The 72,089-nt window shown below is 36.0% G+C and overlaps 5 protein-coding genes across 5 annotated transcripts in view; all 5 read left to right on the top strand.

The window, feature by feature from the left end:
* Positions 1-27,339: 27,339 nt before the first annotated feature.
* Positions 27,340-29,257, top strand: LOC115989850. Its single transcript, XM_031113730.1, has 4 exons — positions 27,340-27,389; positions 28,556-29,050; positions 29,136-29,200; positions 29,248-29,257. Exons 2-4 carry the CDS (start codon positions 28,556-28,558, stop codon positions 29,255-29,257), a joined length of 570 nt encoding a protein of 189 aa, XP_030969590.1. The 5' UTR covers positions 27,340-27,389.
* Positions 29,240-30,222, top strand: LOC115988424 (putative nuclease HARBI1). The gene is made up of 2 exons (XM_031112000.1): positions 29,240-29,361; positions 29,441-30,222. The coding sequence occupies exons 1-2, from the start codon at positions 29,274-29,276 to the stop codon at positions 29,890-29,892; spliced, it is 540 nt and encodes a 179-aa protein (XP_030967860.1). The 5' UTR covers positions 29,240-29,273; the 3' UTR covers positions 29,893-30,222.
* A 295-nt stretch (positions 30,223-30,517) lies between these two features.
* LOC115988639 lies at positions 30,518-31,309 on the top strand. The gene is made up of 2 exons (XM_031112221.1): positions 30,518-30,560; positions 30,725-31,309. The coding sequence occupies exons 1-2, from the start codon at positions 30,519-30,521 to the stop codon at positions 31,175-31,177; spliced, it is 495 nt and encodes a 164-aa protein (XP_030968081.1). The 5' UTR covers position 30,518; the 3' UTR covers positions 31,178-31,309.
* A 21,837-nt stretch (positions 31,310-53,146) lies between these two features.
* On the top strand, positions 53,147-55,392 carry LOC115989849 (disease resistance protein RPP2B-like). Its single transcript, XM_031113729.1, has 2 exons — positions 53,147-53,971; positions 54,811-55,392. Exons 1-2 carry the CDS (start codon positions 53,210-53,212, stop codon positions 55,390-55,392), a joined length of 1,344 nt encoding a protein of 447 aa, XP_030969589.1. The 5' UTR covers positions 53,147-53,209.
* Positions 55,393-68,141: 12,749 nt separating this feature from the next.
* Positions 68,142-72,089, top strand: part of LOC115989848 (serine/threonine-protein phosphatase 7 long form homolog) — a 12,852-nt gene continuing 8,904 nt past the window's right edge. Inside the window, exon 1 of the mRNA XM_031113728.1 lies at positions 68,142-68,698. Within this exon, the coding sequence (XP_030969588.1) occupies positions 68,142-68,698 (557 nt within the window). The remainder of the gene's footprint in view (positions 68,699-72,089) is intronic.

Raw genomic sequence — 72,089 nt, 5'->3', positions numbered from 1 at the left:
AAAGGAACCCGTGTTATACTTTTCATACTTCTCTTTTTGACAATAATACAATTTCTGCCTTTTCAATCTAAAATAATAATAAACAATCAAAACAGAATTGAACTCCAACTATTGAACCAAATTTGGTTTACCAAATAGAGAAAATCAATCACCCCACTAAACATGTGGCATAGTTTTCTTAAATTTCACTTCTAATTTGCAAGTTGTAAAATCTACACTACTAATTAATGAAATCAATTAAATAAAGAATCAAACCCAAAAGAAAAATAGGAATGAATTCGCCTTTGTTGTTTCCCATCTCAATTGTATATTTTTATATTCCATGGCCTTTGATCCTTATATCCTCACTTTTGATATTGTTAATTTTCATAGATGTTTCTTTAATTTTTTTAATTTATCTAACATTTGCTCTCCGTGCATCAAACGGGTTAGCAACGCATTGTGATCTTTCACTTGGATTTATACTCCCATAACAGAATATAATAATGAAAGAAATTAGAAAATGTAATAAGCATATTTTTACATATATAATTAAAGCACTTATCATTTTTTTTCTTGCACAATCATTTTTATAGGTATATAATATATGTAATGAACAATTTCTACTTCTTAAGTAACCAACCAATTAGTGAGATATACTCTCTAAAAAAATGGAGGGTCTGATGTGGAGATTGGGAAATGTACATGTAAGGTTGAATTTAATCAACCATTTTGTTACCTTTATGCCGTGCCAATTTGCTTATAATTCAACATTTAGAGACCCTGTATTTAGTTGGGAATCATGTAAGGATAGTGCGTGAGAGTGTGTGAAGAAAAGCTCAAGAGTGCACACTCAGCAAGGCCTCACGACTGGCTCGCGGCTAGCAAGTCACCAAATGAGGCACACGTGTGAAGCATGTAGAGGAGCTGAAGAGTCACGCCAGCTGGAGCACTACAGGACAAAACTTCCAGTTTGGCCAGGCAATTAGCTTGCGACTCAAACTCGTGACTCAGTCAAGTTGCAAGGTCAAGTCGCTAAACCATTCTGTTTGGGAAAAACTGACTTTTTGCATTCCATACACACACCAATATAAATACCCCTTATACCCACATATTGTAGAGAGCCTCCAAAGAGAATTTTGAGAGAAAAAACCCTAGAGAAAAAAAAAGATTGACTCATCCACAATCTTCATCCTTTGATTCTCTAAATTCCTCTACTCTCATCCTCTCCATTAATATATCCTTAAGAGGTACATTAGCCAAATCCTTATCTTACCATACCCATATCTGTGAGAAGGTTATTTGGTACTTGGGAAGCAATTAGGAAGGGATCAATTGATATTGGTTGATGTTATGGGCTATAGTGGAATCCGGTATGCTAGAGAAGACAAAGATTCGGCGTAACCTCGTTGGAGCAAGGAGCTCGGAGGGTTTAGGTACACTGGGTAGATTAAGCTTGGAGGGTTTTCTACTATTAATGTATCCAAACTTCATTCTCTAGTGGATTATTGACCGTTTGGAGGGCGACAGAAAGTTTTTATGCCGAGGACTTTGTTTTCCTCTTCAATAACACAACGATGTGTTGTCTTTGTATTTGCATCTCTCTTCTCTTAATATTTTCCATTTAATTTCTGCTCTGGCTATGATTTTATTTGGTTTAGATTGTTTTATCAATTCTGTTTTAGCTTATTTTCATATTCCGCACATACATTGTTTGATAATAAGCTTGAATTGGTAATTTGTAATTTAGGGCTCTAAACGTTCAAGGTGTTTTACATACTATTTGAACATCCAATTGGTATCAAAGCAGGTACACTTGTTGTGGTTTAAATACCTAAGTGTGATCCTTGACCCCTTGTGTTTATTGCCATGGATAGTGCTTTGTATGCTTCTATGGATGTTTGTGAGTGCAAGATGCCATGTGTTTTTGATAATACCTTTATGAGTGTTAATCCTCATTATTGTGGTGACATGTTACTTGAATCTTTGGATGTTGTTGATATTCTTAACATCAAACTCTTGAAGAAAAAGGCTAGAAGTTTAACAAGGATTTGAGCAAGTTATTTTGTGAAAATGATGATTTGATTGCTAAACTTAATGAATCCAACAAATTGGTTGAGAAATATAAGAAACTTGCCAAAAATTCTCTTGAAAAGTTGAAAGAGTTTGAATGTTTGAATATGGACTTGGATGCTAAACTTGCTTTGTCTAACAAACTTGTTGATAAGCTAAAATGTGAGAATGAATCTCTAAAAATGCATGCCAAGTGTTTGATTACTAAACCTGTTACTAAAAAGGATGATAATATATGTTGTAATCATGTTGTGGTACTCGATTTTGTGCCTAATGTGTGTTCTATCTCTAACGGAAAATCGGTGTACATTTCTCCACAAAAAAAAATCAAAAGGTGGAGAGAAAGACTCTTAAGTCAAAGCCTCCATTTAGGTCTCAACCTAAGGTTTTGGATGGATCTAAGTTTGTTCCAACTTGCCACCATTGTAGTGTGATTGGTCATATAAGACCTCAATGTCATAAGTTGAAGAGGGAACAAAACCATGTTGTTAGATCCCTTTCCAAAAAGCCTAGCGGACCTAAACACATTGTGTGTCACCATTGTGGTGCTTCTGGTCATCTAAGACCTCATTGCTCTAAGTTTCATACTCTTAAAAGAATTAAAAGAAAAGATAAACTAGAGCTTTATGTAAATTGTGCTAAAAAGGGTAAACCAGATTTAACTGAAAATAGCATGTTGTTAAAGAAAGTGTTTAATGCTCTTAACTCCTTGTCTATGTGCATCTCTGGTTCTCATTCTTCCAACCCTCGTCTCACTTCTCATGAGACACTCATTCCAAATGATTGTTCCGTTTAGATGAGGAAGGGTTCCTATAGTTGAGCTTTTGCTCTTTTGGTCCTTGATCTAATTATTTTGATCTTTGTAGGACTCTTCATGCATTAAATATCATATCCTCATGCATTTTCTACATCTTGCATTTCTTTATATGCATTGTTTTTATTTATTTATTTATTTATTTTATCTTACTTTTACGTTTTTGTTTTGTGTGAGCAAAAAATCCAAAATCACATAAAAGGTGAAAAATTTTAAAAGTTTGATCATATATGTTTGAGAACATATCATATGTGTGTTTGGCCTAGTACCTCCGTACAAATGGCTTAATGCATTTATAAACTTAGCTTGTTATGTATGCACATCTATCTTTGTGGGAAAAATCTTGACATCTATGTGTAATTATTGTAAATCGATCTTGAAGCTTGTCATGAATGATTAATCAATAGTCATGTTGGTTTTGATACATGTGTAGATTTGTGCCTATATATCTTCCCACACTTTTTTTTTTTTTTTTTTGTTGTTGCTTAAAGAGCTCAAACAATGTAAATCTCAAAATGAAAAGAGATAATGAGCTGCAAAAGCCATCGCACATGCTAGTATTTGACTAGGAAAAAAGGAAAGCAACTTTTATGAAAATGTATGATACCCAAAAAGCCAAAGGCTTGTTCATCAAATTGAAATATAAAAAATTTCAAGCATTGATCTCAAAATGAGATGTATTGATTCAAAATGATCAAATATTATGAATTGGAAGAAGCCAAATGAAAAGCTTCAAAGAGTTGTAATCATTTTTGTGGGAGGTCATATATGTTCATTTCTATAATTGAGATAGACCACTTCACTTTGTACTAGTTTTATATGACTTGACTTGATTGAATTGATCATTGAAGTTTCATTCTAGACTAAGGACTATTCCACACTTGATACACACACAACACACATGCCTAATGTTCAATAAATGCCTTATTCATTTGTTCCATTGTACTTGTTTAAATGTGTTATATGTGTGCTCATCTATATATGGATTAAACCAAAAATTTTTTTGATCATTTTATATGAATTTGGAAGTGATTTTTATCACTTTTTGTATTCATGTTTTGTACTTACTTTGTTTTTCATTGTTTTAAACATGTTTTGTGTTGAAAAAATAGGTGTTAGAGTTTTTCGCGACTCACTCGTGGCTCGCAAAAATTTTCGCGACTCATCTGGCAACTTGCCAGTCGCGCAACTTAAGTTGCGAGTTCATCTAAACGCATTCGCAACTCATCTCGTGACTCACGAAAATTTCCGCGACTTGCCCAGTTGCGAAAAACAGCTTTTTAAAGAGCTTTTCGTGGGAAACTTGTTTTAAAACTCTCTCATCCTCTCTTTAACCCCTCTTTCAATATTTTTACATCAAAACCCAATCAATATGAATGGTTTTTCATTCCATTAACATCTCTAAGGTAATTTTAGACTCTTTTCATTGTTTTGGATTCTTAGATTATGTTTTGGAGAGTTTTGTGCTCTTGGTTGGGATTTTCTTCATAGGGGTTTGGAAAACTTATTTTTTTGTCAAATCTTTGCATGGGATTGGTTTATTTTGATGATTTCCTTTGGATATAGGCCCCTTGTGGTATAAAGAACATGTACCAAGGGTGGATTTCATGATGTTCATGCATTCTTTCGCATGGTTGTTCATAGTGTGCATGCTAGATGTCTGATAAAATGCCCCTTAAGCATTTTCTCACTTGTTTGGAATCCGATGAGTACTAAACTTTGGGGTTTCTTTTGTTTCCTCATTAGGAGCATATTTGGTTCACTGATTGTGTATTTAACACACCTTGCCCCACATGTGTATTTTCCATGCTTTGGTTATGCATTGCACATAGCCATCTCTTGCACAAACCTTTACTACTCTTGTTATGCATTGGTCTATACCTTGTTTCTTCATCATAGCATGTCATGTTTACCTTATGCTTTGTAGCATTTTGTTGTCTTAGGTTTGAGCTTCATTTTCTCATTCATCTCGCACCCTTCATGCATCATTATCATTGGTCGTACCTTTATCTCTTGCCCTCATTTCTCCTTGACCCTTTGTCTATTCGTGACAAAAAGGGGGAGAGTATACTCTAGAGAGTATATCAAAGAGTTTTGTCATTTCTATATGACTCTTGTGCACACTCTTAGGGGGAGAAATTATATTTCTCATGCACATTTATAGGGGGAGAGATATTCCATAGGAGAGATGCATATACCAAGGGGGAAAAGACTTTGTGTTAATAAGAAAATTTTGTTTTGCTTGTTTTTATTTATGTTTGTTTTCTTGTTTGCTTTATGGTACTTTGAGTTATGTTTAGTATCTATACTTTGTTGTTCTCATCGCATCGTGTTTGTGTGTTGGTCATGCATTCATCCTTATACTATTGTGCTTCATTGAATGCATGTTCGGATGATCATTTATTTTGCTATACAATCATCGTAATCATTTCCATATGACTGTCATATGTTTGATCAAGTTACTTATATGTTTCACAACATGTTTACTTGATCGCTTTTTACTTGTCACATTATACTTGTCCTTTTATTACTTACTTTACCTTGAGGGTCTAATGTGTTTTGTGCAAATGTTTTCAAGTTACAAGTATATATATTCCAAGTGCATCACAACTTCTCATCATTTTGAGGGGGAGAAACTTTAAGCACTTTTAGTTTATATTGTGCATTTTCTTTAGTACATCACTTTTGTACCCATGTTTTGTAGCTTAGTACTTGTTGTTAATGTTATGCATTTCTTTAAGTACACCACTCTTGTACCCTTGTTGGATTTTATATCCTTGATGCAATTACTTTAAGTTTTTGTATCGATTGAGTGTTGGACATGCAAATGATACTTTACATTGAGCTTATTAGCTTGCATGTCTGGATGTTCATTCCTTGTGTGAATGATCATGGTGGTCACTATTAATAGTGATTGTTTGTTTTTGGTCAAGCTATGCTTTATTGCTTTAATCTATATTGCTTGATCGCATTGTGCTTGCTCTATATGCATTATAAGTTTTCTGCATATAATGATCATATTGTGTTGCTGTTTTTCAAGAGATACTTGTACGTATGGTTGAAGAGCTTAACAGATTCTAGAGTTAGGTGTGAGTAAGTTTTGTTCAACTGTTCCCAACTCACATGTTAAGCCTAGAATTTGTTTTAGAGTTTTGTTACAAAATAGCCAAAGGGGGAGATTATAAGGTTGAATTTGATCAACCATTTTGTTGGCTTTATTTTGTGCCAATTTGCTTATAATTCAACATTTAGAAATCCTGTATTTAGGTGGGAATCATGTAAGGGTAGTGTGTGAGAAAGTATGAAGAAAAGCTCAAAAGTGTGCACTCAACAGGGCATCGTGATTGGATCTCACGACTGGCTCACGTGTGAAGCATGCAGAGGAGCTGAAGAGTCACACCAGCTGGAGCACTACAAGAAAAAACTTCCAGTTTGTCCAAACAGTTAGCTTGCAACTCAGGCTCACGACTCAGTCAAGTCATGAGGTCAAGTAACCAGACCACTCTATTTGGGAAAAATTGACTTTTCGCATTCTAAACACATATCAGTATAAATAACCCTTATATCCACATATTGTAAAGAGCTTCCAGAGAGAATTTTAAGAGAAAAACCCTAGAGAAAAATAAGATTGACTCATCCACAATCTTCATCCTTTGATTCCCCAAATTTCTTTTCTCTCACCCTCTCCATTGATACATCCTTGAGAGGTACAATAGTCAAATCCATTTCTCACCATACCTATATCTGTGAGAAGGTTATTTGATGCTTAGAAAGCAATTAGTAAGGGACCTAATAGGCCAAAAACGAATTGACCCTTTGTGACAAATTAACCAATTAATTTAGCCAAGTGAATTAATTAAGTTAATTAACATGCAAATGCGTGATAGCACAAACAAATTATCAATAAACTAAGTATGCAGTGGAAAATAAATTTGACAAAATGATTTGTTTATAAATGGGAAAAACCTAATGGTAAAAACCCCCACCGGGTGATTTTCAGGTCACTACTCCTGAAATTCCATTATTATCACAACAAGCAGTTATAAGTAAAGGAATCCTAGTACCTTATAGCAACCTATAGTTAAACCTTTACCCCAATACCAAATTGGACTTGTTTTGTAGTGACAATTTCTTCTTTCGATGCACGGCTCCCAAGTACGTGACTAACCAATTGAGTAGATCCTAGTACATGACTTCAATCACCAACTAGAGAAGGTTGTTGGCTGCAAAGTTCTTCAATTCATCCCAACGATGAAGATCAAGAAGATGCTTGGTCACAAAATCCTACAGTACACATACACAGCAACTTCTTCAAGAACAATGAACTAGGGCAAAACTTTGTCTCCATTCACAATTTGGTTGAACAAACTTTGTTCAACACTTGTGCAACTTGTAAACTCTTTGACAACCCTTAGAATAATCATTTTATATGTCTAGGGTTAGGAGAAAAGAAGTCCCAAAGACACATTCACGAATTCCAAGAAAAAAGATCAAAATTTCTGAATTTTTTTTAAACCTTAACAGATTGGAGGTGTCGAGCAGCTATCGAGTACACGGGCTGAACAGCTTCTTAAACCTCGACACATGCTAGGTGTCGAGTTTTAATGAATTTGCACTTCTCAGCTTGTTTCTTGGACAGACTTGATGACTTTAACACTTGATCTTAAAACACGGTTTCTTGAAGTATTAAAAACACCTAGATTCTACCCAACTACAAGTAAAGTGCGTTTTGTCAAAGGATTAGCCAATTACATAAAATAGTGACATATGTTCCTAACAAGTGAATCACATATGTTCTAACAATCTCCCTCTTTGGCAATCTGTGACAAAACCACAACAAACAAATGAACATATGAGAGAAGTTATAAATCACTCAACTCATATTCACTTCTTGAATACAATAAAATCTGTCCTAACATAAACTCTTGAAAAACTTTACAAGAAGAGAGTTTATGGCAGATAGACTTTGACAACATGTATTTCTGAAACACTTGAAACAAAACTCATCAAGGCATCTTTGTGTGAAACAGAAATAATAGATTGCATACAAGTAATAAGAAGCATGGGCATGAATAGAGAAAAGAAACAAAACATGTAAGGGGTAGGTGAAAGAAAAACATACCTCCACATATAGAGAAGAATAAGTACAATGTATGTTAATAAATGGACAGAAGACCTAAGGTACAAGAATAATGTATCTATAAAATACATAAAATCCTCACTACATCCCTCAAGATATCAACACTCCCCCTAACAAAAATGTCCTATCCTAACTCTCCCCCTAAGTATGACTACTCTCATATACCAAAACTACTCCCCCCTTTTTGCCACGAGTGACAAAGGTTAGAGTGTCAAATAGACATCTCATCGGTAGAGCTAGCATCTCCATCAGCATCATCAGAAGCATCATCTTCATCACTATCATCATCATCCTCATCCTTAAAATCAGAATCAGAAGCCACTGGAAGAGGTGGAGGAGAAGCCTCAAGAGCAAAACTGCCTATAGTCGCCTGCTGTCTAGCAATGCGACCAACATGAACGTTCACCTGATACAACTCTGTAGAGAGTGTATCTAGGAGAGCATCCATATGCTAAAGATACGCCATGATGTCTCCTAGTAACACATCACTCGTGGAAGAGGAAGGAATGAATGTGGATCGAGCAGATTAAGATGGAGCCGGACGAGTAAGAGTTATTGAATCCGTCTGTCGCGACCTAAACTGCACCTCGCTACGTTTAACAGTAGCCTAGTCTATGGCACAAATATGAATGAAGTGGTCGAACACAAGAAAAGGGATGGAAAAATGGCGTAAGATCCTCGTGATAGCAGAAGGAAAGATAAGCTTATCACAGGACCCCAAATCGAGATGAACATCTATAATGGAAAGAATAAAATGAGAAGGGAAATCAATAGTAAGATGCTTAAGGAGGGATAACATAAACCGAGCATGAGGCTCTGTGATGGAGTTATATTAAGAGAGGGGATGGAGTACAAAGGTCATCACCATGTTCAAAAACCGAGGGCCTTTTGCAAAGCCCAAACAGTAAGTGAACTAGTGCTCACCCCACTCGGAAGAATGCTCACAAAAAGCGGATCTGAGCTTATCCTTGGACATGATCTGCAGACGCTCACAACTAGGGTAGTCAGGGAACTATAGCTAAGAACCCAAAGCACATCCGCAACAAGCTGTGATGTGACAGGAATGCGCGTACCTCGAATGTGAGTGAAGAAAAGAGGTATTGAATGATCAACCCCGTGCATGTTGGAGTAAAACTCCTAGATAAGCACAAGAGGATAGGTGATCGAGACATCACATAGTGACTCCTATCCCCGACTGTGAATGAAATCAGGAAGGCCGGTGTCGGCGAAGTCGGCCAGAATGACTTGGCATTTCAAATGAATGCCGCATCTAGAAAAGTTCTCCAAGAATTCCTTGTGGGCATCACGGAACCGAAGAAAGAGAGGGGCAGAATCAAAAGATAAAAAAGCTTCAGAACGAAGAGGGTTCCAAGCCGAAGTAGATTTACTCTTAGGTGCCATAGACACGATTAAGAGAGAAAAAATAGACAATCAGAAAAGCTCCAAAACATTTCAAATATAACAAGTATATTGAAAATGAGTATGTATGCATGGGAAATGCATGAACATGTGACATGCAAGGTAAATTGCATCATGAGCTCAGCCCAATCCAATCCTACTAGCACACAATCAATTGCACACATCTAAAATGCATGATAATATTGTTATTATGCTAATGTGATGCAATGCATGAGATTTTAAACTCATTTAAGAAAAACTCGTACCAAAATTTCAACAAACACTCATCAATTTTGAAAAACCCCAAAATTTTTCAAAATCACCAAAACCTAGGCTTCAAAACATGAAATGCATGAAGAATGAGAGATTAGAAGCTTACCAAGTGAAGAACCTCTTGAAAAAGCTTGAAGAAACCTTAAGGAGAATATTGGGAATGTTTGGGAGATGAAAAGACAGAGCTATCGAGAGAGAGAGATCGAGAGAAATGAGGTTTGGATCGCATAAGGAAGAATATATAGAACCTTAGTAAAGCTCGATAGATGAAAGTGTCGAGAGGTGTCAAGCAAGGTGTCGAGCCAAGTGTCGAGGATTTGGCCATCAACAGATAAAGGTGTCAAGAAAGTGTTGAGGTACAAAACATTAAACATAAGAGATGAGGCTCGATCAATCCACTAGGTGTCAAGAAGCTATTGAGGGGACATGAACTTTCTCGATCGACCCACCAGGTGTCAAGGAGCCATTGAGATTGTGATAAGAAAAAACTTGAAAGCTCGACAGATAGCCAGTTGTTGAGGAGGTGTCAAGCTAGCTTTTAAAAATAGTTTTTCGAGAAGAGAAAAACACAGACATGAATGCAATCAAGCATACAACTCAACCAATGATCCAAACACCATATAAACCTCTCAAAATCATCTCTTAACATAAATTTTAAGCACATGGATCCTAAAAACACACACACATGCTAAACAGGTCTAACCAATTTTATATTTCAAAAATAAGTCAAGACAGTTTAGTGAGCATATATTAACACATGTAAAACCTTGTGATGGCCAAATTACATTGTACCTGCACATGTATCAAGACTAGCAAAGTATATTACGTGTTGTGTGTGAAAACCATCGCAAAATTACATAAGTGTCAACTAGTTATGACGATTTGAGATATGAGAAAATCAATTTAACTCACACACAATCATAACTATTTGATGGGGGCTATCACCTTCAAGGTACATCCTATAACTCCCACATCTCCTAGAATATATGCTTGCAATCATATATAAAGCATTTTGATCTTTTTGCTTTTTATTTTTCTTTGCACATTTTTCATTTTAAGCAAATCATGCATGGGCATATAAGTGAGAGAAAAGAAATACCTAATGATGGTAAGCATTTGACATTCCAGTTTTGCTATGCTGAAGCACACAAATGTTATTAGTTTTGCACTTTTGCTATGTCGAAGCATATAGGTGTCATTTTATAATTGGCAGGCAATAGTGGTGAGAAAGTTATTTATGCCTTTCTCTTAGGATTTTCTAGTCCTTACCGTCAAAAAAAGTGATACGAGTGTTAAGTACAAGAGATAACTTAATCTTACTCATCACAAACAAGAGCCATAAAGCTCACTTGCTTAGTTGTGCGTAGAGATTCTCATCTAAGCTACAAAAGATACAAAGTTTAGAAAACTTTTTTTCAATGGTCATCAAGGGTACACAAGTACCAATGTACACAAACACACAATGTTTTTGTATTTTTCTGATTTTTTAATTTTTATTTTTGATTTTAATATGAAAAACAAAACAAAACAAAACTGAAAATTAACCAAACAAAAACATGTTTAACAAAATAAAGCATAAAAACTAGACTGACTTAAAACTTGAAAGCAAAACACACAAGTAATGCACCAAAAAAAAAAAAAAAAAAAAAAGAGAGAGAAAAGTGATAGAATCACTTGGAGTCCTTTTTCTTCCACATCTTGGAAGAACCTTTCCTTTGATTAAACCTTTAAACTAATGGTGAGGGGGAAGAATTGAAACCATTCAAGTTCGAAAAGAACATGAGGGCTTTAAGAAGATCTCCAAGAGGAGTAAGAGAGGATTGAAGTTGATTCTGGTTCCCAGATGCTATCATGTTGTTGCTCTATTGAGTGGCTGGCCACTTATAGCAATTTGGTCAAGTATAACTGGCAACTCCACAATGATGACAGAGATGTTGCTTCTTCTGTTTAGACTTTTGAGAGTTAGCCTTCTTAGCCCAATGATTCTTAGCTTCCTTCTTATCTTGCTTAGGGGGTGCTTCTAAGATAGATTTACCATTATTTATGTTCTCACTAGCTAGATCAGTTTTAACATCATTGTTTTCAATTTCAACATTATTAGCAGGAGGAACAAAAACAGTAGTACTAGTTAAAGCAATATTAGAGGAAGAGAAACTATGCCCTAAACCTGTTCGATTAGAAGCAGATTTCTAAAGACTTAGCATCTCAACAAGTTTTGCACTTGAAGTCCTCTCCAATTGAGCTCTGACTTGAAACAACTTTGCTTCAAGCTTCTTAGTCTTCTCAGCCAAGAAATTGTTCTCAAACCTCAGTACTCAAATAGTTTGATTAGCCTCATCAAACTTTGTGGAAAGCTCTTCACAGTCAAATTCCACATCACTGAGTTTCTTGGTGGTTAGCCTATAAAGTTTCTCATGTTTCTCAAAAATCTTGTATAATTTTCTCATAGGCTATATGGATATCATTTTGATCACCCATCTTCTTAAACTTGGACTCCACCAATTCCTCTTCTTCATCCACATCTTCAACAATCCCATCAGTAGGATTGATAGTGGTAGTGAAGGCATTCAAGATTCCTTCATCCTCATTATCGGAATCATTCCTAGGCTCGGTGTCGCTCAAAGTAGTAGTAAGTGCCTTACTCTTCCTAATGCTCTTGAGATATGTAGGACACTTCTATTTCATGTGACCGAAGCCTTGACACCCAAAGCATTTAGGTCCTATAGGAACAATGTATTGATTGCCATCCCTTCCATTCTTCTTCCTTTTGTCTTGGCTCTTGTACCGAAAAGAACTAGATTGTCTACGGTCCTTGTCGAATGCCTTTCCATTTGCATTCTTCATAAACTTCTTGAACTGCCTAGTGATGTAGGACTTCATCTTAGAATCTTTATCATCTAAAGACTCATCTATCTCACTGCTCTTGACCTTTAAGGCCATGCTCTTGCTTTTGTCTAACTTACTAATCCTTGTTAGCCCTAGCTCGTAAGTCTGTAGATTACTAACTAGCTTTGTCAAAGGAATCTTGTCAATGTCCTTTGATTCCTTAATTGCCATATTCTTGGTATGGAATCTCTCAGATAGTGATCTAAGCACCTTTCTCACAATCTTGGGTTTAGGAATGGTTCCCCCAAGATTAAATGTTGAGTTCACTATGTCTTTGAGTTTGACATAGAACTCACCGAACGACTCATCCTCCTCCATCTTAATCTCTTCGAAGCTTGTAGTGAGCCTCTGTAGTTTCGAATCCTTGATAGCCTTGTTCCCTCATAGGTTTTCTGAAGAATGGTCCATGCCTCCTTAGCAGTTTCAGTAGAGAATATCTTCTTGAACTCCTCATTGGTGATTGTACTGAATAAAGCATTCATTGCCCTGCTCTTGAAGTTTGCCGCCTTAATCTTGGCATCATCCCAATTAGTCGGCACTTCTGTAGGCCTAGTCCAGCCTATCTCCATAGCTTGCCACACTTTCTCATCTAAGGACTGTAAGAAAGCTCTTATGCGTACTTTCCAGTATGCATAGTTAGTTCCATCAAATAAATGAGGTATGATTAAATACTGTCCTCTATCCATGACAAACAAGGGTTAATGGATCAACAGAACAAAGATTAACCCTAATTAGAGTGTGCCTACTTTGATACCACTTGATAGGCCAAAAACGAAGTGACCCTTTGTGACAAATTAACCAATTAAATTAGTCAAGTGAATTAATTAAGTTAATTAACATGTAAACACATGGTAGCACAAACAAATCACCAATAAACTAAGTATGCAGCGAAAAATAAATTTAACACGGTAATTTATTTACGAATGGGGAAAACCTAACGGCAAAAACCCCACCGGGTGATTTCAAGTCACCACTCTCGAAATTCCACTATTATCACAACAAGCAATTACAAGTAAAGGAATCTCAGTACCTTATACTAACCTATAGTTGAACCCTTATCCCAATACCCAATTGGACTTGTTCTGTAGTGACAATTTCTCCTTTTGATGCACGACTCCTAAGTATGTGACTAACCAATTGTGCAGATCCTAGTACACGACTTCAATCACCAACTAGAGAAGGTTGTTGGCTGCAAAGTTCTTCAGTTCATCCCAACGATGAAGATCAAGAAGATGCTTGATCACAAAACCCTACAGTGCACATACACAGTAACTTCTTCAAGAACGATAAACTAGGGCAAAACTTTGTCTCCAGTCACAATTTGCTTGAACAAACTTTGCTCAACACCTGTGCAACTTATGAACTCTTTGACGGCCCTTAGAATAATCCTTTTATGTGTCTAGGGTTAGGAGAAAAGAAGTTCTAAAGACACATTCACGGATTCCAAGAAAACAAATCAGAATTTCTGATTCTTTCTTAAACCTCGACAAATAGGAGGTGTCGAGCACACGGGCTAAACAGCTTCTTAAACCTTGACACGTGCTAGCTGTCGAGTTTTATTGAACTTGCACTTCTTAGCTTGTTTCTTGGACAGGCTTGATGACTTCAACACTTGATCTTGAAACACAGTTTCTGGAAGTAATAAAAACACCTAGATTCTACCTAACTACAAGTAAAGTGCATCTTGTCAAAACATTAGCCAATTACATAAAATAGTGATATATGTTCCGAACAAGTGAATCACATATGTCCTAACAGGACCAATTGGTATTGGTTAATGTTAAGGGCTATAGCAGAATCCAGTACGCTAGAGAAGACAAAGGTTTGACGTAACCTCGTTAGAGCAAGAAGCTTGGAGGACTTACGTACACTGGGTAGATTAGGTTTGGAGGGTCTTCTATTGTTTATGTATCCAAACTTCATTCTCTCGTGGATTATTGACTACTTGTAGGGCAGTGGAGAGGTTTTACGCCGACGACTTCGATTTCCTTTTTGATAACACATCGTTGTGTTGCCTTTGTGTTTGCGTCTCTCTTCCCTTAATCTTTGCCATTTGATTTCTACTGTGGTTGTGATTTTATTTGGTTTAGATTGTTTTATCAATTCTATTTTAGCTTATTTTCATATTCCGCATATACATTGTTTGATAATAAGCTTAAATTGGTAATTTGTAATTTGGGGGTCTAAACCTTTAAGGTGTTTTAGACACTATTTGATCATTCAATACAAATAATCTATTTATGCATCAAAAGTCAGAACAGTGACTAACTTGAAAGAAGAGAGAGATTACATGTTACCATAGACTATCACTTCCAAAGCATCTTTAATCAAAGATTAAAATGAAACTACAATTCAAAATAATTCCTGCAATTACCAGTGTCCTAAATTCTAAGTTTCAATCTTTTTCCACCAATTGTGGGTGGCTTAATCTTAAAATTTTATCTCACCAAAATTAAAAAGAAAAAGGGAAAAAGGAAAAGGAAAATTGAGACTTTATTTTATGTGACAAATATATACTTATGAAAATCAAAACAATGTGTAATTCTTATGTGATATAGAAGGAAAAAGGCACGCATATAGGTCAATTACATTTTCCACCCCAAAAATAAAATAAAAGGAAAAATCAAAATCAAATTCAGTTATCCCCAAAAACTAAAAATCCAAAATCAAAATAAACACTTTAAACTCCAAGCAACCATATCAATTCCTACTCTGTTTGTAGGAAAAGTAAAAAGGAAAATTACTTGAGTCTTAAATTTGAGCACTAACAACCATGGTAAACATGTCCTTAGAAAAAGCATGCAACCTTAGTAAAAATGAACATTACAATTGGCAAACAATTTTAACAACCATTGACAGCTGGACCCATATTAATCAATCATTGATGATCATAAAGAGGACATAAAACGCAACTTCAGACTCATAACATCAAGATTACATCAGAAAACACAATTCTCATGCAGTTGTAGATATCTCAATAACATGGCACTACACAGTACTAAACATTACCTCATATTTGTTCAGTCACAATGGCCTAATGCTTGTCGTGCTGCTTTATCTCTTAAGCTTTATCTTACGTCTAGCTTCCTGGACAGCTTCTACATCTACTTGCCTTCATGCTTCCACTCACTTAAACTAAATCAAAATTAAGAAACAATTGACCAAAAATTCAATTCAAGCCTTTCTTCGAATAGTTTGATGGGAATTGAGAAACCAAGGAAAAAATTGATTGAAAAAAACAAAAATAGATAGTGGAAAATCCCTAGGAGAGAGAGGTTGAAGGTACCAGTGATAGTGGAGATCGTTGGAAGCATAGTCAATCTGTGTTTTCCATGCCCAATAATGATAGAGACAGATTACATGTCACTACTTTCATTTTTGCAATAAATCTAATGAAACACACATGAACAATTTTTATCTATTTTGAAAACCCATTTATCAATGAGGCTTACCAACAAAATAATTGGGATTATTCAACTAACATGATTATCATTTTTCTTGTTAACCCTTCTCATTGGCATTTCTTCAAACATATGAAACCATAAAGATACAAAAATTTGAATTATTGTTAGTAACAAAATTAATGGCAATGCAGGCAATCCATAGTAAAAGAGAGAAAAGAAAAAGCACTTAATATTTCAATATAAAACAAATATTGAAATCAATAGAAAAGTAAAAACACCAAATAAGAGATACAATAAAGGGGAAGAATTGACAATTTCTTCTTCTTCTTTAGACTTGGCTTCCCATTCAACACCATGAAATTCATAAACAAAATTAAAAAAAAAAAAAAATGGTTTTAACTAATAGTAAACATCAAATACCAAATCAAATTCACATATAAAGAAACAAATGTTTTCCAAGTTTCACACTATAACAAAGCATGTAAGGTTGAATTTTATCAACCATCTTGTTGGCTTTATTCCATTCCAAATTTGCTTATATTTTAGCAATTAGTAACCCTGTATTTAGGTGGGAATCATGTAAGGGTAGTGTGTAAGAGAGTGTGAAGAAATGTTCAAGATTGTGCAAAGAAGCAAGGACTCACGACTGAATCTCGTAGGTGGCTCACGGCTTGCAAGCTGCCAGAAAGTTGCACACGTGCCAAGTATGCCAGAAGTTGAAGAGTTGCGCTAGCTATTGCACTACAGGACAAAAGTCCTAGGTTGGCCTGGCCGTTAGCTCACAGCTTGAACTCAAGATTCAACCTAGTCATAAGGTCAAGTCGCTAGAACACCTTATTTGGAAAAAACTGACTTTTCACGTTCCTTCTCACCCTACTATATATATATATCCTTATGCCCATGATATTTAGAGAGCTTCCAGAGAGAATTTTGAGAGAGAAACCCTAAAGAAAAACAAGATTGATTCATCCACAATCTTCATATAGAGGTTCTTCAAATTCCTCTACTTTTTTCCTCTCTATTGTCAAATCCTTGAGAGGTACATTACCAAAACCTTTTCTCACCATACCCATATCTATGAGGAGGCCATTTGGTAGCAGTAAGAAGGGACCAATTTCATATTGGTAGATGCTATGGTCAAGTAGCGAAATCCGACAAGTTAAAGAAGAAATAGGTTCAGCATAACCTTGTTGGAGTAGGAGCTTGGAGGGCTTAGGTACATTGGGTAGATTAGGCTTGGAGGATCTTCTGTTGTTCATGTATCCTAACTACATTCTTTAGTGGATTGTTTACCACTTGGAGGGCGGGGGAGAGGTTTTACACCGAGGGCTTCAGTTTCCTCTTTGATAACACATATAGTGTTGTCCTTGTGTTTGCATCTCTCTTCCCTTAATCTTTTCCATTTAATTTCTACTGTGAATGTGATTTTATTTGGTTTACATTGTTTACCAATTTTGCATTAAGCTTATGTTCATTTTTCGCACATTAATGGTTTGATATTAAGCTTGAATTGGTAATTTGTAAATTTGGGGTCTAAGCGTTCAAGGTGTTTCATACACTTATTGAACTTTCAATTGGTATTAGAGTGGGTACACTCTTCTTGGTTTCATTACCATAGTGTGATCCTTGACCCCATATTGAGATGGACTGATCTCAATCTTTAAATGCTCCACCATATTTTGATGGTAGCAACTATGCATTTTGGAAGGTAAGGATGAGAGCATTTCTGTGTTCTATAGATAAGGCTATTTGGGATGCTGTTGAAATAGGTTGGACAAAGCCAGAGGTAGCCAAATCAACTTGGGATAAGGCAGCCCTCGCAGTGTCAAATGCTAATAGCAAAGTACTTAACGCAATTTTTTGTGGTGTGTCCCCAGATGAATTCCATCAAATTTCTCATATCACCATTGCCCAGGAAGCATGGCAAATTTTGGAAACCACTTATGAGGGTACAAAGAAAGTTAAGTACACAAAGCTACAGATGCTAACTACCTAGTTTGAGGAGCTCAGGATGAGCAAGGATGAGCAAGGATGAGTCCTTTGACTCTTTCTATAGTAAGCTAAATGAAGTGGTCATCGGCAAGTTTAACTTGGGAGAGAAAACGAAGGACTCGAAAGTTATAAGAAAAATTCTTCGTTCATTGCAGAAGAGCTTCCGTGCAAAGGTGACAGCAATTGAGGAGAGCAAAGACCTTGATGAAATCAAAGTCCAAGAGCTGATTGGTTCTCTCCAAACGTATGAACTTTCATTACCAAATCAAAGAAAGAGCAAATCACTGGCTCTTAAGACAATAAGTGAAAAGGTAGAGGGTCATGGTTCATTGGATGAGGATACAGTAGAAAAGGATGTTGCCGACCTTGCAAAGAATTTCCACAAATTTCTAAAGTTCAAAAATGGTGAGAAATTTGGTGATAAAGGGAAATTTATGAGTTCCGAAAAGGAGAAGAAAGAGTTCAAAAAGAGAGAAGGGAAAGAGTTTCAATCTACACAAGGAGTCACTTGTTTTGAGTGTAATGCACAGGTCCATTTCAAAAAGGAATGTCCTAATTATCTAAGATCGAAGGCCAAGGTGTATGCCACCACTCTTAGTGACTCAGATTCCTCCACCTCTAATTCGAAGGATAGTTTTGATGAAGAAGGGAATTTCTCAACATTCATGACTGTTGCTCATGTTGAGTCTTTAGAAGACTTGAATTTGCTTGTGGAAGAACTTGGGGAGCATAGTGATGAGGAATTTATGGGAATTGTAGAAAAATCAGATGCTGAAGATTATGAAGATACAGCTGGTCTTAAAGAGAACTACAATTCTCTACATGAGAAGTCAGGAGAATATGCAAGGGTGGACAAGGCAATTCTGAAAAAGATGAAGAAAGCTGAAGAAGACTATAAAAGTCTTCTAGTGAGATATAAGAGGCCAAATGTGAAATAAAGATGCTAAATGGTGAGCTAACCGAAGCTTACACCAAGATAAATTTCCTTGAGCTTGAGGTGGTTCAAGCAAAAGCCAAGGTAAAGCGAGTCTCTACAAAGAAGCTTGATGATGTTCTTTCTTCTCAAAAGACCTTTTCTGACAAAACCGGATTAGGATATACCGGAGAAAGTAGTTCAGCTATGAGCATCTCCAAAGAAGTGAAGTTTGTGAAAGCCAAAGAGCCGGTTGTAGTTGCCTCTACTGTTGAAAAGGCAAATATTGAGAAGAAGAAGAATGTAATTGACCAGCGGGTGTTGAACAAGCCTCGTAATCAATCTGTGGTCAGGGTTGAAGGCAAATCAAAATCTCTTCCACGATCGCAAAAAGGTCCTAAAACAAACCATATGTGCCATCATTGCGGACTTCAAGGGCACACCCGACCTAATTGTCATAAGCTGAGAGCATTGAGGAATGCTAGTGACCAAAGGTCAAGAAAGCCAAGAAATGACAAAAGGATTTGGGATGTTGAGTCATCAAGAGATCGAAATGTTGATTCCAGAATGATATACGTGATGAAGATGATCGGTGCATTCACCAACTGCTTGGAAAGCTTCACTAGAAGGTTTGAAAGTCCTAACCCTCGTACCCAATCCTATAAAGATATCACCCCAAACGTACGTGACGTGTGGGTGATGAAGGGTACTCATGCATAAGCATTACCACATATCCATGCATTAATACTTCTTATGTTGCATGACTATTGGTTTGTTTATTGATTATGAGATTTGAAAACTGTTTGTTAGTTTCATTTCTTTGTTGTTTTTTTGTTTACATTGTTGCTTCTTGTCAATCTTTTCCTTCGTGTGTGTCAAAAATCCAAAAACCACATAAAAAGTGGAAAATCCAAAAAGATTGATCAACATTGTTGAGTTTTGGCTCAAAATATGTTTTACCTTGTACCTTTGAGTAAATAGCTTTGTGCATCTATGAGCATAGCTTGTTCCCTATGCAGTTATATCATTGTGGGAGAAACTTTGAAATCTTTGTGACTGTTGTAAATAGATCTTCAACCTTGACATAAATGATTAGTGGATGGTTTTGTTGATCTTGAGACATGCATAGACTTGTGTCTGTATATCTTCCCACATTTTATTTTATTGTTTTTGCTAAAAGAGCTCACCAAATGTAAATCTCCAAATGAAAAGAGATATGGAGATGTAAAAGCCTGTCACACATACTAATATTTGACTAGGAAAAAGCGAAAGCGACTAAAAATTACAAGTGTATGATGCCCAAAAAGCCAAAGGCTAACTCATCATATGAAATATCAAAAATTTCAGGCATCGATCTCAAAATGAGATGTGTTGATTCAAATAGATCAATGATATGTCAAATATGGAGCCAAATGAAAAGATTCAAAGTTATTGTACTCAAGCCTTTGTGAGAGGTCATATATGCATATTTCTATAATTGAGATGGATCACATTATCTAGTACTAGTTGTGTATGTCTTGATTGAATTGATCATTGAAACTTTACATTAGACTAAGAACTATCTCATCTTTGATATTCACACATAACACACATGTCTATGTTTAATGAATGCCATATTCATTGTGGCTGTACTTGATTAAATGTGTTTTCACATGCTCTATCTTTGTTGATCTATCAAAAAAAAAAAAAAATTGAGTGTTTTAGTTGTTTTTGGAAAGTACTTTGTTTTTTTGCAAAAATGGTCCAAAATTTTCAAAAATTGTTTTGCCCTGTTCTGGCGACTCAGTCGCGGGTAGAACCAGTCGCAAGTCGATCACAGAGATTTTTCGCAACTCACTGGCAACTCCTTGGCGGGTAAATGCTTCAGTCACCAAAAAGACTTAGAATATTTTTCAAAAATTGGTTTTTCATGCTTTTCACGGCTCAGGTTGGCAACTTGTTCACGAGTGGAAGGTCCAGTCGTGAGGTGTACCTAGAGATTTTCATGGCTCAATTTGTGACTGTCTCGCGAGTGGAACTTCCAGTCGCGAAAAACCCTTAGAAATTTTTTTTTCAAAGTTTTCTTTTTACTGTTCTAGCGGCTAGTCCTGGCAACTTGCATGCGACTTGTCTCAATCGCGAAAATCGTGTGTTTTGGGCAAACTTGTTCAGTTTTTAATCCTTTTTAGTTTTCCCTCGAACATTTCTAACTGTTCATCTTCTTTCTTTCCTGATACACTCTCAAAATCATTGTGCCTCTCTCGAACATCCTTCATTCTTGCATTATTTCATCATTCAATCTTCAAGGAAAGGTTTGGGTCTTGTCTCTTACTCATTGTCTTTCACATTTACTACATATTCATCTTGGATTGTGTATTCTTCTAATATCTATATATCTCTTGATTGTACATAGGTTTATGTTTTTCTGGTGAAATCATTGTGTGATTTTTGGCGGTTATTTTTTGATCTACTCTATCTTGAGTTAATATTAGGTCGTTAGTGACACACACACACACACACACACACACACACACTCATTGTCATGTTTAGCATATACATCTCTAGTTTTTAGGGTTTTCATCATTATCCTTGCTTTTGAACTGACCCATTGCTAATAATGTTTATGGTATTGTGGGGTTTCTTTCTTTATGAAATATGATGCAAAGTGAAAATGTCTCCATTTAAGAGAGCAGCTGTGAAAGGAGGTAGTAACAAGGGGAAGGAGCCTATCATTGATGTTGATGACCTCTCACCTAGATCAAAAAGGACTCGTTCATCATCAGGAATATTCGATCCCACCAAGTTCAGATCCTATGCTGCTTTTTAGACTCATGAGAATTACTTCAAAGATGCTACACCTTTACTTGAGAGGGTCGTTGATCAATCATCACTTTTTGACACCGACATCCCAAAATGATTTGCCCATAAGGATTGGAATTACCTTCTTTCTGACCTTGATGTCGCCTATGAGAATTTGGTAAAAGAATTTTATGCCAATGCAATTATGGAAGGTAGAGAACTCAAGTGCTGGGTTAGAAGAAAAAGCTTCTCAGTCTCTCTCGCATATTTGGCAAAGATCCTTCAAATCAATAGACCGATGCTTAAAAACTCACCGGTTTATGATGATCTATGTCCAGACGAAGAACTTCTTCAGGATGGTCTTGAACAAGACTTGGAATTCTCATCTAATGGAAATTCCGTCAGTGTTTCTTCTTTCCCTCCAAAATTGAGAGTGCTTACAATAGTCATGTTTCACAACCTGCACCCTTTATCCAGCGCAAGGTATATGAACCTTGGACATGCCTTGTTTCTTCATGACCTAATCTCTGATGTAGAGATTGACATCTGTGCTCATATCTTTCACATTCTGTGCAAAACGGTTCTACAAACTGAGTCAAGGATATGCGTTCCTTTTTGCTGTTTGATTTCTAAAATTTTGAAGCTTAAAGGGATTCGGCCATCAGATGATGACTCTCCCTGCACAAAACCGAGTCCAATCACCATGCATACATTCAACGCTAGCATTGGTCATAGTTACAAGAAAGTCAAATCAGAAACTTGCACACCTCCTAGTGGTTCGCGTTCCAGCTCATTCTCCTTTAACGACAAACTCGATAACATTGTGACATCTGTCCATGAATTGAACACCAAGATGTCTGGACTCACATCTATCTTACATCATCACAACATTCGATGGGATATGCAATTCACCTTCCTACAAGCTCAATTGGATCAAATTCAGAGGAAGCTAGAAGAAAATATGGACTAGCTATTCCAAAACAAAAAGGGGGAGATGATGTTCATAGGGGGAGAACAATGAAAGGGGGAGATTTCAGCAAGTAGGCCTATGTTCAATATTTTTGTTTATCATTTTGCTTTTTATTAGCTTATGTTATTTCAGTATTTTATGGAACTTGTTTATGGTAGTTTGTGCCCATGTTGCTTTTGTAAGCTTTTAGGGTTTGTTTCCATGTGTTTTGTAGGCTTTTATGGTTTGTACCATGCTTTGCAGCCTTTATGTTCTGTTGCCATAATACTTCTAGCGAAATATTATGCATTTTCTTTAAGTATTCTCACTCTTGTGCCCTAGTAGGATTTTGTTCCTAGATGCATATACTTTAAGTATTGTGCATTGGTTGAGTGTTGGGCATGCAAGTGATTTGTATTGAGTTTATTAACTTGTATGTTTGGATGTTCATTCCAAGTGTAAATGAGTATTATGGTCACTATTTTATAGTGATTGCCTGTTTGGTCAAGTTATGGTTTATTTCTCATTCTATTTTGCTTGATCGCATTGTGCTTGCCTCATATGCCTTACAAGTTTTCTACATATAATGATCAAATTGTGTTGTTGTGTTTCAGGAGTTACTTGTTCATATGATTCAAGAGCTTATCAAATTCTAGAGTAAGATGTGAGTGAGTTTTGTTCAACTGTTCCCAACTCGCATTTTAAGTCTAGAGTTTGTTTTAGGGTTTTGTCACAGAATAGCCAAAGGGGGAGATTGTAAGGTTGAATTTTATCAACCATCTTGTTGGCTTTATTCTGTGTCAAATTTTCTTGTATTTTAGCAATTAGTAACCCTGTATTTAGGTGGGAATCATGTAAGGGTAGTGTGTAAGAGAGTGTGAAGAAATGTTCAAGATTGTGCAAAGAAGCAGGGACCCGCCACTGGATCTCGCGAGTGGCTCGCAGGTTGAAAGCCGCCAGAAAGTTGCACACGTGCCAAGCAAGCCAAAAGCTAAAGAGTCACGCTAGCTGTTGTACTACAGGACAAAAGTCCTAGGCTAGCTAGGCCGTTAGCTCACGGCTTGAACTCGCGACTCAACCCAGTTGCGAGGTCAAGTTGCCAGAACACCCTATTTGGGAAAAACTGACTTTTAACATATCTTCTCACCCTACTATATATATACCCTTATACTCACGATATTTAGAGAGCTTCCAGAGAGAATTTTAAGAGAGAAACCCTAGAGAAAAATAAGATTGATTCATCCACAGTCTTCATATAGATTCTCTTCAAATTCCTCTACTCTCTTCCTCTCCATTGTCAAATCCTTAAGAGGTACATTACCAAAATATTTTCTCACCATACCCATATCTATGAGGAGGCCATTTGGTGTTTGGGAGGCAATTAAGAAGGGATCAATTTCATATTGGTAGATGCAATGGTCAAGTAGCGGAATCTAGCAAACTAAAGAAGAAATAGGTTCGGCGTAACCTCGTTGGAGTAGGAGCTTGGAGGGCTTAGGTATGTTGGGTAGATTAGGCTTGGAGGGTCTTCCAATGTTCATGTATCCCAACTACATTCTTTAGTGGATTGTTTACCGCTTGGAGGGCGGCGGAAAGGATTTACGCCGAGGGCTTTGGTTTCCTCTTCAATAACACATCGAGTGTTGTCCTTGTGTTTGCATCTCTCTTCCATTAATCTTTTCCATTTAATTTCTACTGTGAATGTGATTTTATTTAGTTTAGATTGTTTATCAATTATGCATTAAGCTTATGTTCATTTTCTGCACATCAATTGTTTGATATTAAGCTTGAATTGGTAATTTGTAAATTGGGGGTCTAAACATTCAAGATGTTTCATACACTTATTTTACTTTCAAAGCAGAATGGAAAGAATAAATCATAAAAGTACTGCCCATTTCATAAAGCAAAACATTCACATACAAAATGACAGTTCCTCAATCACAAATAAACTTAGCAAAGAAAGAACAGAATGAATGAATGAATCATATTTTCTCAAATCAAAAAAGGGAATAGTTTTATACAATTTGAAATGGTAATTGAATAGGGAAAAAAAAAAAAAAAAAAAAACCATGCTTACCTTCTACTAAACCCATATATTTTTCAATAGAGATAAAAGTTTTGCTGTTGGTGATGTATCAACAACAAAACCGGTTTTCCAAATCAAAACCCAAAAAAAAAAAAGAAAAAAAAAAAAAAAAAAACCTATGAACGCAGATATTAGAAAACAGGGAAAGGCTTAGCAATTTCTGTAATCCAAAATAGGGAAAAAAATTGAAAAATTGAGAAAACAAACATTTTCATGGAGAACCCAAAAGCCCGAAACAAAAAAGAATCAAAACCAAAATCGAATCTAAACCTATCCAACAAAAAAATCAATAAAAAGTCATGTTTCATTCCCAAGTAAAAAAAAAAAAAAGAAGAAGAAAAATGTACCAGAGTCGATTCTGACGATCTGATGGTGGCAAATATGTAGCCTAACGATGTTAATGCCCATAGATTTTTCTTTCCCTATGTTCTTGTAGTGGTGCTCTTAGTCTGAAGAGGAAACGTATAACTCTCTCCTTCTCTCTTATTTCTCTGTTTTTGCCATCTCCAAACCAAAATCATATATAACCCCAAATTTCAAAAAATCAATCAAAACCTAAGGTTTCCCAAATACCTAACTAAAAATCAATCTAACCAAATTTCTCAAAATTAATTCATATTTCATACCCATACCCAGATCTAAGAAAGAATGAAAAGAAGAAAAATTTATCGGTGGTAGTTCTCTCAATGTTTGTCTCCTTCTCATCTCTGTATCGCAAGGCTTATTTTTTCCTCCTTCTCTATCTTTAGATCGCAAGCATCGGTGTTAAGAAAATTGAAAAGGAAGCAAAAAGAAAGTAACTGAATAGGAGAAACGGAAGGCGCCCTTACGGTGATGGTAGAAGATCTGGGTGGCACCCTTCTCTCTATCTTTGCTTCTCTATTTCTTTGTCTCTCTTTTCTCTCGATCTCTCTTTCTCCTTTCACCGTGTAGCAATCTTTTTTTTTTTTTCCTTAAGCTGTTAGTTTCCTTTTATACCAAGAGGGCTCCCAACAGTGTTTTAAAATAATGAAACATTATAATTTATCACTTTTAAATAGTGTTTTGGCGTTACCAAACAATGCAATTTATCGCTTTTTAACTTAAACGTGGCTAAATTTTAGATAGTCACTTTCCTTATATGGCAGCATCTCCTTAATTATAGGAATCAACTTTCTCTCAGCTTCTCCTATTATATATATATATATATATATTTTTTTTTTTTTTTGATGATTAGCCATGATATGCACAAGTTATTGACTATTATCACAAAAGTTGGATTCCAATGACTCAAGGATACATACAATGATAACAAGTTTCATTTTTTCGAAGTATGGAATAATGACATGTGTCAAAACTGCTATATTCCATCTCATTGACTTATTAGATCATGATGAAGGCAATTAATTTTTTTTACAAAAATTTTGGTAGTACAAGTAAAAAGACGTTGGATCAATTATTGAAGCATGCATACAATAGTGACACGTGTATTTTTGTCAAAGCATAGAACAATTAACGACTATTTCAAAACTACCATATTTTATCTCATTGATTTATTAGATGACATGATGAAGGCAACGATTACTACAATCAATTTCTTCTCATAAATATATATTTTTGGTGGTTAAATTTTTTTTGACAATGGACATGAAAATATGAAATGGTAAAATGTAATTGTAGATCCCATTTTGAAGGAAATTATTGTCCTATGTGAAATTTTCTGTAAATAATTTTGATAGTCCAAGAAATATATATATATATATATATATTTATATAGATGAGTTTAAGTTACATTATTTGTAGACTGTAGATTTGTAATTGATCTAATGGTTAAAAAAATAATATTAAATGCTAATTGACTTACATCTCATTCATTTAATTAATAGCAATTTTGTTTCTCTTTCCTTATTTATTATTTAAAACCTTTTACATGCATTCCTCTTTTTGCCAATGACTTTACAAATATATTTTCAAAATGCATTCCTCTTTTTGCCAAGGATTTTACAAATATATTTACAATACATATATATATATATATATATATATATATTTGGTTGAGTTCGTACTACGCTGCATGTAGTGGGTGTCCGCTCTATGCTAGTTGTGCACTAGCTCTACTTGTATGTCATTCATTGGTTTTCAATAACATATTTCTATCGTTTTGAGCTCCAAAAAAAAAAAAAAAAAAAAATTACTATCCTGTGTATTGGGATTGCACTTTTACTTTAATGAATTTAGCTTGACTCAGGGAGACGATTCGAGAGAAGATTATCCCGTGTAGTCACTTGCATCGTATCTAACGCTCTGTTTGTTTCAATGTAAAATATTTTCAGGAAAATATTTTTCAATTTTAACGTGTTTGTTTTGCAGTAAAATATTTAGTCAAAAGTAAAATATTTTCAGTCAACCACATCAATCTAAGCAAATTTGTGTAAAATATTTTACGCTTAAAATTTTGAGAAAACATTTTACATTTGCTACTTCCTCACACCCCGATACTTATCACTCCCGCACTTTCGTGCTAAAACTCTCCTCTCATATATCACTCCGCTAAAACTCTCCTCTCATATATCACTCCAAAAACATCCAGCCACCCTCTCAGATTTCTCTCCAAAAAACCCAGCCACCTTCGGTCCCTTCTCCCTCCAATCTCCGGCTTCAAGGTCCAAGACACCACCGGCCAGCTCCAGCTTCCGCCGGCGCCGCCCATCACCGGCAAAACCAGGTACTTTTCTGCCTTTTTAGATTAGATTTCTCCTTTTCTTTTCATTTTTCTTCATCTCTAACCCTTCTCTGGGTTTTCTGTTCGATCTGGTGTGTCGTATGGTTTTGTTTCTGGGTTTTTCAACAAAATGGCTTTTGTGCTCGCTTCTGGGTTGTCTCTAACCCTTCTCTGGGTTTTTGTGTTTCTGGGTTTTTCAATTGAATCAACCACATGACTATATTGAGTGTTAACTTTTCTAAAGACAATTAAGTTCAATGATTTGGTTCATTGGCCAATGCAATGTAACAATATTGTGTTCGATTATGTAACTTTTTTTATTTTTAGTTTTTAGTTTTTTTTTTGATAATCTGCAATGTATTACTTAAAATCTGCAATGTTTCCGTGTTTCTTTTTTTTTTTTTTTTTTTTTTTGATAATTTGCAATGTTCTGTTGATTTTTGGTTTTTTTGATAATCTGCAAGAGTAAGGATGTTGGAACGGGGAGTGAGCAGAGTCCACTGGCAGGGGAGGTTGGGGCTATTGATTTTTAGTTAATACTATGTGCATGCCTGTTTGAATTTTTCAATCTAAAAATGGATTGGTGATCAGTGGGGTTAGAGTACAACTGATTTAGGCAAATATATGGGTTTTTTTTTTTTTTTTTTGAAGCATTTATAATAGAAACATTTGCTTCCATTTATTCTTTGATTTTGTACGTTTTGTTAGCAACTGGATGTGTGTTATATAATTGGTTTTGCATTGTTCTGGGCACGGTTGTTAAACTGGATGATTGCTTGATTTTGGGTTTGCCATAAGATATAAATCTAGTGGCTTTTGTAAAAATTCTGAGATTTTGGGTTTTGCTATATTTTGTATATGATTGGCCACAAGAGTAGGTTATAATTGATTTGTTCTTAAATGGGCCAGCTTACTTTTCTCAACTGTGGTTTTATGTTCATTTCTTCATAAATATATGTAAGGTGAAGGATTCATTGGTTAAGGGTAATGTGGTTGTGATATTTTAAAGCATACAGGGCCATCAAAAATCTACAACCACTCACCTTTGATCACTTATTTGGTTGCTGCCTCTGCTTTTTGGTTGTGTTGTTGGCTTTTTCTATTTTGTTTTAGTTTTGTGTGGCTAAAGAAAAGTTAAAAGAGCCCATTATCTTGGTTTTGTTATGTAGATGGATAACCAAAAAATTCAAGCAGCAGTTCTTGCCACAGTTGCATCTGTCCTTGCTGTGGGAGCTATAATATTAGAAGATATTAGGTCTAGGAGATTTATAATTAGGCAACCTCGTGTGAACCGGGATTATGAAAGAGAAGGTTTTATAAGTGATATTCTTCATCGAGGTGACGCACGTTGCAGTTTTATGATAAGAATGAGACCTGTAGCTTTCTATGAATTATGTAGAATTCTTGTTGAGAGAAATTTGGTACGTGAGACTATCTACATGTCTGTTACAGAGCAGGTGTTGATGTTTTTGCATATTATTGGCCATAATGTTAGGTTTCGAGTCATTGCTGCCAGGTTCCATAGATCGATTGAGACAGCTTATCGATATTTTAAAATTGTCCTTAAAGCAGTTTTGCAGTTATATAGGCATGTTGTTAGATTATCTGACAACTCTACACCCCCAGAGATAAGGAATAGTAGAAGGTTTTATCCTTACTTTAAGGTAAACTTTTCAAATTTTGTTTGTTGTTTTTTTATTTGTTAGGTGATTTTTGAAATGAACATTACTTAATATTGGTCATCATTAGGATTGTGTGGGAGCAATTGATGGAACTCATGTCCGTGCATCCGTTCCAATTGAAATCCAAGGAAGGTTTCGTGGTCGAAAGGGGGGGACAACACAAAATGTGTTAGCTGCAGTTTCGTTTGACTTAAGATTCACCTATATGTTAGCTGGTTGGGAAGGTAGTGCTCATGATTCTCGTATTTTAAATGATGCACTTAGTAGACCAAGGGGACTTAAAATTCCAGAAGGTATTATATAGATAACTAGCCTTTATGTTTGGTTTTATGCTGGAATTTTTTTTAAAAAAAATTGATTCATAATTTGTAGGTAAATATTATCTTGGTGATGCCGGTTATGGAAATAGACCTGGAATCTTGTCTCCTTATCGAAGTGTTCGATATCATTTGAAAGAGTTTAGTGATCATCCACCTGAAAATGCAAAAGAATTATTCAACCTTCGTCATTCTTCGTTGCGAACTACCATTGAGCGAGGGTTTGGAGTTATAAAAAAACGTTTTCGTGTCTTGGATGCAGAACCATTTTGGTCTTTTAATACACAAGTGGATGTAGTTTTAGCATGTGGTGTTATTCACAATCACATCATGGGGGTTTATCCTAATGACCCAATTATGCAAGATGGAACATTTGAGATAGAGTCTAGTGATCGAGTCCAACCTAGCCGACGCGAAGCTATAGTGGAAAGTAGAGAATGGAATAATAAGAGGGATGAGATATGTCAAGCAATGTGGGCTGACTACATAATTAGGAGACATGCATAAATTTATTCAGTCCAAACTGTTTGGAGTTATTTGTTGATGATGTATTACAGCTTTCTATGATTAGGTGCTGTCAACTTTATTTGGCTTTGTATTTGGTTGCTAACAAAGCATAAGTGGATATCTTGTATACTTTTTAAAATGTAATAATTGAATATTTTTGTGGGGAAACAGTTAAAATTGTTATTTGGTTCCTCAAGTTCAAGTCAACATGGCATTGCATTGTTTTTTGATGATGAATTTTTTGTTCCATAGTTTCAATTTTTATTTTTGTAATAATGTTTTATATTGTTATTATCATAATGGTTGTGATTCATTAGATTGTCCTTTTGACTATAGCAATGTCCAAGAACAAGGGGAAAGAATCGGGATCTCAACTTAGGTGGACACAACCAATGTGTGACATGCTGTTTAAAATGTTGGTTGTTGAGGCTAAACAAGGCAACAAGCCCTCAAACAAATATAAGCCTCAATCCCTTGACAAAGTGGCAAAAGAAATTGGTGTGAAGTTTAATGTAGAGTGTCATGCATCACATGTGCATAACCGCCTTCGTACGGTTAGAAAAGAGTGGAAACTCGTTCAGGATATTCGAAAAAAAAGTGGAGTTGGTTGGGATGATAATTTGAAAATGATCACATGTGACAAGCAAACTTATGATGCTGAAGTGCTGGTATGAAATTTATATAAATGAGCTTCATTTTATACATTTATTATATTAAATCATCCAATTTATTGACATTGTCATATTTCTTTGAACAAGCTCATCCCGCTCATGCGCCTTATTTAAATAAAAAAATTGAACAGTATGATGAGATGGCTATTGTTGTTGGTAAGGACATGGCAACCGGTGGCTTTTCAAAGCAATGGAGTGAACATTCTCCATTGGTTGAAAATGAGACCCCACAAAATGACATCCAAAATCCAGAATTTGAAGGTGACACTGATACGTTGCCAAAAGATGCCCATGAAGCTTCCAATGGAACTTCATCTAAGGGAAGGAGCCATAGAAAGAGAACTTATGCAGCTATGAATGAAGATAGTCCTTTTAGTGAGATGACTGAACAACTCAAACAGATTGCAGTAGCTGTTACAGCTCTGAGTCATGGCCCAGTTAATACAAATGAGCTTCATAAAGTAGTGATGAATGTTGAAGGCTTTGAAGAAGACATGCTTGATGAAGCTTTTGATCATTTGGTTAATGATGAAAAGGCAGGAAAGGCCTTTATGGCTAAAAATGATAGGATGAGAAAGCTTTGGTTGGAGAAATTTTTCAACAAAACCTTCTAACTTGAAGTTGCTGGATACGTTGTGTGAAACATGTTAGTGGTACCATGGTATTCTTTAGGTTATTAATAATTATGGAACACTGATTGACATGTTTTGGAGTTATTATGGAATAATGTTATATTTTGGATTCATTAGTATTTTGATAATGTTATATTTTTTCCAGATATATTTTGCAAGTTCTGCTGTATTGGTTGGGAAATATTCTGCAGGTTCTTTCATTTTGAAATAGGCCATTAAGGACAAGATACTCTCCTTGGATTACCTAAACTATCAGGTTGAAATATTGACTGCTGATTCTGAGCTTTCATTTAACAATGGGGTGATTGTTAAATGAAAATACTAACAGATTCTCTCTCTCTCTTCTTTATTACTGCTTTATTAATTTTTGTAGGCCATTGAGTTGGTTACAGAAAATTTTCACAGATTGAGGTTGTGGTGATTTGGCACTTACCTTCTATAAAAGTAGTAGGAGGAAAACTTTATGGAGGGGCTTGTACCTGGAATGGAATGCCTTTGCCAAGCAACAATTATATTGAGTTGAATTCTGCTGGTTCATGGTCTGTAGATTGTAGAGTTAGTATTGAATACTGTTATGGTATAGGGGGTGAAGGTCAAAAGTGGAATGGAATGATTGAAGTAGTTTGACTTAAGGACTAGCTTTACAATGTTAAATTTTAGAAAATTGTTCATAAATGGGCCAGCTGTAATCATTTTATGCAATTATGCTCAACTAAATCTGCATTGATTTTTCGTTTCTCTTTTCTTGTCGTTAATAATTTTATTGCTGGGTTCAGTTCCTAAAGCTGGCAAGAAAGTAGCATCCCGGATAAACAATAGGAGCCATCTTTGGCAGAATCGAATGAGTGATGCTTCCTAATAATGTGAGTAACAATGATACATACAAGCATTATTATGATGGCTTCCCCAGTCATACTCTTTAGCTAAAACTATTCTGCATAGTGTTAATTTATACATAGAACATTTTTAAACCGTGAATATTTCACCTTAATGACTACTGTTCTCTTTCTTTGCCTATACTGATGATGTGCTCAGAATCTTTTTTTTTTTCTTTTTCTTGTAGATGCCACATATGACTTTAAGCAATTTGTCTCTTTCTTTGCCTATACGGATGGAATGATTGAGTTAGTATTTGAATATTGATTGCTGATTCTGAGCTTTCATTTTACCAGTTTTTTTATTTCCATTTTACGTTGTGTCAAACACTAAAAAATATTTTACACAACATTTTCATATACATTGCCAAACACTGTAAAATGAAAATATTTTCCTGCAAATATTTTACATGTAAAATATTTTACCTTTGCAAATATTTTACATCGAAACAAACGGAGCGTAACTGACACAAGGGTATCACATTAGCCGTGATAGAATGGTTCAATGATTTGGAGAATCCATAGGCACATTATTGATATTGCTGGGTATTACCGGCTTAAAGAAGAAAAGAGAACGACATGAGTATTACAGACTCAGGCACTCCCAAAAAGGAAGAAGAGAGAATTGCAAATATAATTGTAAAGTCATTCAACAAAAAAAAGTATCTGTGTTATTATTTGAGAAACATTTTTTTTAAACTTCATTAAACAATACTTAGCCATTTATTTTATTTTCAAGGAGATAGGATATATATTCACAATTGATAAGACTATAAGAGTATAACTGACTTAAAAGAAGGGAAAAATAAATAAATAAATAAAGAGTAGTACGAACTCAACAAAAAACAAAATAAAAAAGTATTGCAAATATATTTGTAAAGTCATTGGCAAAAAAAAAGAATATATGTAAAAGGTTTTAAATAATAAATAAGAAGAGAGAAACAAAATTGCTATTAATTAAGTGAATGAGGTGTAAGTCAATTAGCATTTAATGCTATTTTTTTTAACCATCAGATCAATTATAAATCTACGGTCTACAAATGGTGTAACTCTTGTCACAACGTTGAAGGCAGAAGCACAGTAATATTAGTGTTAAAAGTAAAATAAACAAAGTAGAACCAACCAAGAATGCGGTATTGCAGATATAATCAAAGTAATTTAAAACAATAGTAAGGCGGTAGAACCAGTCAAGCAGTATAGATCAAAACAACAATAATAAGGCGCTAGAACCAGCCAAACAATATAGATCAAAACAATATAAAGTATAGAACAAACTGAAAGCTGAAAGTAGTTAATATTGAAAATAAGTAGCAGAACTTATAGTAGTAGTTATAAGATCTTAACAGTTTAACAGTTACAAGGCTTGAACTAGTTCTAGTTACAAAGCTTTGTAGGGAAATAGTGGTAATAGTGGAAATTCTAGAGAGAAGTTCTAAAGGAGAGAAGTAGTCATAAAAAGAATTCTGGCTCTAGAGCAAAACTTGGTTTAACATAAGGGACATCCCCCCTTAAATAGGTATAAAAAGCATAGTGAACAATACTGATGAATAGTGAAAAGTGAACAGTAATCGGTGAACAATAATCCATGAACAATAATCCATGAATAGTGATTTTTTCACTTTTTGTCTCAAATCATCAGTAGTAGGGCCTTGTTTGATTCTTCAATTCAAAAAACCAAGACTTGCAAAAAGTAAGCTTGAAATGACTAAAGCATGAAGAATCTCTTTGTCAAAACATCATCATTTGCATGGGGTAGTAATGTAAAACAATAGTGAGAATTTCACCAAGGGGAAAATATTGTAGCATTTTGGCCATTGTGCAGGCCAAACAAATAGGGGAATCAATCTTCTGCTAAATCTTGAGTTTCTTCTTCATCATGACCAAACCACTCCTGATTGTAGGGCTAGTAAGTGTCTTTTGTAACAGAAGCTTCAGACGACTATTCATCTTCTAAATCAGCAGCTTCTTTTTCCTTTGATATCATCTTGATGAGAGCATATAGAGCATTAGGGTCCTTGCGAATCTCATCCAAAGGAGAAACCTTTTTCCTAGGCTTAGTAGAGGGTTTAATAGCTTTAGTAGATGTAGAAGCAGGTGCATCAGCTAGTTCAGCTTTTTGCATAGGGGTAGCGATTCTTAGTGCTGGAGAAGCAGTTGGGGATGGGAATTCTCTGATGACATTGTTAATAATTGATTGTGTGTGAGGAAACTTATCCCACCACTTAACATACCAGTGGCGAGTGAGAACATCAACTTCCTTATTATATTGCCATTTCAGGATCCAAAGAACCTTGTATTTCTTAATGAAATGGAGCAAAGGAGGGAATTTAGTACCATAGGAATCAACTTTAAACACATTTTTGAAATATGTAAAAGAATTCATTAATGGTTCTGGGAATATTTCAAGAATTGAGCCAAACTAGGTCCACCAGCGTATGAACCAAAAGGGGAAAGCAAAATTGAAATCCTTACCAAAATTAACAAACCATGAATGAGACATATTTTCATTTTGATGAAGCATGAATTTGAACCAGGCAGTGAAATAATTATGATATGAATATGGAGCAGGGGAAGTTGGCATCATTCTTGTGGAGGCAAGGCTGGGACCCCACATTTCTTCGGAAATAATGTGATTCAAGAAAACACTGTGATAAATAATCTTAGCACTGTTAGCTTTGTCTTTTATGGCTTTAATAGTGATGGAATTTTCATGATGTAAAATGTCAGAATAGTATTGCACATCCTTCTGACAGTGCTCAAGGATCCAATGGAATTTTGGGGGAAAATAGCTATTAGCAAGCCTAAAGGAGCGGGTCAGCAATGGAAGCCCTAGTTGACTCAATAGAAAACAGGTTTTGAACAAATTGTTTTTTAACATATTAAGAAGCATTGGAAGCCTTGGGGCAAATAGTTTTAACAGATTGGGAAACACTGGTTAAGGCATAAGGATCATAAGAGGAGGTTAAGACAGAGGAATAGTTGGGCTTAGGGATAGTACCTAAGGGGGTGAATCGGTTAACAATTTCTAGGGAAGAAACAAGTTCTTTTTTAACAAGTGGTTTATTAGTGGCTGGGCTTTTGTCTTTAGATCGCCTATTTGCCATGGTGACACTGTAGAAATTCATGGATAAGAAAATCAGGGATAACATTCTGAGATCCTTTGATATATTCAATATCAAAATCAAAAACACTTAAATAGCTTGCCATCTGGCAAAAATATGTTTTGAAGCAATATTTTCAACATCTTTTTCAATAACATATTTAGCACTTTTGCAATCAATACGCAAAAAAAACTTTTGGTTTAATAAATCACTTTGAAACTTTGAAATACATAGTACTATAGATAAAATCTCTTTTTTAATAGTACTATAGTTTAACTATGCAGTATTCTAGATTCCAGAATACAAATGAACAATTTGTTCAGATGAATTTGTGGAAACTCTTTGTTTCAAAATACTACCATAACCAATGTCAGAGGCATCGGTCTTAACAATTTCGAAAGCATTAACAGTGGGAATACCAAGACACAACAATGTCTTAACATGAGATTTGATTTGTTTAACCAGAGAAGTATGGACATCAGACCAAGGTGGAGGATTGTTTTGTAACCTGTCAAAAAGGGGTTTACATTGTTTCCTCATATCTTTGTAGAAATCAGCAACATAATTCAATGATCCTAGAAACCTTTGATGTTGGGTTTTATCAGTGATGACACCAGAAAATTTATCAGCAAACTGAATGGCTCTATTAATAGGACGAATTTGTCCTTTAGAGATGTCATGGCCAAGGAAACAAACTTTTGTTTGAAACAATTTGATTTTCTTAGCAGAGACAACAAGACCATTTCTTTTGATAGTGTCCAGAAACGAATACAAATGTTTCCTTCATGTTGAAGATCATTAATAGTTAATTCTTTGGATTTCTTTTTGTTAAATCTTTCCAAAGTTTCTTCAAAGCTTATAGTTGATTTTAGTTTTTACCAGTTTCATCTTTTATCAAATTTTTCTTAAGCTTATCCAAATATTCTTTTTGTAATTCAGGGTTTTCAATTTGACTTATCAATTTAATCAACAAACTTTCATTTTCTTCACTTTTAGTGAGAACAATAACAAATTTAATAACATTACAATAGGAATCTCTACAACCAATTTTAAAATTAGGAGAATCAGAAGAATCATCAGTAGATTGATAACAAGAATCAGATGAGGAAAAAATAATCATCTTCTAATGAATCAAACGAATTGTTTGATTCAAGAATTCTGAATAATTCTTCTTGATCTTTATCATCAATTTTTAACATGTTAAACTTATTTTTTAACTTACTAGGTTTTTGTTTGCAATCTTTACTGTAGTGTCCAGGTTTACCATAGTTAAAACATTTACCTTTACTTGCTCTTTGTTTATCATATTTTTTAGAAACATTTTTCTTTTTTTAGCATAAAAATCATTAGGTTTAACAAAGTTGGTTTTGTATTTTTTATATTTTTTATGGCTATAATTTTGAAAAGATCTTTCTTCAAACGGCATATCAGGAGGAGTAGGTTTTGAATACCAATTTTTGTAAAAGACATGGGTTTAAAACTTCCAACAAATCTTTTAATTTTTGGTAAATCATCATCAAAAACCTTTTTTGCAGAAATAGAAGATAAAGAATCAGAATCAATGTTTTCATCAGAAACAATTTCTTTTTCATTTCTTGAAATAGTACAAGCAGCACTTGTAGAAGTACCCCCAGTTTTGACTTTTAAATCAAAAAGCATTTTCTCAACAATGTCAAGAGTTTTAGCTTGGGAAGTTTTAAACTTCGATTTTCCATCTTGACAGGGTAAATCAATCAAAGGTTTCTCAGTCTTTGAAATAGGGGTTTTTTCAACAATTTTTTCTTCAACATGGTCAAGTTGTTGACCAATAATATGCAAGGATTCATTAGTAAAATTGTTTTGTTCAATAATACTAATAATAGGAGTTTGATCATCAGCAATTTTCAAAGGGGAGGTCTTAACTTCAGTCTTCTTACAGGTTATCAAAACTTTCTCAAGAGGCGGATGGCTAGACCTAACAACGGTTTTATCTTCTTTAACAAAATTTGATTTCTTTATCACATTTAAATGGTTTTTTGAAACTTCATCTTTTGGAACATAATAATTCTCAAGAAAATCAAAAAACAAAATATGTTTTTTCAATTGATTCATCTTCTCTTTCCATTTCCTTTTGACACAGTCTTTTTCAGACTGAGCAAAAATACTTTGATAATATTTTCTTTTATCTCTGTTTTTAGTAGAAATAAATTCATTATACAATGAAACCATATCCATTTCAAAGCTCTCATTCAAAACATTCAAAACTCTTAATTGGTTTGGATAATCAAGGGTTTCAATAGGGGGAAAATCAGAAACAGATGGAGACACAGATCTAGTGTCATCTTCTTCTTCATTGGCAATTCTACCATATGGAAAGGAAGTTGCAAGTTTAGTAGAATTGAAAACAGTGCTAACTTGGGATTTATCACTTGAAACACATTTTAGCTTTAAATTTGTGGGTTTTTCAAAACTCTTTGGGAAAAATTCATTGGGATCTTGATCTCTTTTTGAAATACTTTCAGATCCAACAAAGGAATGTCTTCCTTCGTTGACCCTCAAGGGTTGATTGTTTTGAAAACTTATTTTACAGTACCATTAAAATATTGTTGAATATGAGTGAGATTTAACTTATCAAAAGTAGGTTTAGCAAGTTCTTGTTCCAACAACCATTTAGTGGGAAGCTTAACATCTTGCCATTGAATCATTTTTGGAACTTGAACTTTAGCATCAGGAGTTGAACATTGAATTAGCTTAGTTTTACCAATAGGTTCTCTATTGATCCTTGCACCAGGATTCAATTGAATACCTAAAAGTCTATAATAAATGCGATAAGTCAAAGCAAAAGGCTTACTACCTTCATCCATGTGATAACCAGATGAAGCAATATTCAAGGTTAAAGCTTTAACAATATTAGGATCATCCAAAGCAAGAGTAATATCAGGATAATAGGTAAAATATACAGGACCATCACACAAAGAAGCAATAATCATACCAAGAATGCTATCTTTAAAGTTCTTAAATCTAGCATCTCTTAAACACATGAGAATAGAAGCATTTATACCTTTTCTAGTGAGTGGTTTAACAGCAACTTGAACCATACAAATATGCAAATAATTGAATTTTTTAGCAAGAAAATTACTAATATTTCTTTTAGAAAACAAGCAACATTTTTCATGAGTTCTTGAAATAGAAAATGTTTGTTCAACAATTCTAAATTTGTAAGAAGAATAAAATCTATTTTCAGTCCAACTAGTTTTGTAAACAATTTTAGTATCAACATTGGGAATATTCCATTTCTGGAAATCAAGAAAATCATTTTCTTCAATAGTGTGATCTTCTTCATTTACAATATCAAAAGGACAACCAGTCCTGGAGCTGACAGAGGAGTTGGATCTCCACAATCTTTCCATACTATCCTAGTTTTAACACTTAATTCTCATGTTTTTCTTAACATTGTTCCATTTCGTAATACATACCCTAGTCAACCCTATATCATTTCTCACCTTATATATATATGAGATGAGTTCAAGTTACACCTAGTGTAACTCTAAAGGTAGATCCAACAGTCAAAAAATGACTCTCATTAATGCTAATATTCTGATTCGGATCTCATTAATTATCCCTCATTTATTATATTTTATATTTATCTCTAAACCCATAAAAAGTGTTATATTTAAGTCTCTCTCTCTCTCTCTCCCCTCCACCGTTGTTCCACCTCCATGGATAGATTGCTGGTATAAGAAGGGGAAAAAAAATTGTGTTCTTAATCTTTCTCTCACTCTCTGACAAGAGAGACTCGTAACTCAATGGTTTGTGCCCAAACTCTTCCCTTCTTTTATCTTCTTCAACGCATATACTATCCAAATTCTACCATACCTTAATGTATCTCAAATATAGTATTTTTTTTTCTCAAAAATGTTCGGCATCCTGTGAAATTTAGCCTCATAGATCTTGAAAAGCTCTTTCCCTTGACTTCTACTTGTTTCTCTCAAATTTGCCCATTGTTTCAATTGCTCCCCAATATTAATATTAGTACCTCCCTTCAATAACAAATCCACAATAGCATCTTTACATTCATCATCATTTAATACGATTTCAACATTAGCACTAGAAGTAACAATGGCTCCATCATTCAGCACATGAAGCTCTCCATGCGACATTCTCTTGTTGAAAACTACATAAGAGAAGTTCTCATTGAATAAAATCTTCTCATGATAAGCAACACAAGACTTACCTCTAATCTTATCCTTTGCAAGACTGAAGCAAAGCACGTATAACCCACAAATATGGCCGAGATCATCCAAGAACTTGAACATGCGATTAAGCTCTGAGATGTCAAGAAAGCATGCTAAGAGTAGAGTGCGGTTCATCCAATGTTCCTTAAGCAACTATTCTGGGATTCGCTTCTTAAGCATTTCCATTTTTTTTTTTTCCTTCTTCTACTGGCAATCTATCCATGGAGGTGGAACAACGGTGGAGGAGAAATAGATAGAGAGAGAAATGTAGAGAGAGAGAGTCAAATATAACACCTTTTTGGGCTTAGGGATAGATATAAAATATAACAAATGAGGGATAATTAATGAGATCCTAATCAGAATATTAGCATTAACAAGGGTCTTTTTTAACCGTTGGATCTACTTAAATCCAATGGTTTTTAGAGTTACACCAGATATAACTTGAAAATTATTAGTTTACATGATGAACACTACAATGCAATGTGTACACTGTAAGCAAAATGATTGTACACTTTCTCCCAACGTGGCAAATATTAGCCATATTGAAATAATCATTTGGTCTACAATGTTCACTTTATATTATAAAGTTCATGTAAAATAATATTTGCCAAGATATTAGGGACGGGCCCAGGTGGGGGCCTAAGGGGGCCCCTAGGCCAAAAAAAAAAAAAAAAATTAGTATGTAAAATTTTCCCTAAAAAAAAGAAAGAAAAGACTTGGGCCCCCTTAGCAAAATGACTTAGGCCCCCCTATCCCAGCTGGCCAGCCCAGTCAAGAGCCCTGAGCCCATGTAACTCTAAAAAAAAAAGATGTAAAAAAAAAAAAAAAAAAGAAGCAAAAGAAACCAAATGGAGCAAAGCAACAAGTGAAAACAAAGGAAAAAAGAAAAGAAAAGAGAGAGACCCATCGCAGACCTAGTCACGCTGCCACTCAAGCCACCACACGCAAGAGAAATCCATTGCACATCCGTCACTATCTCAACTGTCAGCATTGCATACATAAACGGTAAACGGCCACAACAGCGCCACCACTGCCGCCACGCGAGACCTGTCCCTGGCTTAGATTCACGGTTAAATGATGAAGACTAAAAGTATGAAAGAATATTTGAGTAAAGAATTAATTTGAGATATTGGCATTGCTTCCTTGGTGAGAGACTGTGAGGAAGAAATTTGGTTGCGAAAATAGAAAAAAGAGATCTAATGGTAAAAGTAAAACACATGTTGTGCAGTAAAGAGATTAAGGAAACTTCTAGGAAACTTCCTATTTAAAAAATAATCCTATATTCTTATTTATTTAGAAGATTGCCATAAGCAAATAGTAAGTTAAAAATCTTATATAAAATGGGAATAAGAATATAAGATTATAAATAAATATTTTTTTAAATCCCACCTTATTTAAGATTTCTACAAAAAAATTAAATTAAATTCATTATTTTATATAAAAGTAACAATTATTTTATAAATATATAGATATATATATATATATATATTTTTTAAGAACCCCGAAACAACTTGAAACGGGCAATAATAGAAACAAGTAATAGAAAGAGGAACATTGATTCAACTTTCAAGGAATAAAAATGGTAAAGTTAGGAAAAGTGCTTGTTGGTAGTGCATATATAATAAGTTCATAGTGTCAAGTTCCATTTTCATAGAAAATGTATTAAGAAATAATAGTGTTTTGTGTCTATTGTTTTTATTGATAAATGTTTGCATCTTAATACATTAAGAAACAATGATGTTGTGTATTTGTATCGGTTGATAGTTTGTTAATAATATATGGATGCGCATTTGAATTTTTTTCATTTTTCTTTTTTGTGCTTATCTCCAACCCCTCTAACTTGAAATCCCAAGTCCATCCCTGCGAGATATATATAAATATATATATATATATATATATATATATATGAAAGTTCAAAAACGTGTAAAAACACCTTTGAACGTTTAGACCCCCAAATTAAAACTTAATCAATTCAAGCAATATGTCAAACAACAAGTGTGCGGAAACTTAACATATGCTATCATACGAAATTGATTAAAAACTATCTAAGCCATAACAGAATAAAATCCACAGCAGATAAATAGAAGGCAAAGATAGAGAGGAAGGAAGATGCAAACACAAAGACAACACGCGATGTGTTATCGAAGAGGAAACCGAAGTCCTCGGCGAAAAACCTCTCCGCCGCCCTCCAAGCGGTAATCAACCCACTAGAAAATATAGTTGGGATACAAGGACAGCAATAGACCCTCCAAGCCTAATCTACCCAGTGCACCTAAGCCCTCCAAGCTTCTTGCTCCAACGAGGTTGCGCCGAACCTTTTTCTTTTCCAGCTTCCCGGATTCCCCTACTAGACCGTAGCATCAACCAATGAAGATTGGCTCCTTCCTAACTGCTTCCCAGAAATCCAAACAACTGTCTCACAGTGATGATGATGGTGAGAACCAGGTTTGGTATAATGCCTCTCAAGGATTTAACAATGGAGAGGAAGAGAGATGAGGAATTCGAAGAGATTCTAAGGTAGAGATTGTGGGTGAAACAATCTGGTTTTTCTTTAGGGTTTCTCTCTCAAAATTCTCTCTGGAAGCTCTCTTTCAATCGTGGGTAATAGGGGTATTTATACTGGAGTGGAGAGGAATGTGAAACGTCAGAATTTTACAAAACAGGGGTGGCTCGCGGCTTGACCTCGCGGCTTGACCAAGTCGCGAGATCCAGTCGCGAGATAACCGTATGGCCAGTTGTCCTGTTTTGTCCTGTAGTGCTCCAGCTAGCAGACTGTTCACCTTCCAGCATGCTTGGCACGTGAGGTTGCTTCTGGCGGCTTGAAGCCGCGAGTCACCCGCGAGACCCAGCCGCGAGACTCTGTTTTCTTGCACACTCTTGAGCAAACTTCACTCTATCTCACTCACTACCCTTACAACAAACCCACCTAAATACAGGGTTACTAAATGCTGAATTACAAGCAAATTTGGCACGGAATAAAGCTAATTAGATGGTTGAATAAATTCAACCTTACAATCTCCCCCTTTGGCTATTCCGTGACAAAACCCTAAAACAGACTCTAGACTTAACATGTGAGTTGGGAACAGTTGAACAAAACTCACTCACACCTAACTCTAGAAGCTGTGAAGCACTTGAATCATATGAACATAATACTCCTGAAACACAACAATACACCATGATCATTGTAGGCAGAAAATTATAAAATGCATATGAAACAGGCAATATGTGATCAAGCAAAGATGGAGTTATTAAACAAACCATGGCTTGATCAACCAAATGAACACCACAATGTAGTGATCACAGTGTTCATTCACACTTGGAATGAACACAAGGACATACAAGTTGACATGCACAAGGCAAGACACTTGTATGCTCAACACTCAACCAATGCATATCTCACAAGGCATATGCATCTAGGAACAATCCTACAAGGGCACAAGAGTGACAGTACATAAACCAAAATGCAGAACATTTAGATTAAAGTACTGATTTCAACATAGCATAAATGCTGCACTAAGCAAGGTACATACCATAAAGCCTACAAACTATGCAAAACACATAAACCCTAAAAGCTTACATAAGCACATGGGTACAAACACAAACATCCTGAATAACAGTTTACAAAACAACATAAAGTGAACACTTAAGCTGAAGAAGAATGTAAAGACACTCCCCCTTAGGTAAAGACACTCCCCCTCTGATCATGCCTATCTCTCCCCCTTTTTGTCATGGAATAGGCTAGTCATCCTCTTCCAACTTTCTCTAAATTTGATCCAATTGGGTCTGAAGAGAAGTAAACTTCATATCCCACCGAGTGCTTTGATGGTGTAGAGAAGCTGTGAGTCCAGACATCTTTGTATTCAACTCGTGGACAGAGGATACAATACGTTCAAGCTTCCCATCTAGGGAGAGAGTGCTAAACTGAGAGTCATTGTGAGATGCAGAAGTTTCTGGTTTGGCTCTCTTCCGACTATGTCCAATGCTCGCATTGAATGTGCGCATGTTGATTGGACTTGGTTTGGGCATAGGGGATTCATCAGCCATTGGATAAACTCCCTTGAGCTTCAAGATCCGGGAAATTAGACTGCAAAAAGGAACGCATATCCGAGACTCATTTCGAAGAACCGTTTTGCGCAGAACATGAAAGATATGAGCACAGATGTCTATTTCCACATCAGAGATTAGATCATGAAGAAACAAAGCCCGTCCAAGGTTCATATACCCAGTGCTGGACAAAGGGTACAAATTGTGAAACATGACAATTGTAAGCACTCTAAGCTTTGGAGAGAGAGAAGAAACACTGATGGACTTGCCAGTGGGCGAGAACTCCAAATCTGGACCAAGACTTTCTTTAAGAAGCTCCTCATTAGGGCAGAGATCATCGTAAACTGGCGAATGTCGGAAAATGGGTCTGTTGATGTGAAGAATTTCTGCCAGATATGCAGGAGAAACAGAAAAGCTCTTTTTCCGAACCCAGCACTTAAGTTCATCTCCTTCCACAATTGCGTTGGCATAAAACTCTTTTACCAACTCTTCATACGCGTCATCCGGATCAGAGAGAAGGTAATTCCAATCCTTGTGAGCGAACCATTTCGGAATGTCAGTGTCATGAAGTGAGGACTGATCCAAAGCTCTCTCTAGTAATGGTGTGGCATGAAGAAAGAAATTCTCATAAGACTGATAGGCTGCATATGATCTGAACTTGTCGGGATCGAATCTCTTCGATGAAGAACGAGTCCCTCGTGGTTGAGGTGAGAAATCATCAACATCTATGACTGGTTCCTTCCCTTTGGAACTACCTCCTTTTACAGCAGCTTTCTTAAATGGTGACATGACCAGTCTGCAATATGAACAAGGAAAATGACAGAACACAATCCAACAAGCTTTATTAGCAGAGGGTTAGTGGAAATATAGGGACAATAAAGAAACCCTAATAGCTGGATGAAAATGGTCAGACGAAATCAATGAGGGACACAGAAGGCCCAAATTGAACTGCACAGAATCAGCTGAAAACGGACCCACATTCAACAACACATCAACAGGAAACCACACAGGACCATAGTGAAACACGACATCAACAGCAGATCAGACACAAAAGAGCAAACCCTAGCTAAGCACATGATGAAGAACTCAAAAACCATCCAAAATAAACTAGCTCAAAAATGGAAACACAAGATTCCATAAGCGAAGCAAGGACAAAGAGAAATAGTGTAGCTAGAAACCCATCACAAAATCACAAACAAATGTGAAAATCCAGAGAAAAAAAAAACATCAAAACAAGTAAAATAGAGTTCAAAACAGAAATATCATACCTGTTAGACGACGAGTTTGATCGGAAAGGAGGCAAACACTGGAGATCGAAAATGGAGACACGGAGTGATGGGTAGGAGCAAATGAAGAAGACAATGAATAGTCACAAAAAGGTCGAGGGAAAAACAAAAAGTTTAAAACTGCCCTTATCTCTTCAAAACACGCGTTTTTCGCGACTGGATTAAGTCGCCACACAGTCGCTAGCTCAAGCCGCCAAAGTACACAAGAACAAAAATGTGAAAAATTTTCTAAGTGTTTTTCGCGACTAGAAGGTCTACCCGCGAGTGAGTCGCGAGCTGAGCCGCGAAAATCTCTGAGTGAACCTCGCGACTGGACCTTCCACCCGCGAACAAGTCGCCAAAAATGACCAGCGACGGTGCGACTGAGGCTCGCGACTTGACATACCCGCGACTAAGCCGCCAAAACAGGGCAAAACTGGCTTTTTGAAATTTTCAGATTTTTCGAACAAAATACTTTCCAAAAACACCTAAAACACTCAAAAATCTTTTTGTGCTTTAATTAACAAAGATTGAGCATGTGAAAACATATTTCATCAAGTACAATCACACAAATGAATATGGCATTTATTGAACATAAACTTGTGTGTTGTGTGTGGATATCAACAATGAGATAGTCCTTCGTCTAGTGTGAAGCTTCAATGATCAATTCAACCAAGGCATACACAATTAGCACTAGATCATGTGACCCATCTCAATTATAGAAATATGTATATATGACCTCCCACATAAACTTGATAACATGATTTGGAGCTTTACATTTGACTCCACTTTCAGTCAACACAATTGATCTTTTTGATCTATTTGAGACAATCACCTCTCATTGTGAGAGTGATATATGATATTTCACTTTAAGGAATAAGCCTTTGGCTTTTTGAATAAACATTCATTTCAATATAAGGTCGCTTACCCTTTTTCCTAGTCAAATACTAGAATGTGCGACAGGCTTTTGCAGCTCAATATCTCTTTTCATTTGGAGATTTACATTTGGTGAGCTCTTTTTAACAAAACAAAAATAAAGAGTGGGAAGATATATAGACACAAGTCTATGCAAGGCTCAAGATCAACAAAACCATTCACTAATCATTCATGACAAGTTTGAAGATCTATTTACAACAATCACAAAGATTTCAAGATTTTTCCCACAGAGATATACGTGCATGAAAACAAGTAATGTTCGAAAATGCACAAAGCCATTAGCACAAAGGTACAAGTCAAAACAAGTTTTGAGACAAGAGCTCAACAAAGTCAATCAAGCTTTTTGATTTTCTAATTTTTATGTGGTTTTTGGATTTTTGACACAGAAGAAGAAAAATGATTTAACAATCAAAGAAAGAACCAACAGAATTAACAGAAGGACAAACAAACAATAAACATATTGCACAGAGGGTTAACAAGGAAGTGTGTGCCACATCACAAGCAATTATATCAAATTAGAAATATGTGAAGCGCACAACACACAAGATAATCAAGGAATTGTACCGACACCAATGGTCTTACGGAGTGATTCAAACCGTGGACCATCGAGAGGCTTGGTGAAGATGTCCGCCTTTTGATTGTCGGTGTGTATGAACTCAAGACACACAACTCTTTCCTCTACCAAATCCCGAATGAAATGGTAGCGTATCTCTATGTGTTTAGACTTAGAGTGCTGGACAGGATTCTTGGAAAGATTGATGGCACTGGTGTTGTCACAGAAGACACACATCGTTTCTTGAGGAATTCCATAGTCATGAAGTAGTTTCTTCATCCAAAGAAGCTGAGTGCAGCAACTTCCAGCAGCGATGTATTCTGCTTCTGCAGTAGATAGAGACACTGAATTCTGCTTCTTGCTCATCCATGAGACAAGATTGTTACCAAGATAAAAACAGCCGCCTGAAGTGCTTTTCCGATCATCTACACTTCCAGCCCAGTCAGCATCTGAATACCCAGCAAGACAATCATTTGAGTCTTTTGAATACCACAGACCATAGTTTGCAGTACCATTCACATATCGAATGATTCGCTTAGCAGCAGTCAGATGAGATTCCTTCGGATTAGCTTGGTACCTGGCACAAACGCCCACACTAAAAGCAATGTCTGGTCTGCTGGCTGTAAGGTAGAGCAAACTCCCTATAATGCTCCTATACAATGTAGGACTTACTTCAACTCCCGACGAGTCCACATTCAGTTGAGTGGAAGAGCTCATGGGGGTGGAGGCATGTTTTTTGGATTCTAGACCAAACTTCTTGACAATGTTTCTGGCATACTTTTCTTGAGATACAAAAATACCCTCCTTCTGTTATTTGACTTGAAGACCCAAGAAGAATGTGAGCTCCCCCACCATACTCATCTCGAACTCCTTCTTCATTTCTTCAGAAAATTCAGAAGCACGATCTTCGATGGTTGCCCCAAACACTATGTCATCTACATAGACTTGTGCCACAAGGAGATAACCTTCATCATTTTTGACAAACAGAGTTCGATCTGCATACCCTCTCTTGAAACCTCTGTCTAGAAGATACTGTGTAAGACGATCGTACCAGGCTCTAGGCGCTTGTTTTAAGCCATAAAGGGCTTTCTTCAATCTTAGTACATGATCTGGAAAATGAGGATCTTCAAATCCTTTTGGTTGCTCAACAAATACTTCTTCATTTAGATATCCATTCAGAAACGCGCACTTTACATCCATTTGATAAAGTTTGAAATTCAATGTGCACGCAATGGACATGAGGATGCGAATGGATTCGAGTCTTGCCACCGGAGCAAAAGATTCATCAAAATCCACTCCTTCAACTTGAGTGTATCCTTGAGCTACTAACCGAGATTTGTTTCGGATTATCTCTCCATCTTCATCAGTTTTGTTCTTAAAAATCCATTTTGTCCCTATAACATGAATGTTCTCAGGCCGTGGAGCAAGTTCCCACACATCATTCCTTACAAACTGATTCAGCTCTTCATGCATTGACTCAACCCAATTCTCATCTTGAAGAGCCTCTTCAACCCTTTTTGGTTCAAACTGTGCAAGATAGCAGTGATATGTTACATGATTAGCTAGCAGAATGTTTCCCTTCCTGAGACGAAGACCGTCATCAAGAGATCCTATGATGTTACTTTCCGGGTGATTCTTGATGACTCTTGAAGATGGCCTTTTTGAAGTGGAAACTTCCTCACTACGAGAGATAGGAGGATGAACTTCAGGAGGTGTAAGAGGGCTTGAGGTTCTAGACATCGATCTCGTTTCCATTCTTTGGTTGATTGGAGTCGATTCTACTTCTGGTATAGGTTCTTCACCTTCTATATCCAAAGCTTCTATCTCAACATCTGCCTCTTTGGTGCTTGGCCCTTCTACACCATCAATCATTTCCACCTTAGGTAAGGCATCATCAATTTTGACATTTATGGACTCCATCACAGTCTTTGTTCTCTTATTAAACACTCTATATGCTCGACTTGTAGTAGAGTAGCCAAGAAAGATACCCTCATCACTTCTCGCATCAAACTTCCCAAGATTCTCTCGATCATTTAGGATATAGCATTTACTTCCAAACACCCGGAAATATTTCACTTTTGGCTTCTTCCCATTCCATATCTCATAGGCAGTCTTCTTTGAACCAACTCGAAAGAAAATCCTATTGCCAATGTGACACGAGGTGTTGACAGCTTCTCCCCAAAATTTTTGAGGTATTTGCTTGTTAAGCAACATGACTCTTGCCATCTCCTGAATCACACGATTTTTTCTTTCTACCACTCCATTTTGTTGTGGAGTTTTTGGAGCTGAAAATTCTCTCTTAATTCCATTCTTTTCACAGAAGGACTCGAATCTTGCATTCTCAAATTCCCTCCCATGATCACTTCTAACTTTGGCTATCGGAATCCCTTTTTCATTTTGTAGTTTCTTGCACAGAATCTCCAACCTCTCACAAGCTTCTGATTTTTCTCTAAGGAATTCAACCCAAGTGTATCTTGAGTAGTCATCTACAATAACCATAATGTATCTCTTTCCCCCTAGGCTTTCAGTTTTGGTAGGCCCCATTAGATCAACATGAAGTAACTCCAAGCACCGAGAGGTGGCTATCACATTCACCTTGTGATGACTTGCCTTAGTTTGCTTCCCCATTTGACACGCACCACAAACGGTCTTCTTCACTTTTCCAAACTTAGGAAGTCCCTCGACTACTTCTAGTTTGGAGACTTTTGATACTTGTTTGAAGTTGGCATGCCCAAATCTATGATGCCACAGCTCCAACATATCCACACGAGCACTTCTACATGATATGGGTGCCGTGGGAACTATTCCATAACAGTTATCTGTAGTCCGATTTCCTTCCAATACCTGAATCCCCTCTTCATTGATGATCACACATCCCTTCTTAGAGAATTGTACCAGAAAATCATCATCACAAATTTGAGTGATGCTCAGCAAATTCGCCTTCAGCCCTTTTATGTACAGCACATCTTTTAGCAGCGACAAACCAGGTATCTCAATGGTTCCTTTGCCTAGGACTTAAGCATGACTTCCATCACCGAAGGTCACATAATCACCAACCTTTTCTTTGAGTGTCTTAAACAGAGACTTATCCCTTGTCATATGACGAGAACACCCACTGTCAAGATACCACAAACATGCATTAAACACCTTCAATGAGGTATGCACAAATAGGTTCACATGTGACAGACATTCTTGACCTTCAACTACAAACTCATCATCAGTTATGCTTCTTTCAGATTGATTTTTCATTTTCAGATTCTCAATCATCTCACACAATGTTCTATTCTTTCTTTTATATTTCTTAATCAATGATTTAGATTCAGATATGCTACTATGTAAGGCATGATTCTGACTTTCAAGAAATTCCAGCATGTGAACAAATACTCTAGCATGTTTCTTAGTTTTTAACAATTCTACAAGATCATCAGTAAGACACCTTTCAAACATATGCATAGAGTCATTTTCACAAACACTTAAGCTACAATTCAGCATGGTATAAACCAACACAATCAACCACAACACAGGGGTCTAGGATCACACTTAGGTAATGAACCACAACAAGTGTACCCGCTCTGATACCAATTGAAAGTTCAAAAACGTGTAAAAACACCTTTGAACGTTTAGACCCCCAAATTAAAACTTAATCAATTCAAGCAATATGTCAAACAACAAGTGTGCGGAAACTTAACATATGCTATCATACGAAATTGATTAAAAACTATCTAAGCCATAACAAAATAAAATCCACAGCAGATAATTTAAAGGCAAAGATAGAGGAAGGAAGATGCAAACACAAAGACAACACGCGATGTGTTATCGAAGAGGAAACCGAAGTCCTCAGCGAAAAACCTCTCCGCCGCCCTCCAAGCGGTAATCAATCCACTAGAAAATATAGTTGGGATACAAGGACAGCAATAGACCCTCCAAGCCTAATCTACCCAGTGCACCTAAGCCCTCCAAGCTTCTTGCTCCAACGAGGTTGCGCCGAACCTTTTTCTTTTCTAGCTTCCCGGATTCCGCTACTACACCGTAGCATCAACCAATGAAGATTGGCTCCTTCCTAACTGCTTCCCAGAAATCCAAACGACTGTCTCACAATGAAGATGATGGTGAGAACCAGGTCTGGTATAATGCCTCTCAAGGATTTAACAATGGAGAGGAAGAGAGATGAGGAATTTGAAGAGATTCTAAGGTAGAGATTGTGGGTGAAACAATCTGGTTTTTCTTTAGGGTTTCTCTCTCAAAATTCTCTCTGGAAGCTCTCTTTCAATCGTGGGTAATAGGGGTATTTATACTGGAGTGGAGAGGAATGTGAAACGTCATAATTCTACAAAACAGGGGTGGCTCGCGGCTTGACCTCGCGGCTTGACTGAGTCGCGAGATCCAGTCGCGAGATAACCATATGCCAGTTGTCCTGTTTTGTCCTGTAGTGCTCCAGCTAGCAGACTGTTCACCTTCCAGCATGCTTGGCACGTGAGGTTGCTTCTGGCGGCTTGAAGCCGCGAGTCACCCGCGAGACCCAGCCGCGAGACTCTGTTTTCTTGCACACTCTTGAGCAAACTTCACTCTATCTCACTCACTACCCTTACATCAAACCCACCTAAATACAGGGTTACTAAATGCTGAATTACAAGCAAATTTGGCACGGAATAAAGCCAATTAGATGGTTGAATAAATTCAACCTTACAGATCTTCCTTACAATCTTCGAGTCCTCCGTTTTCTCCCCCAAGTTGAACTTGCTGACAACCACTTCATTTAACTTCCCATAGAAAGAGTCAAAAGACTCATCCTCACTCATTTTGAGCTCCTCAAACCGAGTGGTCAGCATTTGTAACTTGGTGTCTTTCACTTTCTTCGTGCCTTCATAGGTAGTTTCCAAAATCTCCCATACTTCTTTGGCCACGGTAATATGAGAAATCCTGTGAAATTCATCTGGAGACACACCACAGAAAATAGCATTGAGTGCTTTACTGTTAGCATTAGATGCAGCAAGTGCTGCCTTATCCCATGTGGATTTTGCTGCCTCTGGTTTGGTCCAACCAATCTCAACAGCATCCCAAACGGATTCATCAATAGAACACAAAAAAGCTCTCATTCGAACCTTCCAAAAAGCATAATTACTACCATCAAAATATGGAGGTGCATTTAGGGATTGAGACCTATCCATCTCAAAAGGGAGTCAAGGATCACACAATGGTAATGAAACCAATATCAGTGTACCCGCTCTGATACCAATTGAAAGTTCAAAAACGTGTAAAAACACCTTTGAACGTTTAGACCCCCAAATAACAACTTAATCAATTCAAGCAATATGTCAAACAACTAGTGTGCGGAAACTTAACATATGCTATCATACGAAATTGATTAAATACTATCTAAGCCATAACAAAATAAAATCCACAGCAGATAATTTAAAGGCAAAGATAGAGGAAGGAAGATGCAAACACAAAGACAACACGCGATGTGTTATCGAAGAGGAAACCGAAGTCCTCGGCGAAAAACCTCTCCGCCGCCCTCCAAGCAGTAATCAATCCACTAGAAAATATAGTTGGGATACAAGGACAGCAATAGACCCTCCAAGCCTAATCTACCCAGTGCACCTAAGCCCTCCAAGCTTCTTGCTCCAACGAGGTTGCGCCGAACCTTTTTCTTTTCTAGCTTCCCGGATTCCGCTACTAGACCGTAGCATCAACCAATGAAGATTGGCTCCTTCCTAACTGCTTCCCAGAAATCCAAACAGCAGTCTCACAATGATGATGATGGTGAGAACCTGGTTTGGTATAATGCCTCTCAAGGATTTGACAATGGAGAGGAAGAGAGTTGAGGAATTTGAAGAGATTCTAAGGTAGAGATTGTGGGTGAAACAATCTGGTTTTTCTTTAGGGTTTCTCTCTCAAAATTCTCTCTGGAAGCTCTCTTTCAATCGTGGGTAATAGGGGTATTTATACTGGAGTGGAGAGGAATGTGAAACGTCAGGTTTTTACAAAACAGGGGTGGCTCGCGGCTTGACCTCGCGGCTTGACTAAGTCGCGAGATCCAGTCGCGAGATAACCGTATGGCCAGCTGTCCTGTTTTGTCCTGTAGTGCTCCAGCTAGCAGACTGTTCATCTTCCAGCACGCTTGGCACGTGTGCAGCTTCTGGCGGCTTGAAGCCGCGAGTCACCCACGAGTCCCAGCCGCGACACTCTGTTTTCTTGCACACTCTTGAGCAAACTTCACTCTAACTCACTCACTACCCTTACATCAAACCCACCTAAATACAGGGTTACTAAATGCTGAATTACAAGCAAATTTGGCACGGAATAAAGCCAATTAGATGGTTGAATAAATTCAACTTTACATCGTTCAAAATGTTTAAAACCCAGTTTCAGGCCATAAGAGCTTGGTGGACTTAATTTACCGTTTAGCCACATTAAATATCTTTGGGATGGCGTAAAGGTAATTTTGTTCTTTTAACTATCTTTAAAAAATAAAATAAAAAACTATCTTTTTTATTTTTTATAATCCTTCTTCTCTTTAGGAGTAGCATCAATTAATTCCTTGTGTATTTGAGTTTACTCTTTTGAATGTAAAATTCCCATAATTAAAAAAAAAAATTATTTATTAAAATAAATTATATGTTTAATGCAAATTTATTTTTTGACAAGGTTTATATGCAACCTAGGTTGCATAAATTTTTATCAACCCACTATGTAGCGGTTGAAAAAACCATCCACATTTACTTATTGTTACATGACCTTTTTAATGAGTCATGTAACTTACATAAATAATATACGTGGATAGTTTTATAAATCGCTATATAGTGGGTTGCATTAAAATTCCTGCAATCTAGTTGTATATAAACTTTTTTCCTTTTTTTTTGTTTGTTTGAACAGTATTTAGACAAGTTAAAATGCCTTGATCTCAGAAATTCTAAAGACCTTATCCAGACACCTAACTTGATAGGCGTTCCAATACTTGCGAGATTATATCTTAGTTGGTGCGGTAATTTGGTTGAGATCCACCCTTCTGTTGGGCAACTCAGCATGCTTATTATTTTAGAACTGGAACACTGCCACTCACTTACCAATCTTCCAAGAATGACTACTAGAATGGAGTCCCTTACAACTCTTAGTCTTTGTGGCTGCTCAAAAATCAGGAAGATTCCTGAATTTGAGGGAATTTTGAAAAGCCTATCAAAACTTAATTTGAGTGAGACTGCTATTGAGGAACTACCCTCATCAATCGAGTGTTTGACTGCCCTTACTTTGTTAGATCTAAGAAACTGTGAAAATCTCTACTATCTTCCAAGCAACATGAGTAGTTTGAAGTCTCTTGAAAAACTTGTTCTTTCTGGATGTTTACAACTTGCAAACTTGCCAGAGAACATTTGGGAAATAAATTGTTTGAAAGAACTTGATTTGAGTCGAACTGGATTAAGACAGCCATTCGAGAGAAACTTTTCTACGTTGAGTTGGTTGTTTTCCCAAAAACAACTTAATTTAAGTAGGTTCTCTGTACTTGAAGGAATAAGGCTTAATATTGGTCTTGTCAGCTCATCCTCCTTAAAATATTTAACATTAAGTTGGACCAAATTTGTCACACTGCCTGCAACTATCAATCAACTATCGAAACTGGAAACTCTTGATATGCGCCAATGTGATCAACTTCGAGAATTACCAGAGCTTCCATCAACTGTGAGATATCTAAATGCTAGAGGATGTTATTCCCTAGAATCATCACCAGCAATACTCAAAACAAGCAGTTCGTTTCGACCTCGCTCCCTCTTGGGCAGGGCCGGCTCTATGGTGGAGCAAAAAATGCAACCGCCTAAGGCCCCAAGTAAAAAAATGGCCCCTAAATTTTAACCAATAGGATTATTTATAATCAATAAATAAAATAATTTTTTTATTAGATGAAAAACAAATAAAAAATAGAGAAAAATGCAATGTCGTCCACAATATTTTTCACAACACTTTTACAACTAATGCTAAGTAGCAAGTTATTACAGCCTATTGTTGATGGCAAAAAAATAATTATAGTGATATTTTCAAATAAAAAACAAAAAGCAGTTTAAAATCTAGGATTTGTTGTAAAAAATATTGTGAATGTTGCACTTCTAAAAAAAAAAGAATAATAATAAGAGTTTAATTAGCAAACTTTTACTAGTTTTCATCTAAATCTACCACTAACACCACTGTTTTACTTACCACTATCAATCTACCACATCAACAAGTATGAAAAATTTTGTCAAATTTTTTTTGTCTTAAAAATTAAAAAAAAAAAAAAATTCTATGTAGTTCATGTTAATTAGTAGTAATTTTGCATCTAAATAAGATGATCAATTTTCGCCTTAGGCCCCCAAATGCATCAAGCCGCCCCTGCTCTTGGGTCAGCACGATGAGAGCAAAGGCGAAGTGGCATTTACAATATTGAACCGTTACCTACAGGTAACTCTTTATATTTCTCTCTCCTCTTGGATTTATTTTATTATTTCTAATTTTTTAATAATTAGATAGTTGGCAGGAGAGAGGAATTTGAAGTTTAGATGTTTTCATTAGACCAAGAAGCGCCAGTTTAGCTACAAGACTTTGGCCTCTTGTGAATTGTTTAATAGAGTTTCATATCATGTGTTTTTTTGGTACAGGGACTCCTTTGTCGAAAGACTGAATATGAAACTTATACAAAAAGGAAAGAAGATCGATCCAGAACTGAATTTCAGTTAATTATTCCTGGATCTAAAATTCCACAGTGGTTAACTCATAGAAGTGTGGAGAATTCAATAAGCATAGAGCTACCTCCAAATTGGTGTAATAGTAGATGGATGGGATTCACGCTTTGTGCTTGTTTGTATGCATCATATATGCCTACTACTGTTGAGGTGTTTGGCAAGACATCTAGTCTTAGAGCTCGTGTGATAGCCCTTGGTGATATGCCACACAGTCACTGTGTCTCTGAAATTTTCTTTGGGATGACATTAGGTGTGGCCCACATTTGTCTATTGTATTTATCTCGTGAAGATTGGTTTGCTACTGGTTGGAACGGTGAATGCAGTCAAATTGAGGTTGTGTTTGAAACCACTAACCCATCCTTGGTTCCGCAGAAGTGTGGGGTCAGTTTGATATACGAGCAAGATGTGGAAGAGTTCAACCAATCAATTGCACAATGTAGAAATGGCCGGGTCATTACTTATGAGGGTTCTGCTGGTAATAAATTCAAAATTTCCTGAGTTGCTAAGATTGCAACAAGTGGCCCAACATGGATATTACACCAGTAAAAGCATGAGAACATGGAAAAGATGTGAAAATATCAGGTTTGAATTGAGTAAGTTGTGAAAATATGAAAACCATCCGGATCAATGTTTAGTTCATGGGAAACATGTATTATTTCCTTTTAATGATCCCAAATTTGGAAAAAAATTTACTTTGGATACATGGCTTGAAATTGCAATTCATTTTGAGAAATTACTTGATTTTTCAAGGAATGTTTGTCATTATTTTTTATTGGGTCCGATTGCTTTTAAATGGAATTCTAAATAAAATTATTTGAATTTGTACCATGATATTTATTCTTTGAAAATCCATGTAATTGTCCTAGCATTATATTGTTTTGGTGCATTGCCGCTTGACAGTCTTTGACTGTGCCACGTGGTAGCACATGATTTAGCCAGTTTCTTAGATCACACCAGCCCTCTAGAAACTCGCCCCTAACAACCTTTGTCCTTTTCTCCATGACTACTTAACTAGTGTGTTGGCGACATGTGCTTGGTTGATGGTAAAAATACTATTATTATTCTCAGGATAAAAACACTAAAACTTTTCGTATGCAATTTAGTATCAAAATTTGAATACCAGAGCCGGACCAAGATTAATTAAATAAGATTTATGCTATGATTGGAAGTTTGGAGGAGTACGAGAAAAGAGGGGAGCAGTGGAGGAGCCACATTGGGGCCAGGGGGGGCCTTGGCCCCTTAGGTTTTCAAAATTTTCATTAATAGTGGTAACAAAATCCTAATTAGTCTTTAAAATTACTTGTCCCCCCCTCCCTCCCTAAAATTTTGACAAAATTTTCAATACGGAATAATCCCTATCCAAGTTCAATTTGATCTCCCTAATTTAGAAATTGGTTCAGAAGAAGCCAAAAAAAAAATGTAATTGGTGAAAACAACCATAAAAAAATACCACAAGATAGCCCATTTTATAGCCCATGGCTCTCTATGTACCAAGAAAATAAAAACCCCAAATTCTTATTTTTAACACATTCTAAATCACCACAGATCAATCCTTCAAAAATACCCCTTATATTAAAAAAAGAAAAAGAAAACCCAAAACAAATCTAAGTTACTGTGTGTGTGCTTTGCACCTAGCCCATCACGCCGCCAGTTGCCTTGCCGCGAATCTGTGGTCGTCCATCGACTCTAAGCTTCGTTGCATCTCTTTCTCTCTATTTAACCTGACTGGTCTCTCTCTCTCTCTCTCTCTGTGTTTAACCTGTGAACTTTTTGTTTAACCTGACTGGTATCTCTCTCTATTTAACCTATGAACACTAAAGAGATACCAAATTATGTAGTTTGTTTATTGCTTTTGTTATATTGTTATACTGTGTGCTGTACAATTGTATTGCTGATTTGATGTACTCTAGTCTAAGTTTCATTTATGTTTCTAGCGATTTTCTATTAAAAAAGAAGAAGTAATGGCCTGTTTGGAAGTTTAAAAAAGGAGGGGGAGTAGAGTAAAGGAAGGGAGAGTAATTCAATTACCTTGTTTGGAAGTTTTTTAAGAAAGAAGGGGGAGGGGTTTGGAGGGGTTTCAACTACCTCTAACCCCTCATTTTTAATTCCACCAAATTGGAGAGATTTGGAGGGAGAGTAGAGAAAATAAATTATTGACCAAATGAATTCTCCAATTTACCCTTTTTAAATTAACAAAATTACAAACCAAAATAACCTTTGTTTGTTTCCTTAGAAAATTAAAAATAAACAAACAAAAGTGTTGACTGAAATTTTTCTCTCGAAGTGACGAATATGCTCTGATCCTCAACCCAGTTGGTATTGGTCGATGCTAATCCCACATTGATTAATGCGTTGCCAGCGGAGACTATCGTTCCCATTACCTTTGCCTACTTCTTCTTCTTCAACGCCGTCGTACGTTGCTCACGACGATCGATCTCAAGTCGGTGGCTGTGCACGAGATTGGGCATTTGCTTGGGCTCGGACATTCATCGGTGGTAATGGCTTTGGATCAGTACGCGTTGGGAGCGATTATCGTCTCGGTTTTCACGCTCGTCATTGCGATTTATAGCCTCGTCGCCACGAAGAAAAAGGTCGTTGGAGAGGCGCGAACTGAGGTAGTGAACTGCATCGCCGCGGCGGTAGCCGCTAACGGAGAATGTAGATCTGCTAACGCCGCCGATGCCGACGTTATCATCGTCGATGCTGGCGTCATCGACTTCGCTCTCGTCGGTTCCTAGAGTTTCTTTTCCTCTTCTTTCTTTCTCGGCAACCAAATAGTGCACTAAGCATTTCTTTTCTTTTTTTTTTTTTTTGAATTACGAAAAATCTGCTAAAGTTTATGGATTTGCTTCAACTTTGGCTTGCTAAAGTTTCGGGAAATTAACATGTTAATTATTGAATTTCAAATATAGTAGGTTAATTTGGTTGATGATTTTTTGTAATATGTTAGTACTTTAAAAAAAAAAAATCATAATCAAGTTCAAGACTTTACAAAATTGATAAATTAATCATAGACCAATGTTGCAAGTCCATTTTTAAATAGGGGTAAATTTGTCTATTTAAATCATTTCTTCTCTTCTCCATCCTAATTTTTAAAACATCCAAACAAGGTAGAGGTTAAACATTCCCCTCTACTCTCCTCCCCACTACTCTCCTCCCCTCTACTCCCCTTTACTCTCCTCCCTCTCTAAACTTCCAAACATAGCATAAATCTTGTGGCTATAATTTCTTTACATTTTGTTTATATATCACCGTGTCATTGACTTATTATTGTTGTGTTGAGTAATGGGCGAATGTATACATTGTGCAAAGTGAATGTTATATAATCAAAATAATAATAGATTTGCGTACTGTATGTTAATATATATTATATTTGGTTTTGAAATTTGGTTAATTGTTAGCTGTTCATACTTTACTGTTCATACTAAATAACTAGATTACAAATTTCAATATTATTAATGTTTTAAAGTGTGATTAATTTATGGGGGGGGGGGGGGAATTCATGCATATTTTAAACGAATAAATGTTCAAGATTCAGAAGTTACACTTCATTCCACTATTTCAAAAAAATGCTATAGTTTTAGATAGTGAATCCTTATAAGGGCTCAAAGATGTGAACCTAAGTAAATTGACATTGTTTTCTTAGAATGGGATCTTGAAATTTTACTATTTAGCTTGACCCTTCCTAAATAAAATTCTTGGCTCCGCCATTGGAAGGGATTAGAGGGGAGGAGAGTAGTGGGGAGGAAAGTAGAAGAGAATAGTTATCTTCCATCTTGTTTGGATGTTTTTGAAATTAAATAAGGGGAAGGGAATAATTAGCTTTTTCATAGTTTGTAATTTTGTTAACATAGTAAGGGTAAATTTAGTAATTTAGTTAGTCAAACATTTCTATGCACTACTCTCCCTCCAAATCTCTCCAATTTTGGGGAATTAAAAATGAGTGGTTAGAACTCCTTTCTCTCTCCCCTGTATATGTGTGTGTTTGTTTCTCAAAAAAAAAAAAAAAAAAGGGTTAGAAGTAGTTAGAACCCCTCCAAACCCTTCCAAATCCCTCTCTCTCCTCCCTTAAAAAACATCAAAATAAGGCAATTTAACTTATTCTCCCTCTCTCTACTCTACTCCCCATCTATCCAAACAAGCTATTAATAACAATGCTATTGTTCTGATGTGTTTGCATAAATCAAATTTTGAAAATTGGTTCTCAAAAAAAAAAAAAAAAAAAAAAAAAAAAAAAAAAAAAAGGCTTACAAAGTTCTATGATGTTTGTTGTATCCAACATCTAGCTTTACTTCTACTAGCACCTTTAGACGTGGCAAAGCGGGCGGGTCGGGTTGGATTCAGATCATGTTAATCGGGTTGCGGGCCGGGTTGACTTGTATTTTTCAAACAATTTTTTTTTCAATTACTAAAACAAATCAATGACAACCTATTTAGAGAGAATGAATAAAATCAATTAAGCAAATGAATTGCACTTAATGCCACTTATTAATATCCTTCCAATTTTGACAGTTTTGAACATGACAAAAATTATTTACAGTCATAAATTCATGATGAAAAAAGTCTTCAATGTTAATAATTCACTATCAAAATGCATATAATTACAAGTTTACAACTTCAAAAAGAGATAGATCTTAAAACAAACAAAACAAGTAAGCCAGCAAAGTAACAAGTTATCTATCTTCTTAAGTGCACATGTTCCTATTGCATTTAAAATAATAGTAAAGTTAGATTACTTAGAAAGATAAACTAAACAAAAAAAGATTTAAAAATAAACATAACATATTAAGTAAAGAAGAATAAGTAAATATTTTATAAGAATTACACCTCAATCTCAATCTACTCAACGTTGGTAGCAGATTCAGCACTGCAAATATTTATACTTGCAAATTGTAGCTCAAGTCAGCCAATTTCGTCAATATCTTCATCTACAATACAATATTTTAATATAACTTAATGTGCCATGAAAGCAAATCAATAAAGAATTAAAATTGTATAATTATGACTATAAAAAAAATTAAATTACCTTCAAATCCATATAACCAACTTTTAGTACACAATGTATCTTCCACATTCTCAGGCAAAAGACGTGATCGATACGGAGTAAGGATTTTTTTCCTAGTGCTAAAACTTGATTCAGAAGTAACAGTGGTTATCGGAATGCTCATGAGTTCCCGTGCCATTAAAGAGGCAAAGAAAAGTTGGAAGTGTAGAGGTAGAGAGGCGCAAGCTTGAAACTAAAAAAGTGTGGAAGTGTGAAAAGAAGGGCAGAGGCGTAGCACAAGAGACAAGAGTAGAGGAAGTGAGGAACTGACTCACTGAGGAAGCTTTGCCGCTTTGGCCCTTGTGGATGTGGTTGTCACGTTTCAATGTTTCACTCTTTCATGTTTGTGAATTGTGCCTTTGGCTTTGGACTACAGCTAATTAAGCTAGTCAATTGAATTAGATTTTTTTTCTTTTTTATAATGGTTGTGTTGTGTTGTCTAAGTCTTGTCTCATTCTCTCATGTCATGTTTGTGGAGGTAGTGGAGCTGAAGCTTTATTGGTTATGAAGCCCTCAAATAGTCAAATTGCATGTGAAGGATGAAGCTATTGTCTTGTCTTGTAATTTATTGACTATTGGTTTGGTTCTGGTGCTTTGTGCTTTTTGCACCTAGTATTAGGACGTAGTTTAAATATTATTTTAGCAAAAAAATTTTTAACGGATCAAGTTATGAGTTATCTAGGTCGGGTCAGGTTGATTTGCAAAAAAATCAGGTCAGGTTACAGGCCAACCCGTTTTTGCTTCAAGTTAAAAAAAAAAAAAAGCGAGTTTGGGTCAGGTCAGGTCAAAAAATTTTGACCTGTTTTGCCATGTCTAAGCACCTTCATTGAAGGTTAAGGGCTTCCAAATATTCATAAAAGTTTGAATTTTATGTATCACTTACAATTCCTTCCTGGTATTTGCACATAAATCACCCCTAGGTCTCATTTGCTAAAAGTAATTATTTTAGAGCTTAAGATCATTTACATCAGTGTAGTTATTTTAATATTTCATCAAATATATAACTAAAGACTCAAAAAATCTTATGCATCAATCTCACTAAATTATTGCAAAAAACTTGCGAGGATCCATGTCACATGCCAAATGTGGCGACACACTTTCCTCGCCAAAAAATTATTTTTCTGCTTCTCTCTCTCCCTCTCTTCGAATCAAACATCCATGGCCGAGCTCCTCCTTTAACAAATCGAGTTATAGTGAGTGATACTATAATTTATACAACCTCCTGAAATTTCTGGACAGATTAACTTGAAATATTTGCCCTTGTTCTGCAAATCCTAATGATCCACTGAAGACTAATGATCAGACCATGCGCCTGGGCCTAATAGTATCGGTATGTTCTCTTCCAATATATGCATATGTTCATGAATATAAGCACCTACTATGTCAGCGTGTAACCCAAATCATGGATTTTTAAAATTGCTGTTAAAAGACACGTTGGCACGCTTATGGGTCAGGTAGTTGGGTTGTGTTCACCGCTGTTACTCTGCCATTGTCCGCTGCCTGTGATGATACTGTTGGTGGTGATCTACAAAGACAGCTCTACTTGGGAGATTTTGAAGTCTAGGTTTATACTTTGGGAGATTTTGAAGTCTGGGATGTGGGTGTGATTGTGAAGGTTGTGGCTGTTCTTGGAGCTAGTCAGAGTGTCTCTGGTGCTCCTGAGGAAGAGAATCGTCTGCTAGTGATCTGGGAAATGTCAATGTTGGTGATGATGGCACAGTAAAGTCACTGTTTCATCCTTTCTATTACATAAATTCACTGTTTTCATCCAAAAAAATTAAAAATGGTGAAGAGAATGAAATAATATTTAATTGAAAGAGTGATGTAAATGCATTTGTATTAAAAAAACAGAGAGATAAACTAGAAAAAAATATTGTTTTTTTTGGATTAATTTGACTAAAAATTTGAAGAAACTGACGTGAATACTTTAACGTTGACAAACATTTGATGCGAAGAATCAAGAATGATCAATTCGCATGCTCAATGGCATCCGTGTGTGAAATAAATATCAAAATCTTTGCATAAATCATCTGAAAGCTAAAGCTAAAATTTAAGTAAGCAAACTAAAGTATACAATTAAATCAGATTTTTCAAACAGCTAACTTATAAAAAATATTTTGCAAGGTAAACCAATTAAAAAAAAAAAAATATGCAGATCTCAGTTCAATCAGTTCCTACCCCCAGCCCTCCTCCCCATATTTACCTATAAAAAACAATGGGAATAAAAATATTAAAAATGTGTACAGCAGATAGATGTTATAACACCCAAGTAAACTTAAAACCGATTAAAACTTCAATTTTGGCCATGATTTGAAAAACATCTACCTTTTGTGAATGTTGATTAGCCGAAATTAAAATCTGAGTAAAAAACAGGAGAGAAACTATCACATCACATGCAGGGCAGGCTCAAGGACTTTTGAGGCTCAATTTTAAAAGATGACTTTTCTATTATTTAATTGTGTGTAATACCATTAATTTTTCATATAATAATTTTTATTTAAAATTATTTTTTCTTATTTGAGATTCAAAATTGTTAATTAAGTTATTGTATTAATATTTCTTTTTCAATTGAAAATCTTCATGTACTTTTCATGTAGGACTGTTAATTGGATTACCTACTTTAGATGGTAGTAAAGTCCTAAAATTGGATAAACCTTTCATATAGGACTGTTAATTGTACTGTTAACACCACAAGCCACCAAGGCAACCAGGACTGTTAATTGGATAAACTTTTCATAGTTTTTTTTTTTTTTTTGAAGGAAAACTTTTCATAGTTAATTGCATTCTTAAATGAAAAGAATTGTATGCTTTTGAACAATATTTTTTTATTAAGTTAAAAAAAAAAAAGGATATTACATCCCTGAAATGATTGAAATGCATGCACCTGAGGATGTTTATATTCCAGAATCCAGAGCAATTCACATTCAACATGATGGAGGTCATGATTACTTGCCATGCGCACCTTCAAGGTTCCACATGATGGAGGTCCGTGTTACACGTGCACCTTAATTTCACTACAAAAATAGTTACAATTACCATAATCAAAAGAAGCTCTAACTCAGACAATTTATTTAATATTGGGCAATGGAATATTGTAACTCTATAATCAAGGCAAATTTGAAGCTAAAAGTGGGAATGCCTCATAAGTATAGCAATTAATAACATGATTTAGAATCTGTCTAAATATTAATGTTTTTTGCAATAAAAAGATATGTAAATCGTATATAAATTATTGAAATAATTTGCAAACTGCAGAAGAGAAGGAAAACTATACAAATTACTAATAAAGATATCACATTTGATAAAATACAAAGGTCAACCCAATTGTAAAAGTTAAAGAATTCAATCAAATTTCAGGAGGGTATAACTAATTGTTGCCAAGAAACCCTTCAAATTGACTTGACCCGGAATCCAAAACAGTATGAGCAAAATCTGAGATTAACAGAAAAGTACAGCCTGCAAATACAAGGTATTGAGTAAAATAACAGGTCTTTTCTCATAAGAAGAACACCCAACCACACACCCTTGAAAACTAGTTTGTAAGAGAATGGTGCCAAGAGCTTATAAACACATAATTAAGCTTATACTTAATCAATATGAGATACTAAGATCATAACAGATATCGCAACCAAAGAACTTGCAGATGCAGAGACAACAAATATTATGATCCATGATGTGCCTCCTCTTCCTTTTTCTTTTACTGATTTCCTAATTCCTATCCTTTGTTTTAGTTTGGATCCTTACTCATTTTTATGTCTTTCTTTGCAGCCAAACACCAACAAGCAAAAGGAAATCAACAATAATAACAACAACAACCAGGCTCCAGCAGCAATCACTACAACTTCACCAGAAGCAAGATCAAAATAAAAAACAAATGTAAACCCGAAACCACTCTCCATTTTGTTCAAATATCTGAAATTACATTGACACTTCATTGTATTACTCACCTCTGTACACGGTACACACAATCACAGAGTCACGTGCACACTCTCTTCTCTTGAGTCTAATCTATACGAGCTTCAACCTCATGTCTATGGATGTTTTGCACATAGAGAATACATGCATGCTCACCTAAACACACACACACAAATACAAAAAGCCCATAACTTACCCTCTGTCATTCACACGCGCCTCCGTGTGTGAGCTCACTCCCCGCCGCGGCCACCGTTCACGGTCTATCGGTGAATATCTAGGCCTCCACTCCATGGATCGCGAGAGAGGGCAATGGGGCTTGGGTTGGGCCTAACTCAACCCGATCTCACAGAGCTTTCGACTAGCCCATATGATTAAACCCACGCCCGAAAATACATACGCATAAACCCACTCAAGCCCAACAGAATTTTTAGGTTCAAACCCTTTTAGTCTTGCTAACATTCAGCCGAATCTCTCTTAAAACATAAACACACACCTTAAAATTAAGAGGATTCTAGCCTTTTGCCCTTTCTGCGGAACATATTTGGCATAATGCCCCTGTTTCGAAACTATATAGGGGCGTGCCCCTGTTTAGAAACTCGATCTTCGTAAAGGCGAGTTACTTAAGTAACTCGATTATGAAGAAACCGAGTTGTAGCCAGGTTCTTGCCACGCTGGTGTTCCAGCTTGGCTTTTGGGCAATAAAATATTCCCGCGTTACTGTTTGGAACTCGTCAATGGGGAAAACGAGTTATATGCGGAATATGAACCAATTTTTGAATGTAACGTCTCTAAAATTGTTTGTCTTCCTTCCTCTGCAGTCTACAGTCTCTCTCCCTTCCTCAGTCTGATCAGTAGCCACCGCCAGTCTGTTCAGTAGCCACCGTCAATAGCCACCGTCAGATTCTCCTATTTCTACCCACACCCAAACCAAACCGTTCAGTAGACCTTTTCCAAAGTTAAATCGAAACCCATACCCATACCCACACTTTTTCAATCTCAGCACGGCCAAAGCTCAACCCAATCTGTCTTCGGAGTTAAAGGATTACAAACGTATTAAGGTAATTTGTAAATGCTGAGTTCAAATTTTAATTTTTTCCCTTTGCATGTAATCTGATTTAAGTGTGGCTTCCTAAGTTTTTCGCTGTTAGATTGTTGTCTATCTGTATTCATAATTATTGTTGCTGTTTTAGCTTTGTTGGGTTTGGTTTTGAAGTGGGTTTGGTTTTGAAGTGTTTTATGACGCACATCTAGGGCAGAAATTCATGTAAAATACAGTTAGCATGACAACGGTGTTCATTGTTAGGGGAAATTGGTTTGTAATTCATATAGTTTGAAAGTGTATCAAATCAATCTCTATTTTTTCCAGAAATTATGTCACAAGTTATGTCATGATTTTGAATTAGGGAAAATTTCTTTTTAATTCAATGCTGAATGATGTTGAATTGGGAAGCTATTGGTTTTACAAGCTTCAAAGTTACTGGTTTTTACAAGCTTCCACTCTGTTTAGTTTTTATTATAATAGATATAATGTGTGTATAATGGATATGCACGCATATATGTACACACAGACCATGGACATCCTAAAACCTTTGCTGCCATTTACTCTGCTTAGGGCTCTAACTGTGCCATATTGTTTTTATTCAACATCTAAGTTTTGGTTTGTAATTTTTTTTTTTCATGTCATTATCCTTGTAATATCATACGGGAACATATAAACTTACTTACCACATCAGTTGAAAGTCACTTACATTTTGTGTACAGATGCATATTTGATTGTCTTAAGAGACTAGAATTGTCTTAGAAGTTGTTAAAGTACTTTTTTTTTTTATTTGGTTATTAGTATTCCTAGCCTTTGTAAGAAAGGATTTAGAAGTAGCCTATATAATGAACATTCCAACTTTTTTCAATCGCAATTGCTATATCTTACCTAAATGTGAGTGCTTAGGAAAGCCTAGGCCTAGGTGTGATTGGCCAATGTTTTATCTTTGTTTATTTGATGTTCTTTTTATTGTTTAAATACCAAACAGCCATCAACACAATCAATATGTTATCAAGAATCTAGTTTAGTGTTGAAATTCCTAAAAAGGCTACATCAAATTTGGTATTAAAGCCCGTTTAAGCTCCTGTCTTGTGTCAGATTAGCAGCTTCTGTGGGTTATGTTTGGTGACTAAGTACATCGAATTATTATTATTATCATCTATTACATTTGGGGTTGAAAAGGGAACTTAGTGGCCTTAGTGGCCTTTTAGGGTCACCCAATCCTTTCATAATAGATTGGGTTAGGTTAGGGAGCATTGAGATTTGTGGTGGCTTTTGGGAATGGAAATAGTACATCCTCTAGGGTGCTTCTGACGGACCTAGGGCTTTGTTTATTTATTTATTTTTTTTGGTGGTTTGGCCTACTATACTTATTTCCCTAGGGTATTGATTTTTGTGTGTCGGAATTAATTTTTGACTCTATAAAGTGTAGGGTTTTGAATGGGGTTTGATATGTAATTTAATTAATGGAAAAGAATGGAATATGAATTGCCACTAGGCTTTTGATGCAGATGGAAAATTGCAATAAAGAAACAAAAGTAGGAATTAAATTGAGATTTTGAGAGAGAGAGAGGTCATGTAGGTTGGCAGTGATAGTGGGGCAGGGTGGGTTGGTTGCTGTGGGGGGATGGGGGTGATCAATGGATTGGGAACGAAAAAAAGCAAAAATAATTACAAAAAAAATGTTCACTGTGGGTTATCTTGGCTAAAACTGGTGGATTGCTGGTCTAATCTTTTGTGTTGGAAGAGCTTTATTGGTCGGCTTGTGCAATGGTTTCTCTTGTGGTTTGGAGTGGTTAGCTTGGGGAAGGGAGTTGGCTACTTACTCGGGGGTTGGAGGTGTTCTGTTGTGCTCTCTAAAAATGTTTTATGTGTTTTAAGGCCAGGCCTAAAACCTTTTAGGCCTCTCTTAATTGTGTTTTCCCACCCAACCTAAAATATTTTCAGGAAAACTAGGATTCACCTGCACGAAACACATAAAAACAATGAAAACATTTTTGGAAAGCGACAATCTTTTGCGTTACTGTCAACATATTAGGCTTCACGAACTATTCCTTGTTTATATTTTAGTGTTTTACTTTAACTCTTCCTTGATATGATTAAATCGATTGAAAATCAGTGTATATAGATGCATGATGTATAATTCAGTTTAGCAATTATATGTTTTCAATTTTCTGTCAAATCTCTCTTTCACTCTGTCTCTTTGTATTTGTTTCTGTGAATTTGTTGTAGAACATTCAATTACTTGCCTGTGTTTACTTGCAAAAGCCAAGCTTTTCTTCACTATTACTTGCCTGTGTTTACGTGTCTAACATGATTGCATGCGTGTCAGATATGCAGCAAGTGGGAAATGTGGATCCTGGACCAACGGTTGGTACATAGTTGACGCGGCAGCCGGTTCATCGATCCACGCTGCTTTGGGAGACGCCAGCCGGTCAGGTGTGTAGTTGTACTGAACTTTCTGGGACTTGTCGAAATCATTTAATTTTATTTCTGTACGCTTCTTTGATTCTTTGCAAATAGACGTTGGACATGGTAGAATGTTTTGGTTTACGCAGAATTGTATTTAATCCAAAGAGAAAATGGCATGAAGCATAAATAATCAAGAACATTGTATGGAGCAGAAATGTTCAAAGTCAGTGCATGTCATTTAGAAGCTATAGTAATCAATAAAAAATTGAATCCGCTATTATTCTTTTTTCCAAACATGAGCACACAATTACGCGTGGCTACACATAAGACAACTAACGACCTTGATTCCTAATTCCCTACTCCATTTGACATAGTGAGGCACTTTGTTCATTCATTTCAAAACATGATGCCCATCACCTTAGTGCTAATTTTAAACAATGTCATTCATGTTGAATTTGATCCTATCTGCTATTGAGGTAGAGCAAATAAGCAATTAACATTGTAACTAACGTTTTGCAAAATGTTCGGGACTAACTAGTTAGCCTACTGTTTCTTGCATATTATTATTATGTAGCATTGTTATAGTTATTTCGTGTGCACTATCCTAAGACAATGCTCTTTCGTGTGCAGGTAGTGCCAGGCGTGCTAAACTGCAGACGCCGAAGTTGCAAGTTACTCGAGCATGGGCTTGACCCACGGATTGCTCGGTACATAAATGAGGCGGGTTTTGAAGGGTTATTCAAGGTTCCAAACTTGGAAGTGGATCATGCGTTGATCACAGCACTAGTTGAGCGTTGGCGTCCGGAGACGCACACATTCCACCTACCGCATGGAGAGATGAGCATCACCTTACAAGATATTGAGGTGATGCTAGGGGTTCCTGTTGATGGGTTGCCAATTACTGGGGCTGTGAAGATGGAGTGGCCTACGTTGTGTCTTGAGTTATTAGGTCATCGTCCACTAGACCCGATACCGCATCCCTATGAGAACACCTCTATCCTTGCTGGGGCGAGGATCAGATTCTCGTGGCTGGATGCACTATTTAGTGGTCCCCTAGCTGCGGATGCTACTGATGAGGTAGTGCAGCAACATGCGCGCTATCACATACTCGATCGGTTGGGGACGATTTTGTTTATGGATAAGTCGGCAGACCGGGTGTCGGTGCTGCCTCTACAGTTCCTAAACCCAATCAGCAACGTGAAGAGGTACAGTTGGGGTAGTGGGGCATTAGCCTGGTTGTACAGGCACTTATGCAAGGCATCGGAGTCGAAGGCGAAGCAGATTGGAGGAGCAGTGATGTTGGTGCAGCTGTGGGCATATTCGAGGTTCCCACTGATATGCCCTGTTATGAGGTTGCCACTACTGCCAGTGGAGGCAGGTCCCCTTGCCAATCGGTATGTTATTTGAGTAGTTTGATACAATTGTCAAGTACTATTATTTTTTTTCAATAAATGTTTGGTATGATTTGTGGTGCCTACGTATATTTGTAAGACTGTGTTGCTTTTATGATTAAAGCATGCTATTTTGCAAAAGACAAATTTCTTCACCTTATGTCAATCATTATATTTGCATGATTATTATTTTGGTTAGTCTGATTCCAATTTATATTCCAATATCTTACTGCATTTAGTTAATATTAGAAATGCTAAAATGTATTGGCAATGCTAAAGCATTGCTGTTTTGGCCAATGTCCTTTTCTGCCTAGTAGTAGTTCTGAATTTGCAAGATAATTTGGGCCATAACCTAGCCAAGAGCCTTGTAGTTTAATTGGCACCTCCGAGTGTTTCCGACGTAGACATGCAGGGTTCAAATCCCCCACTCCAACTATCAAATTATGAAAAAATTAAAAATAGAATCAGGGCCATAACTTAACTTTACCCTATGCTTAACTATTTTTATATGGTAAGACAAATAAGTATATATTACATGTATATCACACCTCTACTACAGAAGAAGAAAGAAGAGATTAAATCATATACTTTCAACAAATCCCCAAGTCAAGAATCTCTCTATCTCTAGATCTTTCTAATTTTTAGTAAAATAAGTGGTGGAAACCCATAATGACTTGTGTTCGATATCATAGATAACCTTGGGTTTTCACTTCTCAGATGGTTTGGGTTTAATATTCCTCCTTCAAATTTCAATCTAATGTATTTTTGATAATTGTGTTTAGAAATGAAGTATTGGTTTTTTGGTTTTCAAAAATCATTCATCATAGAATATACATAAATTGATATATGAGATGTACATGAGTCAAGAGCTCCTTGGCACTAATTGTAGGACTTGGCTAACCAATATGCATCACGGTGGGTTAGTAAGAGCTTAGAAATTAATTTAAATCCTCTTAGCTTTTCCATCGATGATTCTTATTCTTGGAATTCCTTTATCTCAGTCTCTAGATTGGGTGGTAGAATATTTTTCTGCCGTATGTCATTGTTGTTTAGTCTAAGGTTAAAGACGTCATGAATTATTTGGTATCACTTTTGATGTGTAGCATAAACATTTTATGTGGATTGGTAGTTGCATACATTGCCTGGTAAATGGTTATGAAGGTAATGGAAGTTCTGGTAAGTTTGATTTTTTTTTTTTTTGGGTTGATGGTAACTTTGATATGTTAATGAAGCTATAGGCCTGTTTCAAATCAAAATTGCCTCTATTAGCTTAGGGACTGGCCTCTTGTCCTAAAAGGGTCCATGGTCATGAGATGCTTACTAATGCCATAGGTTTAGTCTGCCTTTTGTAGCTTCTAATGCAGCAATTGAGGAGACAACTGCAAATAGATTTTAAACTTTGGTAGAATGAATTCAGTCCAAATAAATTTTTTTGACTACATTCTTTTGAGAAATAAATTTTGGTATCATGCTAAAACACTTACTAGAAAGTAATTATACTAAATGAAATTATGTACGGTTATGTCATTGGAGAATTTATATTTTGTGAATAAATAATATAAAATATTATTCAATATGACAATTTCTCCAATTTCTCTATAATGATCCACAATTTCTATAATTGCTCTACTACCCGGTGAAGGACAAATACCAGACCAACCCCAACCAAATTATCCAAATCCCAACTTTATCCACCACCGTGAACGACCCATATTCCCTAATCACAAGTTGGTTTTGTGATTGTGGGGTTCTATTGTCGAATGAAAATGTTACAAACGAAAAGGGTAAACAAAATTCAAGAAATTGAAAATACATTCACATGGAGTTAGTCACCATTTCTATCTAGTTTCCAATATGCTGTCTTCTGTCCAAAGCTGAACCCATTGAGAATACAGTAAATCAAACAGGGCAGGGAGACAATAATTCCCAATCCTGCAATTGCCTAACATAGATAGGGTACTAATGCACTACTTTACCCCTAACATCCAAATAATCACTAACCCTAGCATGTTTGTTAGCTGCAATTTGGAAAGGATCATAAACTAACGTAAGCTAACCAATTAAAAGACTTGTTCCCACACCATGCATCAAGCCATATACCCTCACCCTCATGCCATCCCCAATTTGAAATCTAATAAATTTATAGGACTCCCAAAACCTGCTCTTATTCCTTTCCATAGTCCCACTCCGTGTGGAAATTCTACTCCGTCTGTAGTCCACTGGGAATCTTGCTCATATTTAATTCTCAGAAGGCATCTCCACAATTGGTCATTTCCCTGAGTAAAACACCATATTCACTTATCCAACATTGCAAAGTTGAAGGAGCTTAAATTTTTGAAGCAGACCAGAGCGGCCAGTGTGACGAGTTGATTAGTTTTGGTTTTGAGGAGTTTGATTAGTTTTGGCCCCTTTTTTAATTACTAACTTTTTTTATTCTCTTACAAAAGAAAACCTTGTATATTATTTTTTTGATAAGTAACAATCTAATGAAAACAAATATATATATATAAATAAATAACCCTTATATGTTAGGTTTACACATAAGCTAGCCCAACATTAAAAACTAAAGAATGTCAGGCCCTTGCAAAAACTAAACAATGTATTCATGTTTGAAATTCTTGATGGAGAGGTATTTATTGAGGAGGAAGTATAGTATCCCCTTTCATTTCAATCTGGGACTTTCAATAAGTCTTTCTTACAAAACTGTTTTGTCCCTCATTGATTTTGACTTGTTTTTATTTTTATTTGTTTAAACTGGTAAGTTATAGGTGCAGCCAATGGGAATCAACGAAAAGGGTAAACAAAATTCAAGAAATTGAAAATACATTCACATGGAGTTAGTCACCATTTCTATCTAGTTTCCAATATGCTGTCTTCTGTCCAAAGCTGAACCCATTGAGAATACAGTAAATCAAACAGGGCAGGGAGACAATAATTCCCAATCCTGCAATTGCCTAACATAGATAGGGTACTAATGCACTACTTTACCCCTAACATCCAAATAATCACTAACCCTAGCATGTTTGTTAGCTGCAATTTGGAAAGGATCATAAACTAACGTAAGCTAACCAATTAAAAGACTTGTTCCCACACCATGCATCAAGCCATATACCCTCACCCTCATGCCATCCCCAATTTGAAATGTAATAAATTTATAGGACTCCCAAAACCTGCTCTTATTCCTTTCCACAGTCCCACTCCGTGTGGAAATTCTACTCCGTCTGTAGTCCACTGGGAATCTTGCTCATATTTAATTCTCATAAGGCATCTCCACAATTGATTTTGACTTGTTTTTATTTTTATTTGTTTAAACTGGTAAGTTATAGGTGCACCCAATGGGAATCCAAGATTGAAAAAAGGAGCCACTCTTTTTATGTCTTTCATTCTAGAGAAG

The sequence above is a fragment of the Quercus lobata genome, chromosome 5 (genome assembly GCF_001633185.2).
Source record: "Quercus lobata isolate SW786 chromosome 5, ValleyOak3.0 Primary Assembly, whole genome shotgun sequence".
Taxonomy (NCBI): Eukaryota; Viridiplantae; Streptophyta; class Magnoliopsida; order Fagales; family Fagaceae; genus Quercus; species Quercus lobata.
Note: the sequence above shows the minus strand (reverse complement) of the source record. Positions and strands in the feature narration are given on the sequence as shown.

What these genes read in the sequence shown, in the direction of transcription:
- LOC115989850 (XM_031113730.1), top strand. Translation starts at nt 28,556, where the DNA reads ATGGATAACCAAAAAATTCAAGCAGCAGTTCTTGCCACAGTTGCATCT. An exon ending in GGTTTTATCCTTACTTTAAG is followed by an intron (nt 29,051 to 29,135) that starts GTAAACTTTTCA and finishes GGTCATCATTAG; the next exon opens with GATTGTGTGGGAGCAATTGA.
- LOC115988424 (XM_031112000.1), top strand. Translation starts at nt 29,274, where the DNA reads ATGTTAGCTGGTTGGGAAGGTAGTGCTCATGATTCTCGTATTTTAAAT. An exon ending in GGGACTTAAAATTCCAGAAG is followed by an intron (nt 29,362 to 29,440) that starts GTATTATATAGA and finishes CATAATTTGTAG; the next exon opens with GTAAATATTATCTTGGTGAT.
- LOC115988639 (XM_031112221.1), top strand. Translation starts at nt 30,519, where the DNA reads ATGATCACATGTGACAAGCAAACTTATGATGCTGAAGTGCTG. An exon ending in CTTATGATGCTGAAGTGCTG is followed by an intron (nt 30,561 to 30,724) that starts GTATGAAATTTA and finishes GTTGTTGGTAAG; the next exon opens with GACATGGCAACCGGTGGCTT.
- LOC115989849 (XM_031113729.1), top strand. Translation starts at nt 53,210, where the DNA reads ATGCTTATTATTTTAGAACTGGAACACTGCCACTCACTTACCAATCTT. An exon ending in TGGGCAGGGCCGGCTCTATG is followed by an intron (nt 53,972 to 54,810) that starts GTGGAGCAAAAA and finishes TTTTTGGTACAG; the next exon opens with GGACTCCTTTGTCGAAAGAC.